Source organism: Carassius auratus, chromosome 42, assembly GCF_003368295.1.
Source record: "Carassius auratus strain Wakin chromosome 42, ASM336829v1, whole genome shotgun sequence".
Classification (NCBI taxonomy): domain Eukaryota; kingdom Metazoa; phylum Chordata; class Actinopteri; order Cypriniformes; family Cyprinidae; genus Carassius; species Carassius auratus.
Window position 1 is genome coordinate 11,812,609 of NC_039284.1, and position 72,089 is coordinate 11,884,697.

A 72,089-nucleotide genomic window follows, 5' to 3' on the forward strand; every position below is an offset into this window, starting at 1 on the left:
ACAAAATGAGCCTGCAATAACAGAAATAACTAATAAAGTAATGATCCATGTTAAATAAAAACATTTATGAAACCAAAATGTTTGAGTTGTTAAAAAAAAAACATAAGAAAGAATTATTTGATTTAGTTTTTTACATATGTTATCATATTCCTTTGGTTTGTTTTAATGTCACTCATCATAGTCTCTAGTTTTTATACAAGATTCTTTGAATTCTTTTGTGTGGGATAAGAAGTGTGGTCAAAAACTTGTCACATGTCTCCTCAAAAATAACCAACAACCTAATCAGTTTAAATGTGAAAAATGTTAATTTATTCACAAACTTCTCACAAAATTACTGTTTGACAAACTACTCGGCAAACGACTTTCTTCCACCGCTGCTTTCTGATGGTTTGAAGAACAATTACTCTGTGTCGCCCCCTGTCATTTCACAGAATTATATAATGGCAATTGCATCAAGTATAAAAGCCTCATCCGTTTAGCGAGGAGCAGGCGGTCAGCAGGTTCCCGGCATAGAGCCTGGCGAAAGTACAAACAAGGCTTCACCTGTACAAAACACTTCCACTAGGACAGAAATCGGGAGCTGCACAGTGATTCCACCGCTTGCGGCGTCCCGTGTGAAAGAAAGGACCTTTAAGTCAAAAGTGTAGGCCTACTTTTGGGGTTCCACTCTGCACCAAGCACATCACTTTCTATTGCTCAGGATTCTTTTCCACTCCAACGTTCCAATAATTCCTGCCCACTAAAAGCCGCATGGATGTATTCGGCCTATCTATGTAAACGATTTAGAAAAATTTCAGCCAATTCACTCTTTATATATATATCGTCATATCAGCCAGGCCTAGTATTTAGTAATGCTTTAAACACATTTGATAATCTAAAAAACAACAACCTATTAACTAACACTATTCGTTGCTCTTTTCTACTTTCATGTTAACTGAAGACACATCTGAATGATCTACTACACTGGTCTCAAACTCAATTCCTGGAGAGCCGCAGGTCTACACAACAGTTTAGCTCCAGCCCTAATCAAACACACCTGATCCAGTTAATCAAACTCTTCAGGATTACTAGAAACTTCCAAGCAGTTGTGAGTTGGAGCTGGTTAGAGCTAAACTCTGCAGAGCTGTGCCCCTTCAGGAATTGAGTTTGAGACCACTGATCTACTATTTTACCTTTAACCCTCTGGAGTCGATTAACGCATATACGCATATATATGTTAACCAGCTCACCTTATTTTATTCCAGAAAAGTTGCTCACCCAATGCTGGATGAAGCTGTACAGCTGCAGCTCACGTGATGAATGTTGGAGGGAGGGAACGTGTCTGAACTAGCTGATGAACAAAATCAGCACCTAATAAAGAGGTTGACTGGCATGAAGTATTTTATGTATTTTGAAAAAACTAAAAATACTAATCTTTTTCCAAAGGCTTTTAAATACAAATTAATATTTGAAATACATATTTGAAAAACATGTATCTTAAATACTACCCAACCCTGCATGAAAAAACACTGACTTTTTTGTTTAAAATTGTTTCAGACTGTATTCACTTTCAAACGGTGCTTGATCTGTGTATATTTCTCTCCTGATTCAGAGGAGACGATGTTTTCACTGGACAAAGCACTGTTATGGATATGGATGTTTTTTTATTTTATTTTTTTGTTCGTCTGAAGTTAAAATTAACAGAAAACTAAACTTATCTTAGATGGCCTGAAAAAGAGTACATTTTCAGCAAATGTATAATTACTGGGTGAACTATTTCTTTATTAATAAACAATTAATAAATACAGCAAATTGCAGTTTTCTTTTATTTTATTTTTTATTAAAATGTATTTAGCATTTATAATTGTACTGTAAAAATATCCTGTTAAATTTTGAGACTCCTAGAAATTCACTATTAAATTATGGTAAGAATGTTTCAGGTATTATGGGATAGTATATTGGTGCCTTATTTAATCAAACTGAGACTATTTCATCAAGTTATAATAACAAAAGGTTAATACCTATTGACTTGAATCACTAGCATAGTAGTTCTCTAATAGATACATTAGATAATGGACTTTAACATTTTAATATATTAACCTCTAATTCTTCTTCATGATTAAGCTAGTTTATGAACAAGGCTCATTTTAATTTTAATTTATATTAGAGAAGTCTGTTTTAATCTGGACCATCATAAATAGAAAGAATGTTTTAATCCAAAGCATTACTAACTAGTTAATGCTGTAGAATTTATGTTGTAAGTGTAATAATGTTAAAATGAAACTATTTTTTAGCAATAAAATCAGGAAGTATAAATGAAAATTTTAAATCAACAATTCCTCAAAAGTACAATAACAAGAACTCCTGATTATCTACAGTGTGAATTCCTCTGCACACTCAATTTGCTGTTGATCTATCGGTGTGTAACAGTTGCTGCACAAAGTCTGTTGTTATTTCTAATGTTCATCAAATCTCGACTGAAATGAAGTGAAGTGAATAATACTTTTACTTGAATACGAGCAGATTTTAAGAGAGAGAAAAGGGGTGTATAAAGAAGTTGTTTGTCAATTACTGTAGGATGTTGTGATAGACACTTGGACATCAAATGGCAATTCAACTAACGAACAGGCTGAAAGCTGCTCTTTATTCCACTGACTGGCATGCTTGACACCTGGAGGTCGCAGGTTCACATTTCCTGGAACCAAGCAAACAAAAAGGAGAAGATCAGAGACTGTCGATCATGGCGTGAAGCCTTTGTTTATGTCTCAACAAAACTGACAGCAAAGCATCTCTCTAAACTTGGACCTGGGTCAGCCCACTTATAAATAGCAGAAGACAGCCTGAATGTCTGGCCAGATTTGATATTAACTGGTTTAATGTCTCATCCCTATAGAGATAGGGCAAAATATTTTTTTCTCCCAAGTGACTAAAAACATACAAGCATTTTATTGTATAACAGCCATCAAGCCAGTGTGCTGCATAATCAGACTGACAGGGTTTTCAGATTTAACACAAACCTGCATGCACTGTAAAATATAAAAATGTATTTGTTTTTTATTTTATACAGTGCACACACTACTATTCAAAAGTTTGCGGTCAAAATGTATCTTATGCTCACCGAGTCTACATGTATTTGATAAAAAAAAATACAGTAAAAACTGAAAATTGTGAAATATTAGGATTTTAAATAGCTGTTTTCTACTTTTATATATTTTAATTTAAAATAGGTAATTTATTCCAGTGATAGCAAAGCTGATTTTTTAACAGCCATTACTCCAGCCTTCAGTGTCACATGATCCTTCCGAAATCATTCTAACATGCCGATTGGGTGTTTTTTTTTTTTTTTTTATTATACATTTTTATATAAAAAAAAAAGCATAGTTGTTGTTGTTGTTGTTGTTACTTCATTAACTGTTCAGTGTGTGAAACTCATCATGTTCTCTCCTGCTCTGGGGTTCTGTTTATCTCATCATGAGAACTGGCCTGCTCTGGTGTAAAGAGGAAACAATTGATGCACTGAGGGAGCAAACGTGGCGGGTTTAACCACAGGCCTTGATATTGTTTTGAAGATCTTTAATACATGTAATAAAATTCTGTTTAACCTCAGTTAAAACTGATGCAGTGAAACATGTCCATCAGGGATGTGCACAGCCATTCTGAGGGGCAGGGGCTCAAGTGGGAAAAAGTGGGCTCTTTTATTAAAAAAAAAAAAAATTCTAAACAAAGCATTGAATATATTAGGGGTGTGCGATATTGACAAAAATATATGTCAATATTTTCTGGGATTTTATCTATAACGATAATAATTAATAAATAATAAATAAGTAATTGCTGAGTGTGTTATTGTGCTGATATCTTAAGGACTACTGTGGACTGCTGACTCCTAAAGTTTTTGATATTCTGCATATTCTATGTGGTAATCAGTTCAAAGCTGTGATAGAAATGTATTCTACCTTTTATGGTCATTTTTACCTGTATAAAGCATTTTTTCTTAAAGTGTGCATCATCTTTTCAGTCAAATTCTTAAATCAGAATCTTAAATCTTAAATCAATTGAATCAGTCAATTAGAATAATTAGTCATTTGGGATGTTACCAAGCAACTGAAATATTAGTATTGACAAAATTAACCTTAACAAAGCATTAAAAAAAAAAAAAACACAGAAGCTGCATTAAAAGTGGCATTTAGATGCAGCATTTATACACTGTTTGATGCAGGACATGAATGCTTTAACATGCAGTTACAGATGCATTAATACTGTTTTGATATTTTAAACATAAAACGTTGAATGCTGATATTTGAAAATATATTAAAAAATATATGTGATGTATATATGTGCACGTGCCTGATGTCCATCCATAAATACATAAAAATACATATTAGACCCAGTATCCCCAAGACCCCACACACATATCCATCCATTTTTCAAGCCGCTTGTTCTCATGGGGCTGACATCCATCCATTTTCCAAACCTCGTGGAAACCACAGGCATTATGAATGCATTGCTTTGCATGTTACTGCATGCAATACTGCGTTAATCTATACTGCTTTTTAAGTATTTTTTATCGCAAACAAAAATAGTAGATTAATTCATTACTATATACTAATTTGAAATGGAAAATATATTTGCTTTAAGAACTGTGCAATAATAATGGGGGTGTAGCTTAAAATACCTATTGGATTGAGAGATTCATAGATAAAGTGTGAGAAATGTATGGGTTGTAGAGGCTCATAAGTCTTCTTAGCTTTTCTTCACTTAAGTCATGCATGTGCCGATAAAAATCTTGTTACCAAGTGAACAACGTAAAGGGGAATTCCACCCAGTTTCAATCTTTTTAATAGTGAGTTCTTTATCCTACAGCTTTTCATGGGACGTGGGCAAATATGCTCTGCTCTGCCAAAAGCAGGAATCAAGAGATCCATCCATAACGCCTTCTGGCTGTTAATGCTAAAGCCTCTCAGCTTGAGAGAAATGGCTAGTTAGGAGTGTTGGCATGAGGCCAAACATGTCTCATGGAAAAGACAGATGTATCAGGACGAAACTTGGGGTTTCAGACTCAGTAACTTTTACCCTGAAAGTGTACTTTTACCCTGAAAATGAAGAGTTAACTGTGTCTGTGAGTTGGTGATGTGCTACCACATATTCTTAACTGCACACTCTCAGAAATAAAGATACAACAGCTGTCATGGGGCAGTAGCATTACAAAAGGTCTTTTTTGGTACATATTAGTACTTAAAGTGTACACATTAGAACCCAATAGGTACAAAAGTGTACCTTTTGAAAAGGTACCTCCCCAGTCACAGCTTTTGTACCCTTATTCCTGAGAGTATAGGCTAAAGGTACACTTAAAAAAAATAAAAATAAAGGTTCCCGGGTGAGTCTTTGCAATCTGGAGTTGCTATACTGTTCTTTGGAGATTAGAAAAGATACTGATGTAACACTATAGGTTTTTCAGATCAACATAATGGTTTCCGGGGTCTTAAAAGCACCAACAGAGCATTCACTGATTTTTTTCTTACATAGAGAGTATCGTAGAATAACCTTTATGGGGGGATTTTTATTGTCATTGGAAATCTATTTTTAAAAGAACAAAGCTAAAATTTAAATTTGCTGACAATTTACTCACCCTCAAGCCATCCAAGTTGTAGAGGAGTTGTTTCTTCATGGGTACCGATGTGTCACTTGCTCACCATGGATCCTCTGCATTCAGTGGGTGCCGTCAGAATGAGTTCAAACAACTGATAAAAACATCTCAATAATCCACACGACTCCAGTCCATCAGTAGTATGAAACAAATAGTTATTATAAGTTCTAAATAACGTGAATCTATTTTTTTTTTTTTCAACCTTTTTTTTCAACCTTAGTTTTTATTTGTTTGTGAACAATTCCTTTTTGAGTGATGGTCAATATGTTTGCTTTCCATGCAGATACTATCAATGGGAATGTAATTTTGTGTGTTTTCCCTCATCCTCTATGTGACATTTTAGCATTCTATTGGATAACGGAGTCTATAAATCCATTAATAATCCATGATATGGCTCTTTTTCTGTTTAGATATAATCATTTGCCACAGAATTGAAGGGATTACCTATTTTCACCTTTAAACAACATTGTGTTCTCAACCAAAACTCACCTGAAAAGAAAGAGGGTTTTTTGGGCTGAGACTGGATTATGTTGTGATTGACAGCAACGGTTAAAGGATTAAATTTGGCTTTTGGTTGCTCTTCGGTTCTTGGCATCCCAGTGTCCTTTGGTCTGGAAGTCAGTATATGTCATACGAAGTGCCTATTGTTCACTTCTATTTTTGAAAAACCAAAATAACAAATTAATAAAGCACATACTGTACAGGATTTCCAAAACAATGGATGTAAATTCAAGACAGTTTTACAAGTTTCAGTGTGATTCATACATCGTTATTATCATATGCTATTATTTCACCAGAAAGTCCAATATTTTTGTAAGATACCAAGAGGAAGAGCAAGAGAGATTGTAATGTTGCATAATAGACGTGTAAGGCTTAAAAAAAAAACCTTTCCGTCCAAACATTCAGTCTGATTTTGACTTTGACCCCTCCTAGACAGACGCTAGCTATTAAAAGTCAATATCAGCAGTGCTGACACTGAAACATTTGAATGCAAGCAACAACACAGCTGCTGAAAAACTAAGTGTACCAAGGGACTGAATGTTCTCTTTACAAGCATTTGCAAACATGTTTATTCATCAGTAAGTTCACGGGGGAAGTAAATTAAAATTAAGTTATATCTAGTTACATTAAATTTCAAATCATCTTAAATAATGCACATAACCAGCATGTTTCATTACATTACATCAGTATTACATCAAGAATGGTATTACAAGAATTCTAGTCTCAGTTGTTTTCAACCTTTATAACTTCAAGTCCCCCGCTGTCAAAGTCAACACTCAGAAGCCCCATTTAAATTTACTAGAACTGTAAATTCATTCAAGTTTAATAGCAAAGAATATCTAAATGCTTTAAAGCACTATTCATTAATTAAAATAAAATACATAAAAAAATACACTAAACATGATTTTAAATATTATATATATATATATATATATATATATATATATATATATATATATATATATATATATATATATATATATATATATATATCTTTAAAGTGGTTTAGGTGGGCTAAAAAATTTATAATCTAAACAAAGAAGAAAGTTTCCAGAAAACTTTGAGTACTTTTCAAGAGCAATAATTAAATATTCCATGTTCATGACCCCTGATCTGCAAATTGAGACTGTGTCTATACATTGCATCAGTTAAAGGCAATAAACAGGCCACTGTCATAAGAAAATATGTGTCAGGACAACATTTGAAACAAATCGTGAGAGAAAGGAGAAAAATGTATGGATTGGCTGAAAGAGAAAGATTCAATTAAAGAGTTTACAACAATGAATGTCTCACACTTGAATGGCAGGACAGCCGGAGAGTGAGTGGACAGGAATTGTGGGGGATTATATCATGCTGTATGAAGCTGTAATACAATAGAAACACTGTTGTGTCTCTATTGAACTACACCTTGCAAGCACCCACAAGGGCAACACTTGCTCCAGAATACGGTTTCTGATTGGACAACCGTAATCTTGAATTGTTGATGCACTTCATTTATCATTCTGAACAAATCAAAGATTTCCATCCACCTGGAGGTTATTGCAAAAGCTCTCATAGTCAGTAACACAAGGCTGGCTGACTTACCAAAACTCTTTTAAGTTTCATGTTTCAGAGCAATTGGGAATCCTATAATTATAATACAACTGAGTTGCAGTGAAACAGAAATACTGCTTGTAGATTATAGGCTACACAGCAGCTTTGCAAACATTCAATCAATACGACACTCAAAATTAGTGCTAGCAATATGACAACTGAATGAAACAAAATATGAATCCAGAACTAAAGAATATAAAAGGAATTATTGAACAGAATATAGAAATGATGTGAGATAATTTTTAAAAAAGTGTTAAAAGAGTACAAACCTTGTACAGACCTATTCTTATTAATACACAGTGATCTGAGTTTGTATCTCACAATCCTGACATTTTTTTTCCAGAATTCTGAGAAGAAAAGTTTGAATTGAACAAAAAATAAAATAAATAAAAAATAGGGAATAAAAGTTGAGAAAGTTGCAATTACATTATTTTTTTTCTATTTTGTGGTGAAAAACATGAGATGCAAAATTTAAAAAATAAAGTTTTTAACTATTGGAAAAAAAGGCATAAATGCAAGATATTATTTTGCAATTTTTGGGGGGCTGGGGTATTCTGAAGTATGCAATAAAAAGTTGATGACCTTTTTATTTTTTATTTTGTGGCAGAAGAAAAAAAGAATTGCGAGAAGCAAACAGAGAATTCAGATTTTAATTTTATTCAGATGCAAAAATTAATTCTGTGTCCTTTTCTAGACCTTTTTTTCTTTTTTACTTTGTAATGGACTATTTTTCTTAGTGGAATCTTAGAATAATAAACAAGTAAAATTATAAAAATGATAACAATGCAAATCAATAATTAATGTTTATATATCTATTAATTTGGTATGCAGCTGTTTAAGACAACAAATAATGTACTCATCTTTCAAAACAGCCTATGAAAAGTGCCTATATAGTATATAAAAATTAGCTAGAAATGAAGATACAGAAGAATTAGAAGTGCAATGAGAAGAAACAAGGCATCACAGGAAGTAGCAAACAAGGTGTAAAAGGTCAGATCAGAAGATTAGAAGGGGTGGGATGTCACGGGTACTTGCCTTACAGTCAACATCACGATTAACCTGTGAGCAGAGCAAGGAACTGGGATGAATAGAGGAAGTGAACCATGAGTCAAGAGGGACAGCTAAGGAGTCAAAATGAGAGGTGGGAGCCAAGAGCCAAGGGGATTGAAAGGAAGTTGTACATTCAATGAATGGAAACATATCGGACACTAAAATGGCCATGAACTCCCTAAGAGAGGTCAGGGTTACAGAAAACTGCTGGGGAGATTTATAGAGGCAAGAAGGCTGTCAGCGCAGCCGTGGTGAACCAAGGTGCAACAGGTTCAACAGAACCCAGAGAGAAGGTTGTGTCTGCAAAAGAAAAAGGATTTGGTTTATTATATGCACACATGGAGGCCCAGATGAGGAAAATCTAGATGAATACATATAGTACCACTTTTAAATAAAGTTTGTAAATATATGTTTGACATTTACATACGTTTTAGTTATCTTTTAGATGTATTCTGCCATAATACATAACTTTGACACCATTTGCATTACCAACATGAATGATGACAAATCACATGGTTTCTTTAGAAAAGGTGAGTTAGGATTTTTTTTTAAGCGATCCAGCTTACAATTTTCATAAAAAGGTGAAAATATATATACAAGAATGGGAGATTTTGGGTGAGAATTTTTCAATTCGTTCAGTAATTCCTCGTAACCACTGTCAATGCCCTAATCACTACTAACATCCTGGCAGCCATTAGTAACCATATCTTAACAACAAAATGGACCTATCTATATTTATTAATAATCTCATTCCAACCAAATTGAGTAAACAGTCATATTTATTTTAGAGTTTCTAAGAAAAACACCATATGGCTCAACAATGTCTCCTTAAGCTGCAAAACAGAATAAATATAATATTTTTCTTGTTTGATCTTCCACAAAAGATGATAAACCCTAACCTCTTCAAAGAGGTTCTGGAACCTCTTAGATTACCTAGCTCACCACTAAAACTCAATCAAAGAAGCTTTTGTCAGGCTGTAGTGCCTGGAGAGAGCAAGCATGTGCCAAAGTGACCTTTCTACAATAGGCACTGTTCTACAATGTGACCTATGGACTATGGAGCTTAACAGCAGCGAATAAGGCCGGTCCATTCTGAGAAGACAATTGCATTCTCTAGGAAAGCAAGAGCCTACTCTGCGGCCAACCATCAAATACATTAGCTTTTCTGGATTAAAGCAGTCTATCTGGCCATTGTGGCGTCATCGGCTTTAAGGAAACAAAGCAAAGACAAACAGCAAAGCCATTGTAAAATTCTTAAGGCATCAGAGCTATCACTACAAGTAAGTAAGTTTGTTTAAACAAGTAGGTTTTTTAGCAACTTTTTAAAATTGTCCACAGAGCCCACATATCTGAGACTCAAGGGAAAAGCATTCCACATCTTGGGAGCAACTACCTCAAAGGCACAGTTACCTTTTGTCTAATCTAGGGCGAGGAACAACTAGCGAGATCTGTTTGGAGGATCTCAAATTCCTGCTGGAATTATAAGGTTGCAACAACTCATTTACATAAAGAGGAGCTTGACCATACAATGCTCTTAACACCAACACAAGAATTTTCAATAGAATTTACAAATTTGACTGGGAGCCAATATAAAGTGATTAAAATCGGTGTTGCGTAAGATCGCTTTGATGACTTGGATAAAAGCTTAGCAGCAACATTTTGAACCACGTGCACTTGTTTCAGGGATTAATTACTAAGACATGTAAAAAGAGAATTACAATAACCAAGGCAGGAGGAAATAGAAGCATTCATAATCATCTCCGTCTTCACTAAATTTCACCATTACAAAAACTGATAAAAACTATTTCGAACCAGATAGTTGAGAACAGTGTTGCTCAAGACTCAAAGCTTGTCCCATTTGAACACCTAAATTATGATGGGAAAGTTAAACAGAATGGGATCAGTTCTTCAGGTTTTTTTTTTAACTGCAGGTAATTGTTTGCCATCCAAGCTTTTATCAAGTTTATAATTTAAAAAAAGTTGAATATAATATAATATATTTTCTTGGGTCTTAAAATTAATATAAAGCTGAATATCATCTGAACAGCAATGCATATACCTTGAAAAGTACATATTAATCCCCATAGAGGCAGCACAGCAAAAAGCAATGGTGCCAACACTGAACCCTGGGGAACCCCACATGAGAGAGGTGCTGTTGATGAAGCATAATTTAGAATTTTAACTGAAAAAGACATATGTGATAAGTAAGAGGAGAACCATTTCAAGGTTGTTCCAGAGATACCAACATACTGTCTGAGCCTCTCAAATAATACAGTGATCAACAGTATCAAAAGCAGCAGGAAGATCTAATAGAACCAGAACAGATAATTCCCCTGCATCACCTTGCATTAACAAATCATTAAAAACTCTTAAGAAGAGCAACAAGCACAAAGTCATAGACACAGGGCCAAAATCAACATGATCTCAATTCCTCTGGAATAATCCAACATGATACTTACATTGGAGGAACACAAAGTAATGCACATTGTGTACATGATCACAGAGATGAGTAAACGTTTCAGATTTAGGTTGATTCAGAGTGTGCTGCTTTTTCTGAGACAAGGTCTGTGTGGATGCAGACAATGTGCTTGACGGATCGTTTTGGCTGTCTGTCTTGGCTACACACCAGAGAGAAATAAACCACTGTGGAGTTGGCCTGAATAAATGATGTGTGAATGTCTAACTTAGTAGACATACGTACAGCATGGACCTGCGCGCAGTACCAGAATAGGGAGTTAACGGCGGGTGGGATGGGAGGGCATATGAATGCATTTAAGTGGCAAGAGAGTGGGTCACAGGCCAGATTCAAAAAAACATAAGAGGACTGATATATGAGCACTCCTCTGTTTTCTTCTGATTCAGAAGGGTAGACTGCTTCTTCGATGTGTAGAGATCTGTCATGGTATTAACATGCCTTTAGGGGCTCCTTCAGATTAACTCCCTGTGAAAGCCAAGGATGTCTCTGAACAATTTAAGTGGGTTTAAAGAAATATTTTATCCAAAAATGAGAACTGCATTATTATTTAACCTTCCTGTCATCCAAATACACATGACTCATATCCAAAATGACACATAAAGACCCATTAAAGTGTTCCAAGTCTTTGAAAGAACTTGTTAAAGAAACAGACGACAGAAATTGAAGTCAGTATTCACATGCTTTTGAGTCAAACCTTTTCATTGAATTGGTTGATACAGTTCACAAAATTAATCAGAATCATTTATTTACAAATCATTTAAAAAATATATAGTTCAGGGATAGTCTATAACACTCAAGTTCTTCTTTGAAACACAGATTTAATTTAGTCTTTGATTTACATTTAAACAATGACTTACATTCCATCATGGAGCACGTCACATATGGTAAACACAGAAACATATTTTTGTGTAAACTATCCCTTTAAGAGCTCTCTGGATTTTTCAGTGGATAACAATTTCAAATTATTGATAGTTTCAGAAGACTTAAAATACACATTATGAGTCGTATGAGCTACTCTTACAATATTTATGGTGCTTTTGTGTCATTTTTGAAATAATAAAAGTCCTGCATTAAAGGGGGGGTGAAATGCTCGTTTTCACTCAGTATCCTGTTAATCTTGAGTACTCATAGAGTAGTACTGCATCCTTCATAACTCCAAAAAGTTTTATTATATTCATAAGAGAAAGATAGTCTGTACCGATTTTTCCCGGAAAAACACGACCGACTGGAGGCATGACGTGTGGGCGGATCTAAAGAATCATGAGCGCGAGTAGGCTTTTGCGTTGAGAGCGTTTGGAAGTTGTGACATTACAGTGAGGAAAAAAACATCCAAAACAAACCATGGCTAACAGTCAGATTCAGCCGTTTATTTATGATCCAGAATCAGATCCCGAGGCTGAAACTGAATGAGAGCAGCGGGGCTTGAACCCGGGTCTCCGGAATGGGAGGCGGACACACTAACAAGGAGGCAGAGATATTTTAAGCAGTTTAACGCCGCCTTCACACTGGCAGTTGAAATCCGCTCCGTAATACGCAATACTCCCCCAGTGGACGTCGTACTACACCGCTGAAAAGCTTCGGAAGCGAGTAGAACAAAAATGGCGGAGAGATTAGAGCGATTGATATTGTCTGTATCTGAATGTACATGTCAGGTCAGCTAAATGTGATACAGTGGTATATAGGGCTGCAACAACCCTGCACTCGAGCAAGAGAGACCGAGTGTGTCTGAGAGCGGGGGGCACGATATTTAATTATTCATTTTAATTGTATTAAGTGCCCTTATAATGTTAGAAAATCATGAAAATAAAAAAAAAGACATGACAACTTATCATTATAAAATCATTATTTATTGTAATAAAATTTATGAATTCAGGTTTGTTTATCAGTACCATAGCAACGCCAACTTCCGCTGGAATTGTCAGATAGGAACCGTCCGTAGCCTTTCGCAAGAGTTCAATTTTTTGAACGCATCCGGATGACCAACGGACACAATTTTTTCCGCACCGCACTCGTTCGGACCCGGTTCATAGCCAGTCGCATGCGGTCTGCGAATCTCCATAGGAAATGAATGACTTCCGGTCGTTTCGTTGCCGTATCGGAGCTGATTTCAACTGCCAGTGTGAAGGCGGCGTTACATACCGCCTGTGGTTCCAACACACGATCGTGACCCTTTTTCGATGGGATTGCATCATCCTTAAGAAATAAATGATACGCAAATCCGGCGTCAAACTGGGCTTTGTTTGTAAAACAAGCATCTTCGAAATGCAGGGAACAAACACAAACACTTGCACAACTCTGTTGATGCTCTGTAAATTAAACTCCATCCACTGGTCCCTTAATGCTGTTTTTTTTTTTGGTAATCTGTGCAGGGTTGTCTTGCCCTGGCAACCAAAAATAAATTTCGCGACGCTCTCGCTCTGATCAGTGAATGAGTTTTGTGCTCTCATGCTCTGCTATACGGGAGCGCGTGCTCTTCCGGAAGAAGTGCCTCAGGACCCATATAAGGAAATTCCGCTCCATCTAACGTCACACAGAGCCATACTCGAAAAAAACTTTACGAAATTTGTGACAAACCGGAAGGAGTATTTTTGGAACAGAAATACTCCTTCAAACGTACAACTTAATTTTTGAAACTTTGTCCATGTTTAGCATAGGAATCCAACTCTTTAACAGTGTAAAAAAGTATGCATGAAATAGCATTTCACCCTTCTTTAACTATAATGGCATTTCAAAAAAAGCACTAGTAAATTAAGTTTGTGTTTGTTTTAAATTCTTGCTCAGATGGGTTTGGAACAACATGAGAGCGAATAAATGACAGCATTTTCATATTAAATTAAGACATCGTGAGACCATGATGCAACCAGGAACACCATAATCTTTGATCTGTGATCCGAGTTTTAGCTTTGGCACTTTATTGGTCAACAGGGTCATTTTGTAGGTTTGGCAGTCTTCCCTGACCTTCTTCTGTTCCCAGACAGACAGCAAATTGACAAATAAAAAGACTGATAAACAAACATGCAGACGGCTTGATAGGACATTCTGAACACGCTAAGATCCGCTACAGTGCCCTCGGCTTTGCTGGCCAGACGGTTGTGCCAACCATCTTGGCAGCTCACAGTGTGTATGCCACCCACACCGGCAGAACATTAACCCACCCAGAAGAAATCAATAATGTGGATTCATCACGCACTGCATGCCACATCAATATGACAAACTGACAAAAATAGGACATACAGTAAATTTTGGACATGGTGATTTGTCAGTTTTTTTTATGCCATCGTATATAGGAGTTATGGCAGAAGTTAAGCCAAACTGAGTTTAAAAGGACCATATTTAGCACATAGAAACATTATATACTGATGAAATACTCTGCAGATGAATACAAACCACTTCAAAAATGTAGCCCAAGAAAAGCATCTGTCAGTGTGTGGACAGCTAGGGTGAAGCAGCTGTTGAGTCATCGCTCTCCATTTTTAAATAAAGTTTGTTGTTGGCGCCCTCTGCTGGGTAAGATCTATCTACTGGATCTATCTATCTATCTATCCATCCATCCATCCATCCATCCATCCATCCATCTATCTATCTATCTATCTATCTATCCATCTATCTATAGTTAGATTGTAACAAATCACTTGTTCATGTTTGTGATTACAAAAACATAAATTTACAGCTTCTGTTAAAAATAATATTAACTGGGGAAAAAAATCTAACTTTGAACCTTAAGAACAGTCCATGTGAGCTTTGGAGATATTGAATTAAAATGACTATAGTTCAACTGAATCTCCTGAAATAGTCTCACCCTATCACATTTATGCATGTGCAGACAGAGGATGAATTATTAAGAATGTAAGAATCCTCAAAGGCGCTGTCCCTGCAGGAGAGAAACCTCTGCCAGATCAATATCTGCTTCACCTAGTGTCACTCGACAAGCGCTGGGAAATTGCTGCTCTGCAGAATAAAAAAAAAGTCTTAATTTCTCTCTAGATCAAAGCTATTACTTTTCCAAAATATCACGGGTTCAGAACGCTCAAGCCTATCCAGGATCCTCTATATCATCAGTGTAGGAAAATACAATAAAGTTGCAGGTCTTAGTCTCGAGCGGACCTTTCCTTCACATCTGCCGCATTTCAAATTTTGAGATGGTAACTATGGAAACCCATGAAATGTTGACTACGATCATTTGAGGGGCTAATACTTTCTTCACATTTTAGATTCAGGCTATAGACTGGAAAAGTATAGGTTCATGATATTTCTCACAAACCTATCTGACATCATCTGTATATTGTAGCAGCAACAAAGCATATACAAAAAGACCAATGGAGGACAAAAATTAATAATGGGAAAGAGGGCATATAAAAGCAAAAAGTCAGATCATTACCCAGAAAATTTGAGGATAAATGTGAAAATGTCTGAAAGTGCAGACAGCTATGAAAGTTAAAGCCCTGGTTCTATTACCGCAGTACAATAATAAATGTTCTAGACCGATCTATTTAGTGCAAACTGATGACTGCCTACAACGCAGCTCAGTCGCTGAATAGCCCAGCATCCAAACTGTTTTTTCTCTAACAACATTATCTAAGAAAACTGGTGATTTAAGCCTAAAATTATCTAATGGCTTTGCAATGTAAGCATCAGATGTAAAATTGTACTATATGCATGTTATTTTAACATTCGGTTGTATCATATACTTGCAATTGTATGTAATATGAAACATTGGTCTTTGTCCTGAAAAAGGCCAAATACCCCTGATTCAGAAGTAGAAAAATCTCTGGTGAAGCACTTGACAATATTAAGGAAAGCCATTCAGCACCTAGGTACAAAAAAAAGAAATTAATATTTAATAATGTATATACAGTATATGTGATAGTTTAGGGCTTCTGCTTCTCTGACTTATAATTAAGTAACAAGATTTTTTTTTTTTAATCAAAAATACTTTATTGTGTGCATGCCATCTAGCTGACAGATGATTACTCACTAAGGGATTGATTTAAGTGGAATTACTATTATGAGGAAGACGCTACAATTAAAGGGACAATAAGTAACTTTTTAGGTATTTTATTATCTAAAATCAATATTTTTATTCATAAATATGCCCTCAATGGTGTACAAATACCTATGCCAATTTTTAAACTAATCCTCGTAAATAAAGAATTTATAATCTTTATATACATGGGACGGGTAGGTCGACGGAGGCTTCCATGTAGTTCCGCCATCTTGCAAAACTATAATAGCAGAGAGGGACAAAAAGTACTAAGCCAACGCGTTTCCACAACGTGTTTTCGGTCAGAGCCAGAAACGCAGGTGCAGAGCAGTGAGAGGTGCTTGAAACTGCACCGGCAAGTTTAAAAGTCTGGATTGCATTCTTATTATGGACCATACATATGCCGCGCCACAGGAGAAGAAAACATCGTCGCCAAAACAGTCAAAAATAGAACGTAAAAGGAAACGTGACCGTAGATTACAGAAAACAAGAGTTAATGTCAGGGAAGCTTTTTCTAGGTGGAAAGAGCTAATGCTGGATAAAGATTTCAAAAGAGACGCTGAAGTGGCCAGTTTTCTTCTCGACAGGTAAGTCAGTGTTACAATCTATATTACAATATTTTTTTTATATCTAACAATGCACATTATTGAGAAAATATAACAAATAAAAAAGACATAACTACTAATTACAATATTTCATGTTTTCCACAGTCAGTAATTCATACTGTAACATTCGTTTGTTTGTTGTCATGTTGCAGTTTGTTTGAAATAACACACCTGTTCACCTGAAAGAAAACTCGACGAAGTGCTATTAGAAGACATCCCGTCAAAGCTTTTTGGTACATATCGCCTACCGTAGATGCAATGGGCATTTGAAAAAGCGAGGCGCTGGAGAGCAAAATTAGTTTGAATGCAAAATACAATTTCACCACTAGATGGGAGTAATTCCTACTTACTGTCCCTTTAATATACTGTTAGATATACACCGTTAGATATTTCATTATTCTTATTATTTAGTTATATTTCCCAAACATACATAAAAAAATAAATACATAAAAATTAATCAATCAATCAATCAATTCTGGAGCAAACAAAACATTCCTTAAACTTAATAAACATGAAGGCAAAATATACCGTTGCCAAATATTAAAGTGTCAGTATTAACAGAAACATTGCATTAATGCATTTTATAAAAATTTAAGTACATGTACTCAACATGTCAAGCTTTAGCACAATGAAAAAAAGGCAACAACTTTTTTTTTTTTTAAATCATATTTTGGTTTTAGTGTAACACAAGTGTGAGATCATGGTCAGGTCAGATTAAATAACATGAGGCACTTGATGTTTCCATTTAGTGTATTCCTCTGTGTTACAGGACAAAATAAAGCAATCTTAAATCATAATTATTTTAAATATGATTAAAACGTGTGTTATTTCATTTTCAAACTCATTCATGATTAGTACGAAGTTTTTGCACCGAACAATCAAAGCAACTGTGTCTCCACCAAAAAATATGTTAAATGAACCGTAGATAAACCTGAAAAAAAAACGCAAAGAAAAATTACAGAAGTACTTGTTAGTTTAAGCTCTAGTAATTATGACACTACTTTTTAACCTACTTAATTGTTAAACTTTAAAAAACCATACTGACTTAAACTCATGTGTACTACAGTGTATTTGACATTCATGATCCTTTCCCATGAGACTAAGACTTGAACACATTTGCAGTTACCCATATTTGGTTCTGTGTGTGTGGCAAACAATACCCAAAAAAAAGTAAACAAATTAATTCAATGCCAATTAGATTTTCACTTGGAGTTTTTGTTGCTCTAATAAATATTCATAAAAACAAATTAAAATGTGCTCATTTAAGACTCATAAACACAAATCTAAGCTAAACTATTCCATTGCTGGTACCTTTCATTTTACTAACAAGTATTTTTTAATTAGAAATTAGTCAGGTGTACTTATTTGTTTTCTAATTAAACAAACAAAAAAAGGTGTTATTTAATCCTTGTATTTAAGTCCCTTGTTATCTTCTGTACAAATTTAAATAGCAAGAACATTTACTTGGTAACACTGCACAAATGACTCTTCATAGGCCGAAATATACAGAAAAATGTACACAACATTTTTGTGATATCTGCAGTCAAGACAAACCATGACAGCTGCATCGTTTTAGGCAAATATGATTACTTTATGAGATGACTGTAAGTTGTGCGCTATGTGGGCAATGTCAGATTTCCATGTCCATAAAATAAAAGCTCTGGACTTTGCTGCAATAGCAAATCATATTCTTGAAATATTTGGACGTGCAATGCCTGTGGAGATCTGGAAATATACTGTAGTGTTGCAAGGGATCTGTGATCTTTCGATATTGCAAGTAACCTTTGCAAAAAAAGAAAAAGAAAATGTCCAAATGAGCAAGAAATGTAAACGAAAATTACCCTAGTTTAGGGTTGAACATTCTCTCGTTCAACAAGTGCAAGCTATAAACCTTCCTCTCCTCCTGGTTTCTCACTGTTAAGGGCACTGGCCTGGTTGCTACTTCTGAGGGCTTTCCAATGTGATCTCATTCTTCTGCTCCACTGCCACCTACAGGACAACAGAAGCAAGTGCATGTAAGTACTGGAGAAGTAGCAAATGTTCGCCACAAGGAGGCAGTCACTTACAACAAAGGGAAATTGGGACTAAGAATCTAGTGTAAACAGAACAGTCTAATCTCAAACATCACCTGTTTCCACATGCTCATCCCAATTCAATCTGCCCATGACTGACCTCATCAGGGTTCAGACACCTGTTGCCACTGTCCTGCCTCACAGCTATGCTGCATTTATTATATACAGCAAGATGCTTCATCAGCAGGTTTCTCTGTCATTCCTGTACTAAGGTTGCAGGCAGAGTTTTACATCTTGTTCCTGCCGCCCTGCTGTTATTTGCCCACCTCTGCTCAGTGATGAATCACTCCCTGTGGCAGCTGAACAGTAATAGGAACAGATGTTTATAGAAAACAGCTTCAGCCACCTTAATGACGTGTTTGGAATGCAGTAGGGAAACATGCTATGGTAGCTGACACAGCGGGTTGCTTGAGTGAGACAACCTGTTTTTCAGTGGTTTTGTCACAGGGTCCATGACATTTAGCTCAGACCCGCCGGACAGGTTTGAAAATGACCACTAAATGAACAAATTAAATCACCTGTTTTCTGAAGTATAATTTTTAGGGTGAGGACAAGTGTATAACATATAGCACAACATAATGGTAGCTATATTCATTGCGCTAACACATGTTTAGGGGACAGCGGAGTAAGATGTGTCAGTGGGTATGATGTGTCAACCATTAATCTTGCAAACTTTACATAATGTTTTTCATTTGACTACATATGGTATTTAGTAAGCATCCATCGTGTAAAAGTGCTATTGTTATGCAAAACATTTTTATACTACATAATACTATATAATAAATATAACTATTACAGTTTATAATATTAATAATATTCCGAATCAGTTCTTATTTTTACAATTTCTCTATTTATTTTAAATTCAGTTAGCTTTTTATTGTATTTTCATCACTTGTAGTAGTTTCTTTTTTTTTTTTATTTGAACAGTTTGGATTGTTTTATATATATATATATATATATATATATATATATATATATATACACACACACACACACACACACACACACACACACACACACACACACACGTACGCACAAACACATATATTTTTTCCATGGTCCTATCACACACTTTCAGTTTTCAGTCCTTGCCTGGAGGACAACTTAAATAAAATGTGGCACAGCTACTTCACCCTCTCCTCACACACACAGACGGATTACCTGATAGGAGTAATGTGATTTGTAGGTGATCCATTTCTTCAAGTCAGTTCTGTCCCCCACGGACAGAGAGCGAACAGTGGTTCTGGATGCAGAAGCAGAGGGCATGTCAAACTCAACCTCCACCAGGCACTCAAACTTTGCAGGCACCTCCCAATCTGAACCCAGCTCCAAATGACAGAAGAACGTATGAGGATGTCCGAGTGCTACAAAAAAATACCATTCATTACATAGCATATTAATGTGATGTGTGCAATATTAAAGCAAATAATTAAATAATGCAAGCAACTAATTAATTAATGCAAATTACTAGAGGACCTTTCAGATGAAGTAAACCATTGGACCTGAGCAGCATAGATAGGTTTAGAACTGGCCTTGATCTTTTAACATCACTGTTTTAAAGGCACTTTAAGTGTTTTCACATTAAACGTATTAGAATGTCCTGCTGTTTTTAGTGATTGCTTTATTTGGATTGTAAAAGGCCAAAATGCATTATGTTCACATAACTTTGTTTTATTCTTTTGAGAAGTGATCTAAATATTTGTGGATTGGAAAAAGACAGAAAAGTGACAGGCTAGAGCTGCAGTTCTATGGAATCATTTCTAGACCACTGCACTTCATTCAGGAGTCAACACTGCATTGAGAGGCATTGCTTTTACCACAGCACTGTGATTTAGGGGTTTGTAAACATTTATTTAGCAGCACCAAAATTACAAAATCTTTAATCTACTATTTATACTGATACTATTATCATTACTAGAGTGGAAAACACACACTAAAATAAACGTAGCATTATCAAATTCTGGCATTATTTAAACATCTTTCATACAGACCAACAGTAAAATCATTATACAGTGACACTTAAGAAAAAGTCAAAATGTTGGTGAAATGACTGGCTTAACGGATAAAACAGCTCTTAAACAACTATTTGCATTTACTATTGGATAAGAGTAAGAGAGGAGAACAAGATCAGTTTGACCTGACTAAAGAGACCATATTATGGGATTGCTATGCTACGCTAATGCTTTATTATAACCATTTTGATGTGTAGGTCACTAAACTGACAAAAACATTTAACATCAGGGATGAGCAGGAGTACTCATAAGTGACAGCAATGACTGGTTATAAAAACACAATAAATGGTGGACATCTAAACTACTTTTAAACTTAAAAAAAGAAAAAAAAAAAGAAAAAGGCTGATAGCGATATATCAGCTTTATATATATTGTGCTACTGTCTTCACACACAGAAGAAACTTACTAGGGAAGTGTGAAGTGTGACATAATACAGGGGAGCGTGGGGCACAAAGTAATGTGGGGTTAGTTTTATTTAACACACATTTATTTTACCATAGTTAAATATAAATTCTGGCTTAAGAAAATTTTTCATCTCAGTTTTTATTATTCATTTAAAATGAGACAAATCTGCTATTATTTTAATCTCCGATCTGTTATTTATTTTTTGTAACACTGCGTTACAATGTGCTATAATATGACATTAGTGATGTAATTTATACAAATTTTAATGAGAAACAATGAGAAACAGGTGAATAAAGACTGACAGTCAATGTTGAGGATTTAGAAATATTTATTTTATATTAATTATTATTAATAAGTCAAGTTTATATCAAGTGTTTATGTGGGCTGTCCCAAGCATGGTTGCTATGTGTTCATTGCCAAACTCCAAAATCAGATTATTTTTAATTAATAAAAATATGCCATTATTTTATTTGACAAAAAATATATATTATTGTATTATCAAAATTTCAAAAATTATCGAATTTGGTGCGGATTCGCAGTGCCTTTACAGAGATATGTCTGTTCAAGGTTTCAATGGTTTTCCATAGACTAAAGCTTTAAAGCGTTTCATGTAGGTCGCCAGTTGCAAATAATGGAGAAAACCTAGGAAAAACCTAGTAATTACACCATTTCAAGCTTTTTATCTGCATTATATATTCTGTGAAAAAAAAAAATGTCGGTTTATACCGATAAACTATATATCGGTTGGGCTCTACTTTTTTGTATTCAAAAAGTCTTAAATACACTCCTGTTGTTAAACAACTTGACATTATAGCCATCTAAAAACCTAAATTCCCACCTGAGTTCTTGTCTGGCAGGCGACTGATCCTCCACACTACAGATCTGAAGGCCTGTTCGTATTTCGCTGTGCCAAACGTGACCCTCATGGCCGGTTCGGAACCTGACGTACTGGTCGAACCAAAACTGGCTCCTTTATTGAAGCGAGCCTTCAAGGATTTCTCTCCTGTCACACTCTCCCGCTTAAAGTTCTTTGCCCAAATTTCTGGTATGGGGTAACGGATAGCAACATTCTCACATGGTATTAATGTTAAAGGATCCCGATTGGATGAAAACCCTGTTGACATCACCAGCCAGGACTGCATCTCCACTTCAGCATCCTTGACACAAGCGACTGTTCTCAGAGTGAATGGAAGGGATTTTTCAGCAAATGCCGTACGGAAACGCAGCAGTTCAAAGCGACGACCAACCAGTGGGCTAAATGTAATAGCTTGGGACTCTGCAAACTCTAACTGGTCTGCACACTCATGCAGTCGACTATCCCGCAGTTGAATCCAACGTGATGTTGAGTTGGGAATTATGTCATGCCGAGAAACCACCTCTTTACCTTTGACCTTGACATCATTTAGGCCGATACTGCAAGGTGGGGATCCATTCAAGAAGGCAAGCATATACACTCGGGTCATAACTTGCTGCTCCAAGATACGGCTGTCCCCTTTGGAGACAATCCCATAGAAGTTATCCCTCACCTCCACATGGATCTCCTCCTCAGTGTAAGTCGTTGGCAAGTTTAGACCTTCTTGATCTACTGAGAGGCCCACAAGCCTCTCCTGCAGAGTATGTTGAAAGCTCAAGAAGTCTTGGTAGTTTGTTGTCCCAAGCTTTACCACTTGCTCTCTTACAGGCATATGAACCACAGTGACCTTGGGCTGGATCTTCCTTTTCTCTTTGTAAACCACATGGTCTACACTGATGGTATGAACACGGCCATTCTCGTCGTAGTTTTGGAGCTTAGGTTCAGATATTTCATGCTGAGAGTTCAGCTGGAACTCTTTGAAAGGCTTTTCCAGTCCTTTCTCATAGAATAGTTGCAGCTGGCCACTGTTCGTCAACCTGACAAATATTGGTCCCCAGTGACGTGAGGACATGATGTTCTTCTTCTCAGGGATGCGCAGGAGCATGGACCAACCTTCCTGAGGAGTCATATGGTCTGGTTTATAGGCTGAATCATCAGAGTCAACTACCTCCACTGAATCATCTGGTAGAGTAGGACTACAGTCATTGTCAGGGTCAGAGATGTGTATATTCCTGAGCTGATCCAGACCATCTACAGGAAATCCTGATGGGATACTATGTTTTGCAACTACAGAGTCTTTCTGTGATGAAAGCAACAGAGACTCCCTTTTTATATCAGCATCTTGATACTCAAAGAATGGCGAGCTGAAGGTGGACACATCTGATACCTCCTGACACAACCCAATGCCTTGGGATGTTTTCAGGTCTGTATTGTCAAAATAGGCACTGAATGGGTTAATAGGAGAAGGTTGTAGGTTTGAGAACTCATCATCCAGGAAAGGGTTTTTCTTGTTGTAAGGAACGCTGTTGTTTGATAGTGTGCTATTAAAGGCAAACATGGCATTGGTGCCATCAGGGGTCAAGCCCAGGATGTGTCCCTCTGTCTTCTGGCCACAAGAAGAAGAGGAGATCAGATTGCTGTTGGCATCCTGCAGAGGAGGATTGTTGAGGTTATCCAGTTTTATATTAGACTGTCTCCCTGGAGGTTGGAAAACGGAGTCCTCATCATCTTCAAAAGTGACCCAGCTGGCAAAGCGGTTGGAGGTGACATAAGCTTGGCCATTGGTGTGTTGGTTGTTTGCTGTCCAGTTGAATGAATCCATGTTCATTCCTTCATCTTCTTGGCACACAGAAGAATCTAACAATAAAAAAAGACAACTGTTTCAACACTCTTAGATGAACTTTGAACAGGAAGAAAGGCACATATCATATATAAGAGGCAGAAATAATCTTATAAGCAAGAAAACGGATGGTCTTTCCAGTGTCCTTTGAGCCTATTCATGAAACTTAATGAGAGTCACAATGGTTGGATTATTTTGGTCCAAATCAAGAAATGACTGAAAGACATTTCCACTAACAGGAAAGAAGCAGATTCCAATCATCCACGATTCAAAAGCATGCATTCACATACATTCTCTTTTTCCATATGCTACACATTCATTTCTAAACTGATATGAATATTTTATTAGAAGAAGTGTAAGCAATTACACAAAAACAACATTTTAAGAGACTTGTTTTAGTTTATTTGCTCTCAAGGCACAATGGATCTAGTTTTAGGAACAATGGGAAAGCTGAACAATCAATTTATTTCAAATTATGTAATAAGGTCCCAGAAAACAGCTTTACCATATCCCAAGAGCTTGAATTAATTTGAGCAATTACCCTACTTCTTAACTGCTAACAATTTTTACTATATACATACCGCATTCAGATTATAGACCTTGACTCAGTAAGTATGTTTACATGAACTTCAAAAGGCCGATGTCCCACTAATACATCTTTTTAAAACGTCATGTAAAAACTTTTCATTTCAAACTGAAAAGATCAATGTTTTGGAATTAACCTGCCAAAATGCATATGCATTAATTAATCCTTCTGCTCTCTTGAACCAATCTCAAACTCTTGTATCTACTAGTTCTTCAATATCAAATTAGAGAGAAAGTCTTTACCTGTTGCTAGGCACCAGCATTCCCCACCTCAGACCTACTTTCTCTGCCGATGCAACAAAGCAGTAAGTGAATGGTCTGGCTCACATGCTGAAAACTGACATGATTGCACTATGCAACAAGAGCATTTGTACTTTTAAATGTCAGAGAGTGTGTGTACTATGGCTTGTGGCTTTGTTAATCTTATCATTTTAGTTCAACAGGGTTCATCACACTACAAATCAACTCAACTGAAATATACCAACCGTTACTAGAAAGTAATAAAAGACTACAATACAAGACATGTGCACACACAGAAGCGGCCACAAACATAAAGAGACTCAGATTTCAAGGCTTATATCTTATCATCCCTGGAGGGAGAAGGTAAAATGACTATCCCAGTTCTGAAAAAAAATCCATCTCCTAGACATGAATACTTTAGAACAGTATCTGCACATCTCCAAAGCAAGTTTTCATGTTCTTACAAAGGGATAAATCAAATCAGCTTAGAATCAAATCAGTTAGATGCAAATTGTAACCATCAGCAAACAATTTTCACAGTTCAATTAAATTCCAGTTAAATTCACAAAAAAACAAACTGATATTTTATTTAAAAAAAAAATTCTAGTCATTTTATTCTAATAAACTAAACATCCAAGACTGATTTACTTATATCGTATAAAACATTTTACCAAACAGAAATTTTTCCTTGCAAAAAAAATCTGTAACAGTTTAGTGAGATTTGATGCTTATAATAAGAACATTATCTTACACAACTTTGCTTCTTTAAGGATTTACTGGACAAAATATTAAGAAAACAATTGTTTGCAGTCTAGAGAGTCTGTTCTACTGAGTAAATCATGAATGCAAAACGATGTTGCTAAGCATCAACTTACTGCTATTTCTTCAAACTTCCAGTTCCAAGTAAAACTCAGCATGGATAGAGTCTGATCCTGAGGCTATATAAGCAATGCCAAGTGAAGACTAACAAATGCTTTCACCCCCCTTCTTTTTTACAGCACAATACCCAGTCTCAAAATACAGAATTGAAAGATGAATATATGCTTCATCAGCATTAAAAGATCACATAATATATTTCTTAAAAGAGGAAGGAAGAATGGCTAAACGAACATTTGCAACAACCACAAGTATTCATAGATCCATAAAAACTCTGTAAAGTCTGACACAAAGCAACAGTGCAAGGAAAAAGACTCTCCAGCAGAGCAGATTCGGGAGTCCAGGTGCTAAAGAGAGGAAACAGATGGGACACCAATTGTGAGGCTTCACTACGGCACCATGCGTTAAGAACCAGGTCACATGATCTCCTCTGTCATGTGAAGTGCCCGCACAGACATGTAGATGCCTGTCGGTCTGCCTGCCTCCCTCCCTCACAGGACAAGTATTAACTTTTTGACATTGTAGTTGTCTTTACAGAAACTGTACTCTCAAACACTCTCAAAAAAAAGCATTCTTTAAAGATTGGTGGAAAACAAGGTCAGAAAGTCACTTGCACTTGAGTGTGCTCTGCCATGCTTGTCTGTAAGCATGTGGAGAAGTGATTTCCTTTGAATATCCTGATTATTTTTATATATATATATATATATATATTTTTTTATATATATATATATATATATATATATATAAAAAACATTCCTTTGAATATCCTGATTATTTTATATTTATATATATATATATATATATATATATATATATATATATATATATATATATTAGGGGTGTAACGGTTCACAAAATTCACGGTTCGGTTCGATACGATACACTGATGTCACGGTTCGGTTCGGTTCGATACGTTTTAGATACAGCAAAATGTAAAAACATCTCAACTTTTCAGAATGCCGCAAGCGCACCGCGGGTCATGTGACAAGAACCAACCAATCAGCTTCATCCTTTCCCGTAACAAGGTTGAGAGCTCAGCCAAGATGAAGGAACAGCTGATCATAGTTGTATATGGATTGCAATTTTGAAATAAATTCAGTAGCAGAGCTACTGCAAGCGATTTTTAGAGCTGCAAATCCATTTATCCTTCGCTGAAATTTCCGCGTCTCATGGAGAGAGCACGTCATTGTTGCTTAGCAAAGACAGACGCCTCATGAGCGCTTCTGCCCGAGCGCTTTGGAAAGGAGGAGAAAGACGCGCTTAGCGTTTTCCACGCGTTTTTAGGAGCGATATGTGAACGGCCCCTAAGGCGCTCGCTCACTCAGCACGCGCTGAAGGCTCGTTGCAAAATGTCTAATGCATTTAACAGACCAGAAATATAAGATCCTAAAATAACCAACAGGTCTGGTGTTTGGGTTGGATTCCCTGTAAGCTATAGTGTCTAAATGCTGCAGGGATAGTTTGCTGCGTGCATGTTTCTCCTTTTTTTCGTCTTTTCCCAGATAGTACTGACGCATATATCCCAGATATTCCCGCTGGGGTTTTTTTTTTTTTTTTTTTTTTTTTTTTTGAATTCCCGCTGGTGTACCCTGTCATGTTGCAGATGCGACATACCGTTGTTTTTTTATCCACCACTCTCTTGCCATCACCATTATAGCTTAAAGGGAATCCAAAGTGCACCCAAACACCAGACCTGTTGGTTATTGGGGGATCTTCTCATTTCTAGTCTGTTAAACGCATTGAGCGAGCGCCTGCTGAGTAGCCTAACATAAACATATAAGATGGTGTTTTTTTCTTCTTCGGGGGTGTCAGGGGCGTTGCCTGTTACGTTGTTTGGGTTATTGGTCTACCTTGTTGAACGCATATCATTATATTTCTATCTCTCTCTTTTTTTTTTTTTTTCCAAATATAATTAATTACTCCAACGAACCGTTCGGTATACATAATGCGTACCGCGTACCGAACCGAAAGCGTCGTACCGAACGGTTCAATACGAATACGCGTATCGTTACACCCCTAATATATATATATATATATATATATATATATATATATTATATATATATATATATATATATATAAACATTAACGTGGAAATGTTATACAGAAACTGATTCATCAATAACATAGTGTGCAGTAAACAACTATTTTTTACAGCTACAAAATGTGTCTTGATCTGCCTTGAGATCTCTCAATCCTTTCTAGCATTAAGCTGCTGACCATTATTTTGCTGGTTTCAGATCAGTCCTTCTAAACAAAACCAGAGCATTAACTGGGGATTATTTCAGCCTTAATATGCACCCATTCATTTGCATTAATGTTCACATCAAATGCATGCATTTATCTCAGATTGACACTCTTTTAATATTACTTTTGAATGATAATTTTTCACTATCACCCTAAACTAACATGAAACAATATTCACAACCCATTTCACTTCCATAATGTAATCGATTGAGTGAAAAGGGATATTCAACAAATATTGCACCATTGCACCATACAGCTGCATAAACACTCATATTCATTCGTAACCAATAGTCTCGGCTTACAATGGCACATTCATAACTATAATGTATCATTCATGGATATAAGCTGTAAACCACATAAAGAATCCCTCTAAAGACAACATCTGACAAACAGTGCTTAAAGTAGACACAAGGCATGTGAAATGTGTATAAACAGTGAATGCAACTCAAAGAAACTACAGCAGAGAAGAACTATGTACACATCAGCAATTACACACAGATTTACACTCAGTTCTGCTGTAAATAAACAATCATGGAACACCCAAGGGTCACGCTGAAATGAAAAACGAACAGTATGACACCCTGTTGACAGGTTTTAGCAGTGTACTCATCAACACAGTGAGAGCAGGAGCAAAGGCCAGTGGGTAGGGTGAAAGTGGGTAGGGTGAGCACATTTTCAAACAATTTGATGTCTCATGGCCATATAGGGTAAAAACAAAAAATAAATAAATATATAAAAACCCAAATGCTTCTACAAATACTTATTAATAACGATTGCTATTGCTCATACATACCCCTAAATATTAAACATTCACCTATAACTAGGCCTTAAGAACTACAGGCATGAATGATATTTCAAATCTTCTTTGTTGTGAAATAGTATTACAATTTAAAATCACTATTCTCTATTTTAGTATATTCTAAAATGTAACTTATTCATTTGAATACAAAGCTGAATTTTCAGCAGTCATTTCTCCAGGCTTCTATGAAACATGGTCATTCAGAAATCCTTCTAAAATGCTGGTTTGCTGCTTAAGACTGAAAACAGTTGTGCCGTTTAATATTTTTTATTTTTTCAGGATTCTTTGATGAATAAAAAGTTTGATATCTAAATCTTTAATAAATCTCTCATTATAAATCTATTCCCTTCAATCAATGTGTGTCCTTAAAAAAGAATAAATAAATAAATAAAAATCTTACTGACTATGAACTTTGAATGGTAACGCACAGTATTCTGAATAAAATTCTTCCTAAAATCATTTTTTATCACTGTTTTCTATGACGGTGTTTTAGTGCCACGTAAAAAAATAAATAAATAATAATAATAATATTTCTAAGATTATGAGATTTGAGTCATAATATTTTGAGAATAAAGTCAAAATTGTATGAATAAAGTCATAATATTTTGAAAGTACAGTCAAAATATTATAAAAATAAATTAAATTGTAACTGTACAATTTAAACCTTGTAACTGTTTTTAAACAGTTTTTTACGGTATATATATATATATACACACATACACATACTAAAACAACAACAACAAAACTATATTTTTGGCTGATATCCGGTATACGGTATCCTAAATATCTAGGTATTTTGTATTTGGATTAAACAAATAAAGTCAAGGGAAGCATGCAGGCATATATTATGTGCAAATATAATGTGCGTATGTCCCATGTATTGTCCATATACAAATATTTCAGCAAAATATATATTTTAGTCAGTTATTGCGCTCACATTTATGTGCGCGTTCTAAATGAAGTCTGTGGAGGTTAATGAAGAATCGCAAAGCAAAAGCTCATGTATTTCTGACAGAAAATGTGAAATATTTCCATGACTTTTTAACATTTATAGACGGTGACTATACCTGTGAAATGTAAGTAATACATTAATAAAAACACATCTCAAACACATTAAACAGCGCGTCTCTGTCAGTCTCACATGCAGCCTGACAGTGCGAGCGCAAGCTGTTTTGAACTGAAACTATAAACTATAGGCTACTAGGAGAGAAATAAAACACAGAAATTATTGAAGTGCCCCCCCCCCCCAAAAGAAAATAAATTCTCAAAATATTTTATCACTTTAATCTAGTCATATAAGATTTTGTATATTTTTTAGCATCACACTAAAATCCATCGCAGTTTTCTTTTTATAATTTAAGGGGTTTTTTGTTTGTTTTTTTTTATATTTCTGTATTCCTGAACAAGAAAATATTTTTAAAGAATGTTCTTATCTTTTTTCTTACAGCCTCAGACATGATCAAACTCCAGTGCAGCTTGCCGTAATTAAACATTATTTAGTGACTATTTAGTGTAACATTTGCTTTATCTAACACTCAATATCATGCACTTTCTTTTCACTCCTGCCTCAAGTGAAAATTCTGTTGCAGTGACTCAATCTCCCCCCAACAGTCTGAGAAATAAAGCATGCTGCATTTTAATAAATAAAACTGTCTTAAGCACCTCACCCTCTCCTGTCTCCATAGAAACCCTGGTCTGAGTGAGCTAATGCTGGAGGCCCATGATGGATCGCATAGGAGCGCTAACCGCTCCGCCACAAATTACCTGCGAGAGAAAGAGCGTCCTGCCTCAAATCAGCACAGCGTTCCTTCAGAACCACCATCACTCACACGAGAGAAGCATCTGAGGAGCAGCTGTCAGACTGTGTGAATTTATCTGTCCCGATTCCTCCATCATTTACTCCTAAACCTGTCGTCTCTTCATTCCGCCTGCGATCCTGGACGCGACCCTGGAGGCTGTGCTGAGCAATGGAAGGGATTTATTGATGGATAATTCAGCGTGTGAAGCATTTCCTGTGTGATTCTCACTTCCTTGTATCTTCTCACGAGGGGACAGACTTTAATTACAGTTTGAGGCACTGGGTGGATATGAAACCGCCACTTACAGATGTTCGATTGATGAGAGTTACCCATTTATTAAGTAGTAGGTATGACTCTGTGTGTGTGCTACTCACTAGGAGAGTGGGGACAGGAGGGTGTTTGACTGGAAGGCTCTTCAGTGTTAAGAGATGGGAGGTCACAGGAAGACGCCCCCATGCTCACAGAGCTCTGCTCCTCTGATTGGGTGGTCCAGCCGCTCTCTGAGGGGGGAACGGCACTCCAGAAACTGGCAGAAGAGCAAATGCTATGCCTGGGACCTGCAATAAAACAATCTTTAGAGGTATAAATTTAGGATCCATACGTAATCATAAAACAACTGCCATCTTCACAAACAAGCAAAATTCTGAATTTAAAAAGGAAAAGTTTGTTTATGCACATCCTTCATGCTAGTTCATATGTAAGCAGCTGTTTTCTGTTTGAATATATTTTAAAACGGAAAAATGCTTTAGTAAAAGGAATAAAAATCAAGGGTGAGGTGAGATTACACAGCATACTGATGTGTATCAGCCTCGTAAAAACAATCGAATCAATCTACTCAATGATTTTAATTAGCACTGCTGTAATTGCTATCAGAGGACATATTACTTATGTTAGAACTTACTGTGTTGAAGAATGCTTTGAAACAATGATAGAGCTATAAATAATAATAAAAGTACAGTGAACCAACTCTAAAAGGAATAATGCACATGTACCATTAAAAATTATCACTTACGAAGGGCCAAAGGGCAGGGAAAAAAACTTAAGGAAAACTTGGTTGATAACTTTGTGAATGGCAACATAAATGGAACGATATATTTTAAAATGTACCACTAAACTTAAATTGTCTAAAGGTCTTGATTTCTCCAGAACTCATTGAAACAAAAGTATAAGGAAAACACTTCTCAACTGATGCAGTTTCACACAGACAAAAAGTGAAACACATAAGATGCTGCGAGATAAACAATGGCCTGTTTGTCACTAATGTGCACAATAAAATGTTTTTAAAAAATCCCCTTTTCATAAATTAATTCTGGTTCCGAATGGCACCCATGAATGAGAATGCAAATTAAGATTACAATTAAAAGTCTACCCTCAAATTTATAAACAGAATTTGAACTAATGCCAACTACTCAAAATCTCTGTATTTACTGTCTTGCCAGTGAAATCTCAAAGATTCAAGTCAATAGATTTAAAGATTTGAATAATATTCTCAGTCTATGAGAAACAAAAACAAGTGTGCACGTGGGATTACTCCACCTAACACTCCTTTTCCTAAGGGTTCCCAAACCCCTGATATCACCACAAATAACTTCAGATGGATCCATATGTTATCCAATGTATTTTTAGTCAATTAAAAAAAAAACTCATTATGTTATATAATAATTGCAACATGAAGTTTCTGCTGTGTTAGCATTAAAGAAACACTGCTTTCACTCCCCATCTTTATGTTGTTAATGTTGTTTATGTTGTTTTTTTTTCGTATAAAAAATAAATAGCATTCAGTCGATCTAAAGTGATATGAATCTGGATGCCTTTGACTATAAATAATTTAAGATGATGTGGTTGGACAAACCCTACAACTTTCTGGCTGCTAAAGCTTCCTCTAGACCACACATGGAAATTAAGGCATCAAACCTGAAATCATATGTTGGACAGCCCCTGTAATCAGACTAAATAAGCAGTTCTTTAACAAACCCAGGTTTGATCTCTGAGTTATGAAGTTATGAAGGAATGATAGACCGGCTGCACCCTTGACTTCATTCTAAGGCAGATTTCATGCAAGAGCAACAACAACCGAGATGAAAACTCTGCTTATGGCTTCAATTAGGGTTAGAAGGGTTTGGCCATTTACGTGCTGCTGCACTCGTCCTCTCAAAGGAGATTTCCTGAGAAAGAGTTGCTGGCAAAGCTGCTGGGTTTCGACAAGAGTGGGTGAGTCAATGTGTGGAAAAAAAGAGACTGAGATAAACACAGTGACAGGCTAGACCAAGCATCAAGCCTAAAGGAAGTGACAGTCCTTTTTCAGGCCAACCCAATGGAGTCAACTCATTATAGAAATAAGTAAAATAATGTTTTCCCTGGAAAACTAGACATTTCTTGTTGAAATGGGTGTGGTGTAATGGCAAGGCATAACCCCAGGCTGCATCAGGGGAATTGTCAATATCATATGTCATATGAATATTTACTCATTTGTTGAGGAAACATCTGTCACCCATTACTTTGAGTATATTTTGAGTATCACTATGAAAGTACGCATTTATTATGACTACTGTTATGAAACAGAGGAAATGCACTTGAGGTTTTAAAAAAGAAAAGAAATATGAAGCTCTTACATGAACATGATTTATTTTTTATTTTTTTACTTTTATTATCATTTATTTTACAATATGGATGTAAGTGAAAGTGAAAGTGAAGTGACATTCAGCCAAGTATGGTGACCCATACTCAGAATTTGTGCTCTGCGTTTAACCCATCCGAAATGCACACACACAGAGCAGTGAACACACACACACACTGTGAGCACACACCCGGAGCAGTGGGCAGCCATTTATGCTGCAGCGCCCGGGGAGCAGTTGGGGGTTCGATGCCTTGCTCAAGGGCACCTAAGTCATGGTATTGAAGGTGGAGAGAGAGCTGTTCATGCACTACCCCCACCCACAATTCCGTCTGGCCCGAGACTAGAACTCACAACCCTTCGATTGGGAGTCCAACCCTCTAACCATTAGGCCACGACTTCCCCCATATGTTTATATGCATGTGGGTAAATATATACACACGCACACATACATACATAATATTTTTACGACTGGATTCGTCTGTTACTAGGGAAGCTGCATTTCATTTTCGTGTGTGCACGTGTAGGTCTTTCCCTGTGTTTTCTCTGTCTCTTCCGCTTCATTCTAACTGATTACAGGTGGAGCTGATTAGGAGGCCTGGGCTGGTTGGTGATTGGAAGGATTGCTGCACTACTTAACTACCGGACTACCGGTTGGAAGGACTCATTGGCTGGCAGTAGTGCTCAATTGGTGATTGCGAGCCACCAATAAAAAAAAAATTAGAAGAAGAATCATTGACTCCCCGCTCTCCTGGTGTCTTTGTTAACACCGTTGGTCCGGTTGTGAAATGCATGTGGCGAAAGGATCACTAGCATAGTACATTTGTTGTCAATCACTGAATTTAAGTAATGGTTTAGTTGTATCTTATGCTTGTCCATGTTTGGTTGCTTGCTTCCTGGATCTTGGTTAAGTGAAGCCTTGTAGGGAAGTGGGTTCCTGTTTTGTTTTGTTCGTTTTCTCCTGTTTATGTTAGCAGGGGGATAAAAATGTGTATTTTATTTGTTATCTGATTTCTAGGTTAGTTTGTGTGTAGTAGTAGTTTTGTTTATTGTAATTTACTTTGGCAATGTGCCCCTCCCAAGTTAAGACGCTCCTTTGTTTGTCTTTATTTAATAAACCTTAATTTGCACCTACAGTAAATCAGTGTTTTGTGGTTGAGAAACTTGGGGAGTGAGAGCGGGGACCCCAGGGATCTTCCCTATGTAGATCCCAGTTAATTGTTATGGACGGATTTATTTCACTATGAGTAGAAATGTAACATGTTGTTCGTAACAATATATATATAGCGAGAGAGAGAGTTTGGTTCCAAAACAAAATAAATCCATTTTGATTAATTTGAGTAAAGATGTGTTTTCTTTACCAAGAAAGTGGCAAGATGAAAACCACTATTTTTTTTGTTTCAAACTTCCACATAGCATCTTTAGGTTATAATAAAATTTAAAAAAATCAAATCCAGGCTTTGATTTTCAAAGATTTATTACAAGAAATATTTGTTCCCAAAATGCAATAAATCCATCGAATCAATATGAAAGTTATTTTTCATACTGAAACTGATGAAAATACATAAGTTGATCCCCATATGACATCCTCTGAACTTGGTCAATACAAATCTTATATAGGCTACAGGCACTGAACTGGAAATACATTCATCAGTCATCGCTTCCAAAATGAATTTTGGGATTAAAGCATTAACAAGTCATCTTGTTAATGCTATAAATTAATTACCGCAACAACAACAAAAATCATGGACAACATGACCACAGAAATTCCAAAATGAAATTTCCCTTTCATTCAGCTTTCAAAAGTGCATTCATCTTTGCCATGTTACATTCATTTAGTTGACTAGTGCTATGTGCGGTATTAACAAAAACATAAATTTAAAATTTAAATAAATAAACTTAAAACAACCTCTTTTTTCAGAAGATTTTGTTTGATTCCTTATTATATGACTTCATTGTATTTTCATTGAATACACTGTACTGAACCCTCAACATGACTTTGGGAGCACAGTACCCAAATCTCATGGTTAGATTTCTCTTTCCATGCAATAATAATAATAATAATAAATTAAGTAGTTCTCATACCCTCTACTTGTGATGGGAGAGGAAGAGAGGGTGGCCATGCTTTGTCATCAAACTGAACCCAGGAATTCGGCTGCTCTGCTGTCGGACCAGACAGAAATGGTACTTCTGCCCAAGTAGAGGAGTCCAGCACAGGCTGGTCTAAAGCCTGGAGGTGGTCCTCACCTTTGGACCAGAAAAAGAAACACAATTGGAGAAATACAGCCTCTTCTCAGTAAAAAGGTCACAGTTAAATATTAAATCTGGTTGGGTGTGGACCATTCTAGCAGAAATCACTATGTTGGAATGACCTCAGGATGCAGGAATCTCACAGAAAGGTCTGAATGCAAACTCAGACGGAGTAAAACAAACTGACATCCACTCAGCAAGTCCCAAAACTATTTTCAGTTACACACAAGAACTTCTAGAACTTTTTCTTTGCCATCTAAAGCAAACCCCAACAATCCTCCTATCCAGCATCGGACACAGCTTCCCAACTGTCTAAAACTGACAGACTTTAGCCAGGGTAACACCTTCTTTCATTTTTGACAAGAATGAAAACAAGGTTGTGAAGGATAGAAATATAGTTTGTTTGGTGGATCTGTACTATAGTTTAACAACATGCCAATTGTTTAGCAGACTAAACATCTTTCCAAAGAAACTTTATATTGACAACAACTTCATAAAACTGTTTTAAAAGTTGTGAGTTTGGAAATCCACAACCTAGTCTAGTTCCTTTATACAGTACCATTGTAAGGACAGTAACTAAGATCTATCACTGACTGGCCAAATAGAAAATTCCATTTATAGAAAACATTTATTTGTTTCATAGACTTTCATCAGCAGATTCAAGGTCCACATTTCAATAGTTTTGTTTGTTCCATGAGAATTGAACCCATAAAATAACTTGTTACTCTAAGTAAAGACTACGTTTGTACTGACCTGCCTTTGACTCCTCATCTGAAAAAGCAACCCAGCCTGGTCTGGTTTCAGTTCTGCTACTGGTTGTAGCAGCCATGGGAGTTGTCCTGTCCTGTGTCTTGTACCGTGTAACGTCGTCTCACTCTTCCCAAATCTTGGACTCCATGCCCACCTAGGACGGCTTAAGAAGAGTGAACCATCAGATATTTATTATGATTTGATATTCTGATGAAGGTATCTGCCACAAAATGTATTTTCATTTAAGAAAGGCATTAAGGAACCTTTGACCAAATAATTAATGTGGCCAAAAAGATCCAAATGTTAAAGAAGTAAAACAAGTATATGTTTTTGATATCATAAACTGATCATAAATCTGTAATATACTGAAATATTATTACAATTTTAAATGCCTGTTTTCTGTTTGATTATATTTTAAAATGTTGTTTATTCCGAGGCTGAATTTTTAGCAGCCATTTCCTATAGTAGTCTTCGGTGTCAGAAGGTCCTTAAGTAATCATTTTAATATGCTGATTTGGTGCAGTTATGAATCGGTGGGAATGTCACAAAATTCAGTTTCAGGAATCAGTAGTTTCAAGCATAACCAACCAGTTGACCATAGACAAATGACTTCCATAGCATGAAAAAAAAAAAAACAGACTCAATCAGTCAGGCTTTACAGGATGAGTTATGTTCTACTTGTATTTGTTGAAAATACAAAAAGATTGCAAATTTGAGGCTTTGACACCACAAATGAACGTGTTTTTGACTGCCAAACAGAAAACAACATGCTTCGACATGGCCTTTTAAAACAGGATGTAGGCAGTACAAAGCCACAGGAAGGACTACTGATAAATGTCTGAAAACTGAAAAGAATTTATAACACAAATAGCTACTACAGCCCCTCTGGCTACTCGGATCAAACATAATTCAAAGAGGAGACATAAAAGATTACATTTAAAAGAAAAACTATGTTTTAAGTGTCAAGGATTGCTGCACTCTAATGTCTTCTCATCAAACAGAGGAAAAACACAGTGACAAAAGCTAAGCGGCCATTGTGATCAGATTTTTTCCACATCAGAGAGGGCCTATTTTCTCTCCTAAATCAAGACCCTGCAGGAAACAAACTTTCATTGAGGAAACACACTTGGATGTGCTGAACGATCTGGTAAATTGGGACCAATTCCATAACATGTTTTTGTTCTGGTAAATCTCTCCTTTGCATTCACAATTTGGATTCAAGCTACCCTTCATCAGCCCCCTATTTCTCAACAAACAAAGCAAGCACCTCCCTCCGAATAGCAACTTCATTCAACATCTCACAACACCCACTGAAAAACTCAATGGTTTGGATGCTATTAGCACTGGATGCTATTGCTATTTTTTTTAGCCTTTCATGTGACTATATAAATGTCATACTGTTACTCTTATATTACATAACATTATATATTTGCTTCATGTAGTAAAATGACAAAAATAAAACCAATTTCACAGGTCCGAAATGAAACAAAAATACATTACCACCATTTTCCCACTAAACTTAAACATATAAAATGCCATGAAAACTAACAATTAAACTTTAATTATGAAGGCATGGGGCTTGAATTAAGTCAGACATGAATGGGAAAAAAATAGATCAAAATTCAGTCACTTACTCAGTAATTATTTCAATGTACTCACTGATGAGTCTGAGATATCTGTGAACCTGTTTAACTAATTCAAATCATACAATAACACACATGCAAATAAAGCTGCCCCATCTGACTACATTTAAAAAAAAAATTATAATAATCAGAAATATTTTCATTCTGGCCATTTTATTTGCACTCTATCTGTAGCCTTTAGAGCGTGTAGCCAGAATTTCAAAGCAACACTGATGTTTACAGCTGCGAAATCTTATAAAACTCCAAACCACTTCTCAGACGCCAACAGGCTTGGTCTCTGGCAGTCTGTCAGTTACGTCAGTGGTGCATGCAGCCGTCCACAAGATATGTGCACAATATTGGGACATTTGGCAGAACTCTTTTACTGTGTCAAATCTCTCTCTTTTGCACGACCATCCCAAAGCTCATGATCATGCATGACATCATCATTCAGACTGTGCTTTAGACCCTGCATAGTTTCCTTCTGTCAGTGCTCACAGTCACAATGAGTTTGCCTCACGTAGTCACATAGTCCTACGTTTTAACACTTATAATAATAATAATTATTATTATTATTATCTAGGACTAAAAACAAACAGGAAAACAGTGCCCAGAAATAAAGGAACAAACTGTTATTATCTATGTGGTAGTTCTGCTATGTCAAGTCACAGCTAAACCTCAAAAATACATGGTGGTCACTGTGTACACACCAGGGGATATGACAGTAGTGCAGAACACAACAAGCATCAGGTGCATCTCATCACCAAGAGCCGAAAGAGCACTGTTCAGCCTCCTATTGGGCCAGGACAGCAATGATCCAAAGCATGATCTATAAATATAAATATTGCACTTCTTCATCTTCACGTTATCATGAGCCGTCGGTGCTGTTATTTTTAACTACCACTAAAATTAAATGATTTTAAATAATAATTTTGTTAACTTTTTTTGTTAATTTTGTTAACTTTTTTTGTTAACATTTTTTTTTTAAACAAACTTAAAATTGCATCGACAACTAAATAAAATAAAATAACTAAAATTGGCAAAACAAAAGCAGATATAAAGCTATAAAGAAATTGAAATTGAAATGTTTAATATAATATTTTAATATTAATATAAATATTATAATATTTAAATATTAATATAAATCCAAAATAAAATGACAGCTATTTCAAAATATATATATAAAAGTATAGCAATAAAATTAAAATAACACTGGGTATAATATAGAAATCAGTTTGAAATGATAAATAACATTCATATGAATCAGTCAGACCTGCTGTATGATTTAAAAAAATTCAGGCAGATGGTAGTTTTACCGCATGACAAAAACAGGTGTTCCAGACAGCTTGATTATAATTAAACAGATCGAGATTAACGTGCTAGTTTTGTTTTGCATCCATCTAGCCAGATTATGTTGTTATTGTTTTTGAAATATAAATGTTGAAGACATTGTCCTGCCTCACCGACCACTGGCATTAATGTTTCCTGGTTCAAGCCCAGCAGGTTTAAGGGACCAGTGCAGAGCTAGACTGGCCACCAGCACCCTGTCAGTTGAAAAGGAGATTTCCTTAAATCCTGCAACGTCCCCTACTCCGCCTAGCAGGAGCGATCCCGTTATTATTCCCTAAAGCCTTTTCTCATGGAGTGGTCTCACTATAACTCTGCACCAAGAGACAACAAAGAGTAGTTTGATTTTAATAAAAAGCGCCTACACCCCCCACTTCCCAAAAGTTCTCAGCTTCATGCCGAGTTCACAGAAAAACTGTTTACAGAGCAGCAAAGCTCACATGAATAAAACCATAATCTCAAAACGCTCTACCAGAAAATCCTGCTGAGCTCAGTCTTCAAAGGCACGGCCAACAGTTCCAAAACAAGTAGAACAAGTAAAAACAAATATCAGTAACTAAATCTATGTATAGGTAAAAAGGTCGATCCACCACCTGGGACAGGTGAATGCAGCTAAGGACATTTCCCCACAGATAGCCACACCATGTGCCCTGCAGTAATGTCGCCCGTGTGCTGACAACTACACACGTTTCATACATCGTGAGACTAAACATAATTGAGATAAAATACACATTTAGGACTTTACCATGAGTCACTGAATAAGTAGGAATTGTTGGCAGATTTAGCAATGATTGCAGGAACAAAATTTCAAAACCAAAGGACAAAGGTTAATTATGAGGGTATATAAATTATGTCATATATGAAACGTCATACTCATTTAAGGTTAGTATTTAAATAGGTGTTATAGTGGTGCTTAGTAGACTGTTAAATCACAACAAGACATTTGTTTTCAAGGTGTTTTTACATGGACAAAAGCAAACTGTACAAGCCCAGTTCTAGTCATGACTCGGCAAGAGAAAAGTTTCTGATGTGCCATGTTATTCAAATATATATAAAAAAAAAAATAACAAAAAAAAAAAAAACATTGTCGCTGCCACCTCCACATACTTTTCACAGAAGTTTCAGTTTCCCAATACTGAGTAACTTCTGTATTCCTATTGTAAAAAAAGTGACTGCAGGTTCTTTAAAATCATTGGTGAACCCTTCAAAAATTCTGAATATGCAGAAATGGCGGCATACATGTATACAAATAAAATCTTACCACAATCACGCATTATTATCATGCAGAATAATAAGGGTTTATGTAACAAAACAGCAACGTTATATACGGATATAATCGTTTCCTTTCATTATCATTTCAATATATATGATGACCACACAACAATCTGCTGTGATGTTATCAAATCAATAAAACAGGCTTCAACACGTAACAATGACACAAAAACAACTAGAAAGGTCTCTTTATCACAATAAAAAGCTCTTCGATCTGTATATTCTGACATTTGATAACTTTTTGCCACGTATTACATATATCCTGCTACCAATGTAAACAAAGCACACGCGCTTACAACAACCTGTTGCAACACTGAGATACACGTAGTTTAACTAATGTAACTTAAATATTTAACCCTGAATATATACCTGTGAAACTATTTCAAGATTCTTAAGCAAATTAAGTAGACAGTGTTGTATATAACATAGCGACAAGGTCAAAAAACACAAGTGCACGGGAATATTTACATACCGATATCGTGTTGTTGAGTCCAAGCAGACGGTAGCTCTCACTCGCTCCCGGTGAATCTGGTCTATTGCCCCACCTTACTCGCAGCTGATTGGACAGTGGAAGCAGCGCTGTTCGATGCCACACCTTATAATCACATGATTGGATGGTTAAAGCAGCGCTGCTTCAGATGTCCAATCAAGTGCAAACCAGGTGGCGTACGCATCATAAAAAGTGTCCTTTATATTATATCATATCATATTAGTAAGTGACAGCTTTAAAAGTCTATGTTGCATTTTATGTCTTCTACCCCGTGGGCTTTTTATGTTTGAAAGACTGAAAACAGTCATGTCATGGATTTACATACATGAATGTAACGTCATTTTTTGTTTTTGTTTTTCAACACTTGTACAAACATACAAAAACAGGAAAGGGAGACATAAATGAATGTAACGTCTAATTAACGCAACGCTTCCACACATTACGCCATCTGTTGGATGTAAATTCTTGTGTTGGTTTTGTGTTGTGGCATGTCTGTGTGTGGCAGCTTTTCTCTTTTTAGTATTATTGAACATCGATTCCTAGGTAGGAATCATAAAATAAAAATAAACATTATTTCAAGGTTAAAATGCATGTAAAATGCAACTTCTTAATATTTCTGAATAATGTTTGAGGTACTAATGACATAGTTATTGTAAAACAAACATTTCCTACAGGGGGCGCCAAAGTTCTTATAACGCCTTACATTAGATGTAACTTTAGATCAACTGTATATATATAACATCTGGCTATATATTTATATATATTGATATATATTGATATATATTTATATATTTATTTTAAAAGCATTAAATAAAATAATAAGAAATAATTAAATTACATATCTTCAATCCACCAGAATTTTAGTTTTCTATCTGACGAATGACACATATATATCATATGAAACCGGCTATCTTACTCTTGTTTCCAATCCACAGGTATCTGCCTGTATGATCAGTAAGACCTCAGACAGATGTGTGTCAAGATTACAGGCGCTTTCCTATACCTGTCTATCAACCTGTCATGCTTTGGGACCAGCAGGGGACCTTTTTCCAGGAATCCTGAGAGACAAGAGAATTAGAAGGTATAAAAGTAAACACAAAACAACTTTCAAGTCACCACATCCATCAGTGAAAGTAAAGCTTTATTTTTAGCATTAGCAGCCAGGTGATTTCTGGCACTTTAATGTGAAATGGTAGAGACCCTGCTGAACTCTCAGTGTCCTCAATGAAAACACTCACTCAGTCTCTCCTGCGCTTGACCGGCTGTGTGTTAGCAGCACGTCGCACAACTACTAGTGACTGTTGTCAGGGACAGCGGCCAGTCATCACGTCATTCCTGGAGCCAGGTAAAATGTATTAATAAAGAAGTTTAAAGAAGTATACAGCTCAAAATAAAAATATGCTCAGAGGTGCAGGATAACACTTGATGTGCAGGTAGAGACTCGTGTGTGCGGTATGTTAAATATAATGGCATTATGTGGAGCTATATCAAATATCTTATGATTTCTGACTTTCCAAGAGGAAGAAAAAATGCTAAAGACTGTCAATGAATTTAAAAAACACTTTCTTTATAAAGTGCTTCATTTTTGTTGCTAATGGCTCTTGGTTGAGGCATGTTGTAAGAGCGGACCCATGAATAGTCTGTCTGCTCCCTGGGACGTGTGTCTTATTAAGAGTCAAGGTGAGAGGAAGGACCATTCACACAATCCCTAGTCTCCCATCCATTCCGCATGCTGGTAATTTATCCCCTCTGGTTAACCTACTTTCATCACAATTAAAATGCTCAGGGCTTCAGGGCATTACTCTTTTCTTCTGTCTTGTTCTCTCTCTCTTGCACACAGACACTGAGTTCATTCTTGCATTTCTCTTGGCATAGAAAAATGATGAGAACATCATAGACTAGCTTAGGCACTGATACAGTTTTAGAATTAAAGAAGACACCAAGCTGTAAATCTCAAATGACATTACATCCAATTTGTGTGGATCAGGGACGCACCACGGCCTTCCTTTCATGTTTACATCTGCTCGCAAGAACATCTCCAGCAAACAAAGTCAATAACCGAATCCCAAGCCAGCAGAACATCTCAGAGAGATTTTATGCCAAGTTTCTTGTGAAGTTAAATTTAAATGTTGATCTAATAAATCTCAAGCATGTTTCTAATCCACATCAGTTAAATGAGATTGCAGGAGTAGCTGTGCATCTGGATTCAAATGAAGTTTCAAACACCCTAGTTTTATCAGAACAGCTACAGCCCTCCGCCAAGACACATTCATTTTTTAAATAAGTTTTCAGTGAACTCATAGTGAATGGGGTCTCTTCTGTCTGCAGGTAACGGGTTTGATTGCTACACCAAGTGGAAAATTATCAATGTACCAAGTGCTTATCCAGTGGTCCATGCGCTTTGACTTCAACTCAAATTTTAAAATGCCCCTACCAATGTGGTTAATTCCCTGTCAAAGCAAGTTATTCAATATACACAACAGACTAAACAGGGATTGGTGACTTGATGTCGAGACAGATTTGGATCTGAAACCTGATGTAATTTCAGGCAGTTATTTCATGGTCAACTGAGCAGTCTTAAGCAGACAAATGCTGACTTTAGGCTTAACCCAAAGCATAAGTATGGGATAGGGTCACCCTTTTGGGCCAAACAATGACTAATGGGAGGTGTTTGAAAATAGTGTTTGCAATTCCATTTGGTGCCACTATTGGACCGAAAGTTGTACACATCACAACTTTGACTTCTGTAATGTTACACACTTTCAATGCTATTGGTTCATATACTGTATACTAACATTCAATGTAATGCTCACTAAGGCTGCATTTATTTGATCAAAAATACAGTAAAACAGTAATATTGTGAAATAGTTTTACAATTTAAAATAACTTATTTTCTATTTTAATATATTTTAAAATATAATTGATTCTTTTGATAGCAAAGCTGAATTTTCAGCATCATTACTCTAGTCTTCAGTGTCACATGATCCTTCAGAAATCATTCTAATATGCTGATTTTATACTCAAGCAACATTTCTTATTTTTATCAATGTTGAAAACAGTTGTGCTGCAGAATATTTTTCTAGAAACAGTGATATATATATATATATATATATATATATATATATATATATATATATATATATATATATATATATATATATATATATTTTACCCAGGATTCTTTTAAGTAGAAATTTCAAAAGAACAGCATTTATTTGAATTTTTTGTGTACCAATGTAAAAGCCTTTATTGTCTTTTGATCAATTTATCAACAATGCATCCTTGTTGAAAAAAAAAGTACATTTTAATATAATTAAAGTTTTCATTAACAGTTAAAACTGAACTTGGGTTGAATAACGTGCATGTAATCAAATAACCAGACCACAAATAACTAAACTATACTTTGTGCAGAAAATAGAGAAACCTTTAAACAGAATTGCTCCATTGTACTGTAGTGCTGGAGAAATAGCAGAAAGTTTGAGTAAGTCCTTCCTCTGGCAAAGGCCGGATGGACAGACTTGGCTGCTGATGGAAGGGATTTCTCTCCTCCTCTCCCTCGCTCCACTGGCTCCAGCTTTCCCTGAGGTTCTTTAGGTGGACTCCTAATGAAAGATCAAGGGCATTAGCTGCCGTCTGTGCAGAAACAGGGTACCTGCAGTTAGTGCGATGGTTACAGAACATTAATTTTACCGCAGGCTCATTTATAACTCAGAGAAAAGTGTGTGTGTGTGTGTGTGTAATTGTGAATAAGAGAGGAGAATAAGAGAGTGACAGAGAGAGAGAGAGAGAGAGGTAGAGAGAGATTAGTCCTGATTTGAAGCTCTCTCACAAATCCAGTGTCCAAAGGTGTACAATTCATGGAAAGCATAGTGTGGAGAGCAAAACAGAGAAGTGGGGACCATTCAAGCCGGCATTTCCATCTGCTTCGTCAGCACAGCCTCTGTGGAAAAATGTCAGATTCATTACCTTATCCCTCTTCTCTCCCTCTTTCTTTTCACCTTACAATTCACACAACTTCAGCTAGTTCATCTCTTAAGCCCAGAGCACAGACTTGGTGTAAGCAATGGACTCCCAGTTCAGAAAAATTCCCAGTTGATTTGGACGCTGATAAAACATTCAGCATCCAACAGTGATGTCATTTTAATAATGATTTCCAATAAAAGTTTTCTTTCTTACATTTATTAGCAAAATTAATTATGATTATGTGCGTGTGTGTGTGTATCTTTAACAGTCTTTAGGCATTGAATTATTCACCTGTTCATTTTCTTAATCAGAATTTTAGTAAAAAATGTACCGCGTTTTTCAGACTATAAATTGCAACTAAGTATTTTGCATCAGTCCAAAAATACATCATGATGAGGAAAAAAACATATATATAAGTCGCACTGGACTATAAGTCGCATATATTTAGACCCAAGAACCAAGAGAAAACATTACCCTCTCGCGGCTGTAGACGGTAATGTTTTCTCTTGGTCCATTTCTCTTGGTTCATGTCAAATTAATTTTGATTAAAAAAGTCACATCTGACTATAAGTCGCAGGACCAGCCATACTATGAAAATAAGTGCGACTTTTAGTACGGAAAATACGGTATATCCTTAAAACAAGATAAATTAGATTGAGAAGCAAAATATATTATAAATGTATTAAGATAAAAAAATAAAATAAATAATCAAACATGGTCAAAAAAATGTAGACAAACTATTTAGAAATTAAGTTTAGTTTTGTTATCTATTATCTTTGGCACAATTTAGTGTCTCAGCACTCAGGTAAACGTTATTTCTTTTAAATTTGAAAACCTGAAGCTTTTTTTTGCCTGACAACCACCTGACAGATTGAAACATCACATGAATAAAACCTGGAATATTAACATCGGTGTGTATATACAATTTCTGTTCTTGTCTACACCTGAACCCAACTTGAATGAGGATTTTTCTATTAAAACTAAACCTTTTGCTGCGAAGGGAAGCGCTGTAAATCTAGTTCAGTGAAAATACAATACTTCATGACGTTTATGGGTCACCTCAGGTAACGTAACCAGGGTTTTATACTCTCATTATACATCAATGAAAGAGATAGCAGCATGTGTAACCGCTCAAACCCTGGTGATTTCGTAGAGAGACCATATAGACCTGAAAAACATGCCCTTACTAATGAAGTCCTGGCACGTTTCTCCAGTCATAGTATCATAGATTCCAATTTCTCCTCAAATCCCTCGTCTGTGCCCTCATGCAAATCAGGCAGATTAAGGCAAGATGTATGGACTTGCAAATGTATTCAAACATTCTTCCCTTAATGCCACAGATTTGCAGTAATACTCCCATATTTGTGTCTGACTTACAAGGACCGACAAATTGAAGGCACCGTGTGGCAGATTTGAACGGTTATTATCTCGCGGCGTGCTCCATCAAAGAGTGCACTTATTGATTCGCTCTGCCAATGAGCGCCTCAGTTTCCAGCTACCTTGGAAACAAGTAGTAGGCCCTAGTTGGTTTTTTGGGTCCTCCAAACCTAAACAAACCTCCTGAGGCGACAAGTTTTTAGGTGATGAAGGAGTCAGCCACTTCCCAGACTCAACAATGCGATAAAGCCCAGTGCAGTTTGTCATGTTACATTCTGCCTTTCGGAAAAAAAAAAAAGGAAAAACAAACCATCGGTATATATACCATCCGGATGTGCTGGAATAAAAGCTACCTTGCTTTGTTTCCTTGGCAACAAACACATGGAATATGTTTTCTGGAAGCCAACTCTCGTGGGAGATTTCAGAGGAACGAGAAGATAGCTTTACTGAGTAAATTAAACAGCCTTTTGACTGCCAGTGTGATGTTTGCTGAGATTGTACGCCGAAGTCACGCGTATGCCAAACTCCACAAAAACACGCACAGACAGCCCAAATTGAATAATGACATTTGTTTGGTGTTTAGTTCTGTTTGAATAGAAATTTCACCCGAACTATGTCGGTGTAAAATCACGCGCGCATTTCACCTCAGCTCCGGTAACCTGTGTGTAACCCATGCAAAATATAGATCAACTCTGTACGAGTCCACCAAAAAGCTTCTTGTAGATTTTCAGTCTCTCTTTTTCTGCAGTTGCATAGCAACACAAACGAACATAGCTGTGGTGACCGGGTGCAGGGTGGAAGTTCTGATTTCCAAACCCTCACTCTTTGATTAAGAATAGGCCACAGGCACCAGGGCTGATAAATTATGTGCAAACAATTGTAAGGGTTAGGGTTAGGGTTAGAAAAGTTCACTTCAATAGGGATAGAAGACATCATCAAACTCTTTCAACACTAAAATTTAATGTTTGTTGCCTTAATAAAGATCATAAAATGTGGCGTATGAACTGTAAAATAAGATGACATGAGCAGACAGTAGAAACACAACATATTAAAGAGAATTTAGGGTTTGTGAAGGTTAACAAAAGTTATTGAGAGTTTATATATACATATATATATATATATATATATATATATATATATATATATATATATATATAGGTTTTAATATACCTTTAGCAACAGTGATGTTTAAGGTCAGTAAGATTAAATTTTTTGGAAAAAATAAATATTACTTTTATTCTTCAACAAGGATGCACAACTGTTTAAAAAAATTATAAGAAATGTTTCTTGAGCATTTAATCAGCATATTATTATTTCTGAAGGATCATGTGACACTGAACACTGGAGTAATGGCCCTGAAAACTGAAAATTCATTACATTCTAAAATATACTAAAATAGAAAATATATAAATTGTCAATTTTACACAATATTTTAATTTTTTCAAGAAATACAGCCTTGGTGAGCATGGGAAAAGTCTTTTAAAAACATAAAAACAACATTTTTTAAATTTCTCTGACTTTTGAATGGTTGTGTAGTTTATTCTTACAGTATATAATTCAATTTATTTTATTGATTTTTGCTCCTTGTTGCACACATATTAGGGTGAATCAATTGCATTTAGTAAAGTCAGTAGGTAGGTAAACCAAAAAAAAAAAAATCTAGATCCAATACACAACACTTATATAGGCTTCTTATATCAAAATATTAATATTTTTTAACGATAATATCAACAATTGATTTAGAGATGCACAAAACCATCATACTAGTCCTGGATCACCTTTGCAAAAAAACGTTTTACATTTTTTTATTGCAACTGGAAGACAATACAATCACAGAAACTTGATGGTAGGGTTGGAGAAAAAAAACTAAAACAAACCCAAAACAAATCGAATTTGTCATGGCAATGGACAAAGTGGTATATACATTAATTGATAAAATTGTTGTCTTTGGCAATATGATTACAAGTCAAAGGAAATACAGAGAGCAATAACGCCTCTATATTGACATATTAGCAGGGTGCACATGCCATCAGACTGAATATTTCATTACAAACCAAATGGACTCCATTACCTTCATTTTAAACAACTCAAAAACATAACAGAATGGCAGTAAAAAACAAAACAACAGGAAGAAAAAGAAACACTTTGCCTCCTATTAACATTTTTCTTTTTTTTTGGCTGGCTCTTCTTGATGCTTTTTAACCTGTTTCAGGTTCCTCTGAAAGAACTAAAAAAGGAAAAGTTCCGTAGTGAGTGTTGTCTTTGAAGGAAAGGCAGTGTATACAGGACTCATGGCTCTCTGTACTAACGGCTTCCCAGTTTGAAGCATATTGAACAGAAATGTGATATGACAGATCTTTATAAAGACCAGAGGACAAGGTTATAATCAGGGTGATTTTGAGTCAAGAAATGTCTAGCTTGGTTAGGGAAAGGCATGCCAACTGGAGACATCACATTAACACTCATGGGGTCAGATATAACATTCAACACGCTACAAAACATCGGGTCGAACCATTATCATCATCAGATGAACGGGGAAGGCAGGTGACTTCATGAAACACAGCAATGAAGAGCGATATCAACAAATATGACTGAGAATATCTTCTACATGAGTACTTGACAGAAATGCTACAACTTTTTGACATGTTTATGACTGACATATCAAGTATACATCATCCGTTTTGCAGTGTATAGAGTCATTACAGGCTTTGGCACTGAATCCTTAAGTTTTTTACTGCACCTTAAAACAATACAAGTGCAATTGGTTGAGGTCGTGAGAATATATACACTAGCATTTGCACTGAGCTCTGGTATCACTTGTTTTTATTATTTATAAGTGCTTTAATATATATATATATATATGCATGGAGTCGTAAATAACCATCTGAATGCCTGTACCTGGAACAACTGAATCAATACTGATGACTCCTGAACAGTGCTACATGTAAATACAGGAAAAATAAAACTGTAGATCCAAAGTCTCGCGGAACAAAATGGAAGACCCTGAATAAATCGCAGACACGCACATCGGGATTACATATGGATGAAAAGCAGGCACGAAGCCGGAAGGGGACCGACACTCACTACGAACTTCTCCTTGACGACGTGGACATTGACGTAGTGGGTATTGGTGAGTATTCGGGGCGGCCACAAGCATGGACCGAGGTGGTCCAAGCCTGAGTCCTCGTATTGCAGAGAGAGTTTCCCAACAGTCAGTGTTTGTCCCTGAAGAAGGTAGTTGTTAAGATGCCCGCTTCAACACAAAGGCGACGAGGATGACAAATGGAAATCAAATCCGACAAAAACAACGAAAGAGACTAGGCCTATTGGCATAGAATTTAGAAGCGGCGCCTTCGTTCTCTAGGATCTAAATTTATATGAAAATAATTCATGCTCCATGCTAAATACATCATTTACCTTACATGAACTTTGAATTTTTTTTTTTTTACGGTTTTCTTTTTCTTTACAGAACCCATGCAACACGATTTGGAAAATCCTGCTGGCTACATTGCTTAAATTAAGAAAGGAAAATGGTCTAGTGTTACTTTTATACAGTGTTTATCCTGACCGGATGAAATTGCTTATTACATCATGAGGGTTAGAAAAAACAAACAAACAAACAAACAAATGAACAAACACAAAACAACTCCACAGTCAATATTTTCTGCTATTAAAATAAACTTGGCAGGTATTGTAGCTTTAGCTCAAGAGTTTTCATTTTCAATGTGCTGAAGAAAGAGTTTCACCATCCACTATCGGTTTAGATGGAAAATATCGCTCAATTTGATTGCTCAGAAAAAAAACGGGGGCAGTTTTGAGAGACTTATTGATAAATGTATCACTTTTTTGACTCCAAAAAGCACTTTGACAAAAGTTTATGGCTTTACTCTCATCCCAGTGAACTATGATTCATACGAGCCAAACGACAACTACAGACAGGAGTGTTTTCCACACAATGCTGCTGGTCTTCTTTAACGGCCAGAGCATCAGGGGGAAGTGACATCACAGAAACTGCTTGAGGATTGTCTTTGGCACTGCCCTGTGCTTCTAAAACATTTGATATTACACCAGAGATTACTATAACCCATAATTATCACTAACTTGAGAACTACTCTGGAAACTCAATTTGCTGTCATGTTTTTAAAAGATTAGTTCACCCCAAAATTTTTCTTTTGTCATCATTTATTCACTCTTATGTTGTTCCAAAACTATAAGACCTTCGGAACACAAATAAAGATAATTTTAATTAAATCTGAGAGATTTCTCTCCCATTGAAAGTCTATTCATGCTTCAAAACATTAAGATCTAAATTAATCAAGCAGTTTAATCCAGGTCTTCTGAAGAAAAAAAAAACCAAGAGCAAACCTCATTGGTTCTTGCAGAAGCTCAAATGTATTGGCATGATGCCGGAATGAACCTCATTGGTTCTTGAGCTTCGTGACCAAATTAATTGGCTCGGTGTTTGTATTTGAATAAAAGCATCATATAAAGAAATCATGTCTCTTCAGAAGACTTGGATCAAATCACTTCATTCACATGGATTAATTTTTTGTTCTCTTTATGAACATTGGTTGACTAGATTTTCAATTGAGGGACAGAACTCTTTCAGATTTTAATTTCATGGGTAAAAATCATTTGCATTCCAAACGAAAGTGTGATGGTTTGGTAATGAAATGAAGGTGAGTAAATGATGACAGAATTTTCATTTTGGGATGAGCTATTCCTTTATCTACTGTATGACAATGGAGCAGGGCATATTTTACTATCGCTATTTTTCTATCAGTCGAATGAAACTTGCTGGATATCTTAAAAAAAGGGAATGCTATGGCTTCAATCTCCATAGATTACAAACAGAAATCACAATAAAACAAACTAAAAGTTAACCCTCAGGAAAATGTTACCTATTAGGATAGGAAAACAAAGTGATTGTTGATATTGCCACAAATCAGTAGAATTCACCTGATGTCCTGGAAAAAAAAATAGTAAATTCTATTAAAAGTGATGTTTTTTTCTCTCTCTCTCTCTCTTTTTAATAGTCAGTTTATTATTTTTGCTCTTTCTGCCCCTTTGCCGTCCGGTTGGTGATATTGTTCAAACAAGCCCTGACTCCCGCCAAATGAAGTAGAGATCCGGCCGCCTCCTTCATCTCCTCGTCATCGCTTTCTGGAGGCTTCTCCGTGCGCCTCTTTTTGAGAGGAAGAGTGTCACTGGCCACTCTCTGTTTGACTTTTGTCAAATGTTGCCTTTTCTTGTGCTGGGCCAGAGCGAGGGCGTCTACGGACCACTCCTTTGGCTCCTTCTTGATTTTGCTCTTGTCGTCTTCCTCGGCATCGGCCTCGTCCAACTCGCTTCCGTCGCAGTGGACATCTTCTCCGACATCCGAGCTGGAAGATTTGGCAAAACTGTAGGTGTGGTCCTCCTTGGGGTCAATGCTGACCAGTGAAGAGTTACGGGTTGGCTCGTCATCACTGGTTAATCTGTATCCGAGTACTGACCTATTAACACAGACGAGAGATGCATTAGTGCACGTGCACACATGCTGTTCCTGTCCCTGAGTAAAACAAATGAACTACATGGGCTTACTGTGTAATTATTTTATGGAGCTGCATGTAATTATGCTACCATAGTAATTAATTATAATAATATGTTTAACACGGACACTCTGGACTGATGTTTTGAAGTTTTTTGCACAGATGGCAACAACCTCTGGAACACATGAATGAATTCATCCCATTTGGTATTATATAAAATTAGTAAATCTAAATCACAAAACCTGTCAAGATTATCCCTAGGTAATAGTAAAAAAAATAAATAATAATTGTTAAATATAAACTACTATTCAAAATTCTGGGGTTGTAAGATTTTTTTATGTTTCTGAAAAAGACTCTTATGCTCACCAATGATTCGTTAATTTAACCAAAAATGCAGTAAAAACACTAATATTGTCAAATATTATTACAATTTAAAATAACTGCTTTCTATAGTAATATATTTTAAAATCTCATTTATTCCTGTGATGGCAAAACTGAATTTTCAGCATCAGTACTCTAGTCTTCAGTCATATATATATATGAGAGAGAGAGAGAGAGTTTTGATTGTATGGTTAAATGTGGTAACTACAACTGTTAACACATATCATATTTTTTTTCATGTGTTATGTGATAAACACTGCAGCCTTCAAGTGCCTCATCATTAAATATTAAAAACAATTAAACATTTGTCTCTGAAACACACTTGAGCTTTCTTTGAAGCACCTCTTCAGCTGGCCAACATCAACACTGAAAAGCATATTAATTGGTGAATTACAAAACTCTCCACTTTTTGGTAAAATAATATGATGCAAAATGGCAAATAAAGCTAGTTTAACTATGTTTAAGCCTCAGAAACATTAATGAAGTGTCTTTTAAGTGATGCCTGTTTTGTGCTTCTGGTCAGTTTATACAGCAGCAGCTCTGAGTGACAAAGAACATCCAGCCGCGCTTCGCAGAATCACTGCAGAAACGCGAAAACTCCCTCTGTGCTTCGAAAAATAATCCTAAGAGCTTTTCCACTTCCTGCCTCATATGTGCATTTATGACTCATAAATTATAGTCACAGCACAGCAGGCTAAAGAAACTGTTTCAATAATTAATTCCTAAATGCAGTGTCACTCATTTTAAAGAGGCTGAGATAGTTATCATGTCTAGGCCTTTGTTTCATTCTAATAAAATAATAAATCTTACTGGGGAAAAAATAAACCTGGGTCATATTTCACCACAAATACAGGAGGAATAAACAAAAAATATATATTTTAGCACCATTAAGACATTATCTTCATGAGTGTATCATTCATATCGTGTTCCTGTAGCTCAATTGGTAGAGTACTGCGCCAAAAATGTATATATAATTTTTTTTATATATATATATATATATATATATATACACACACACACTGTATATACTAGGGGTACAACTTTTTCACGGTTTGGATTATTTCAATGTTTTAGAGTCGGTATGGTTCGGTATATGCTATGTTTATGGGGAAAAAACCTTTCAAATAAAAAAATAATAATAATATTCTAACTACAAGCAACAGCACAAATAAATCCAATATAGTAAAGATACAAATTAAATAAACAGTGATTTTTTTGGTAGGTTTGGCATTAGATTTTAGCTACAGAAATTGAATAAAGTGATCAAATGTAAAACAGCATTGCATATTGGACTGTATCAATTAAATATTTAAGAGTCTTCAACTCCTAAATATTTTATGTAATTCTCGTTAGTTACTGTATATACAAAAAACATTTTTTTTCTTTTATGCTGATTTAAATAAAAAGATGATTCTAAAGTATTTTTTTTGTTTTTCAGAAAGACGTTTCGGCAGTTGAACAATCGGTATGTTGTTAAACAGTAATACAATCCACTGAAAACAATGTCTCATTTTCATTCCTGTCAAAAATGTAATTAGGTCTATAATGTCACAATGGGACAAAAAGTGATGTTGGCACATAATGCACACCCCTCTGTTTTTATTTGGTAAATCTTTTGAGTTTACACTTTTTCAAGCACTATGTTCTAATTCCGTACTTTTAGTGCACAATCTTACATTGAGATGCAGCAGAGCTTGTAATGCTTGATTTCGTGACTAGGCCAGACCCAGAGCCCAATTACCTTCGGCTGACGGGACATTTTGTGTAGATTTTGAAGTGCACTGGCACTAGCATGCAGTACCTGAGGGGCGGCCTGTTTCTGAGCCCCAACTTATGAATGTTTCACGGCAAGACAGTCAGTCTGTGTGTTTGGTCATGCCATTAAAAAACTTAGCGTTTGTGATCATTATTCAGGTCACATCATGCATGCAAGAGTGGGGCCTAAGCCCGGATAAGACTTTGCGCTGATGCCTGCAATGACCTGCTCTGATCTAATGAAATGTGAGGAACAGAGCAGCCAGACTTCAGGGAGTCAGAGGGAGAGATCAGATATGGGTCAAAGCACTGCAGGGTAAGCATGGTTCTGATATGCTGATAAACCTGTCAATCATGTAATGGGCTCAAAGTGACCTGAGGGACAGGACTGACCTGACAGCGGCTGTCCTGCTGACAATGGGGTTGATGGGAAGGGGTCGGATTCCTGGGAAGAGGCCCTGGCTCATCATTCGAGCTCCGTTCTGGATCACTCCCTGAGGGACTGGAGAGAGAACACAGATAAGGTAAGTTAATGCAAATGCTACCTAAAAGCATATAGCAGCCAAAATACACAATTTAAACAATCCTGCTATGTATTATAGCAGACATGTACTGTAATCCATTTAAAAGCACCACACCATGTTAAACAATTAGAAATCAGTTTAAAATGTTTGGATGAAATTCCCCTCTGGTTTCAAATTGGCTCGAACAGGCAAGGGCTGTTTTAAAGGACTAGTTTAAATATGTTAGGCTGGCTTTTGCAACTTTGACCCCTAAATAGTGCACAAAAGCAAACAATCTTCATTTTTCTAAGAGTGAAAATATTGTCAAGTTTTCCAAACCCACTGGATGATTATAGCTTTTCTAGTTAATTTATAATAATGAAAATAACCCATAGAAGGTCGGGTCTCGAAAATTTGTCACATGATTTTACAGGGAATTTGTTTATTTCATTGATTGATTGCATTGATCTCTCTCTCTCTCTCTCTATATATATATATATATATATATACACGCATACACACACACTATGTGCAATATATAATAATAAAACAAAAGTAATAAAAGTAAGCAATGATATATAAACATTTATTTTACAAATACATATATTTATTAACAAATATATATTTTTATTATTATTATTTATTAGATAGCTTTTTGATGGAGATCACACTCAGTATCCAATCAAACATTTTTGCATCCGAGAGCAGCGTCCTCTTAATGAGGTTTAAACAGGGTTGAACCTGCAGTCAAACAGACGTAATGTCTGCTGTCCCTCTCAGTCAAAGTATGAGGCAACATAAAGCTCCATCTGGAAAATGAACCTGGACTCTTAGCAGATGGCGAACACAAAAAAAAAAAAGACAAAATAACCATCCATTCAGATTCCAGCACACTGATTTGGCTATTAGGCAGGAGCATTGTTGCCTAGGCAACTGGTCCCCCTATGTATGCCATAGTTGCGGAACTCAACTAGGTGACAGTGAGTGGAACATCTGGGCTGGCTGGGTGCCCTCTTCACCCGCCTCTCCGCCCTGAGGGAACACACTGCCATAACAAGGTGAAGCGATGCCCTGTGACAGAGGCCGTCCCAGCTAACTGAGTGCACAATGAGAATTGACAGAGATGTGCGGCTATCCACCAATTAGCGTGGATGGGCTAGCAAACTGAATGGCTAATGATCTCGGCCCATTTTAGGTGGTTCATGTCGAGCCATCCATCCAGGCATCAGAAACAACAGCAGGACACAAAAGCAGATCATATTCACAGTGCAGCCACATCAGGAAGAAAGCCAGTGAGGCTTTTGTGCTTGGGGATGTTCCCTCTTTTATGTGGATGAGAGCTGTTAAACAAAGGCGAAAAAGTGTTAGCTGGCTCAATAGAAAAGAAATCTAGATCTGCAATGGCAATGAATGGCTTCACGTTAGCACCAATGACCGAGATTTTCGATGTGGCATTATGTGCGGATAATGCTGCATTTAACAGCAGGTAATAAATAAAGTACCACGGATGGTGACTTCCAGGAAGCTCGGCATACACGCAACACTGTGCAAACATCAGCTGTGATTCAGCGGCGTTTCGGTCACGCTGATGCCCAGGGGAAGGTGGCCCGGCGCTCTCACAGGGGCAATGCAGAGGCAGTCAGTGCACAAATGATATCAGACTGTTAGTTCGCTCTCTCTCTCGGCCTTCCCCTCAAGCACATTAATGTCAGTGGCAGCGACCCAATTGCACAATTCTGTATTGAAAAGTCAGTTTCACTCTAATTCCCTCTTTAACAACTGTATTCTGACAGGGGACAGCTGAGTTGGGTATCAACATCAACCTTTTTATGTCTTGTAAACTTAAAACTTTGATGTATTCTACATTGTTACTCCAACTAACTAAAACTAAAAGAAAACATTAAGAAAACGTTTGATACTTGAAATAAAATGAAGTTTCAGTTAAATTAAATTTTTTTTTCAGCTAGTTACTAATGATCTAACATGACTACAGAAATTAATAATAAATGAACAAAGCACACAACAAAATTACTAAAACTTTTAACTAAAATGAAAACACCAAATTTCTAAAATAAAAACTAATTAATATATTAAGAAATATTTCAATGGTACTAAAATAACGCTGCTGCAAATTAAGCTGACAAGAAGTTGACAAAGTTACAAAAATACATAAAAAAAAAAGAGAATTATCACAAACCAGTCAAGTTTTGCATTAAACAGCGGAAACATATAACATCATGCATAAAGACGCCTTCAGACATTTTCTTCTTTTTAAAATGTTTTTGTTGTTCAAAATCAAAATCAAAAGAGAAGAAAGAAAAAGAAAGAATTTATAAAATAATTAAAATAATCTAGAAAAGAAATGCTGAAATCTGTGTATGTTCATGTTTGCCTGGCAATAGTTCTTATTCTGAAACAAATGTAAAGTACTCAAGTTTTCAGCACCAGCCTTTGCCATTTTTACCCACCAGGGGGAGTCATTCACAACAAAGCAGATGTCTAACAGAGCACACAGTCCACTCTTTCCATGCACTTCCATATTACCATATCAAAGTACATTAAAAAAACCTTAAAATTCATTCTACTAAATAATAAACCCTAAAAGCCCCTCATCACTAAATGCGAGTAAATCAAGCCTGAATTTTCATTTTTGCGTGAACTATCCCTTTAATACCTGATTTACAACTCCTTCACATGAAATTTCACAGCAGTCAGTCTGTAGATGAGCCGTCCTGACAGGACTCCTCCTTGGGCAAACTACACACTCATTAAGAGGTACCTTAAAAACGCTTCTTATACAAAGAGTTTCAGGACGAGAGTGCTTTTGGCCATTGTTTTCTCACAATACAGCTGGGGGCTGCGTGATTCGTACATTCGGGCCTATGACACGCACCACTGCTTCTGTAGAGCGAGCGCTTCTCTTCTCACAAAAGCCTAACAGCAGGGACTCCACGTCCTCTCAAGAATCAGCCTCCACACATGGGCTCTATGGCCACTGGGCTTCCTTCTGTATAAACACCAGTGGAGGAGGAGGAGGAGGAGGTGTACTGAAGGTGTACTTGTGTTCCTGTGGCTCAGTGGTAGAGCACTGCGTTAGCAGACAAAAAGGTTGTGGTAAATAAATGTATAACCTGAATGCACTCTAAGTCACTTTGGATAAAAGCGTCTGATAAATTCATAAATGTTAATGTAAATGAAAGAGTTTTTGTATTCAACTGGCACACTTTCGTATGAGCAAGTTCAAGTAAGCAAGGTCAGAGGCCATACTGAATGACAGACTAAAAGCCTGACTTGCTATGAAAACATTTTACAGCTTCATGGTTAATGTACCATCAACACAAAGACCAATACAAAAAGAGCAGTGTTTATACGTGTATTAGTATTTATCCAGAATGATATTCTGAGATGATTTTCAATAAAAATGAACGTCAATAGTCTTTCAACTACAAGCGGTGATGTCGTCATCTCATATACAATGCTCCCAAATATTTAACCATCCAAACATATATGACTTTCTTTCTTCTGTGGAACACAAAAGGAAATATTTTGAAGAATGATCACTTTCATTTTTTTAAATAATGAAAGCAAGAAAGCATGCATAAATAATAATAATAAAAAAGTAAATAAAGAATAATTAATTAAAAAACACACATTAGAAGTTCCATAATAGTAATATGATTTATGTCTGAAATCATAAATCATATTACTATTATGGAACTTCTAATGTGTACATTTTTCAAAACAATTTTAGATAATTTAATTTAACAAATATATATTATATTATATTATATTATATTGTAATTATAATATTAATATTATAATTGACTTAAATTTAACCATTTTAATTTAAGTAAATTCTGAAGTAATTCCTTTAAATTGAATTCAATGAGTAAAAAGGAATCCAGATTAACACCAGCAAGACTTAATGGTGACTACAGCTTTGTAAAAATGCACCAGAGAAACAAGCATTTACATGCCTGCTCATTAAGTTGGCTTGACAAAGCCAACTTACTGATCTACTATTTAATCTTATTATTATTATGTTGGCTTGGCAACAAGCCAACATACTGTTATGCTATTTAAACTTCTTCTTTTTCTTATTATTATTTTTCTGACAGAAATTCTGAACGCTACTCCTCCTAGGGCTTTAAAGCCACAAGCCCCAAACTCGGCAGACACCTGCGGGATAGAGCGGTGGTGTGTGCTATATCTTTTCAGAGTGATCAGACTTAAAGTTTTTTTTTAATTAATTTTTAAATGTAAAAATTGTCTGAGAAAAATTGCGCCCCTACAGTTGCAATGAGATTTAGGGGAGGGGAGGGGAGGGGAGGGGAGCAGTCAGACGAGAGAAGAATCGCTGCTGCTCAGCTCAGGCTGTCTACACGGAGCCGACAACAAGCGAATTCATTCCTATTTAAGACATTTTAAAAACGCTATTGCACGCAATCCACACGTTAGAACACACCAAGAGCTAAATTGAGATGTTTCTGAACTGTTTAAAGTAATAGCATGATATATTCGCGGCAGCCAACTGCTCGCGAGCTGGCGATGTATTTCTCTGAACACTTGAAGTCCACATTTACAGCCTTTCACATTAAAACACTGCAGCGAAACGGCACAAAACAATTAGAAGAATATATTACACACATGAAAATGAGTGTTTATATGTGCTTGTGAGATTTCTCTGTCAGTCTGAACGGCAGCGATTGCTCAGCGTTGCATAACATGGTAAAGCAGGGAGCTACACTGAGACCAAAAGGGTCGCAGGCATCACTGATTATTTTTGTACCTACTTATGTGTTATGCTATGATTTAATATGACCATTTATTAAAACAGAAATGTGTATTTTAAGAATACGTTTTATAACGTGCTCCGAGCATTCAACACATCAAGTTGGCTTCAGCCCAGCGCTGCGGGAATCTGAACTGAGCAGCTGATGGCGCGTGTGCACGAGAGAGAGCCGTGCGTCTCGCGGACAGGGACAGCAACACACTGACAAGCTAAACCAACATATATGTTATTATTACCCGATCGGATCTCATTAATACATTATGTCTCAGGCCAAAGAACCGAGAGAAAGACGAGAGAAATGAGCACTTCATCAGCAGCCCATATGACAGCGTAATACAGTTTATGAATACTGGAAGGAAAAAAAGTCACGACAGCCTTTTAAATTAAAACAGTGCAGCGAATCAACACAAAACAATTATAAGAATATATTATAGAGATCAAAATGAGTACTTGTGTGATTTTTTTTTTGTCTTAGGTGAAAATAACATCCATCTCTCCAGCTTCAGAGGACAGTGGTCGGTAGATCGGTCAAATCAAGTACACGATTACTTCAAATTAATAGCTTGGCGAACATAAACTGTTGAAAAATAAATTGAAAATGGGTAGTATTAATGCTGGATTGAATATTAAAACCCCTTTACTGTCAAACATCGCCGACGGCCCCAGTTTATTATTGTTTCACTTTCACAGCACGTTAAACATCACTAGGCTACTTTATCTAGACAAACTCTGCATCAATTGAAAGTTTAAAGACTCAAGCTTCGATATTTTACGAATATTTTGATAAAACGTTGTTGCAGTGAGAGTTATTTAGTAATTTATGTCATGAGTGCAAAATAATAAATCCGTATTATGCAACATTTTGAATAGAAATTCACCACTCATTCATATTCAGTTACATATTTGATTAGTACAGGTGTTAGGGCTCATTAATAATTTATTTCTGGGCAGAGAGCAGTAAAAAGGACGAGACAAGAATCACGGCTGATCAGCTCAGTCATTGTCTAAATGGAGCTCACAACGAGCGAATTTATTCTTCTTTAAGACCTTTTTAAAACATGTTATTACTTTAAACAGTTCAGAAACATCTGAATTTAGCTCTTGGTGTGTTCTAATGGGTAGATTGCGTGCAATCGCCGATATAATTTAATTTGAAAAGGTCTTAAATAAGAATAAATTCGCTCCCTTGGTCGCAGCCTTGGTCTGCGCTGATCTTCATTTACAAACACGTCATTAAAATGAACTGTAACTCCATGAATACACAACGAAGAGACATGAGAGATATATCTATAGAAAGCTTGACATGTTTACTTTTAAACCAAACAAGTGCTGCCGAACAAATATTCTGTGATAAAGTAATCCATATCAAAACAACGCAATGTCGTTTTTTCACGTCTAATGTGTATGGAAGGCCAAGAGGGTCAAATATACGTGAAAAATCAGCGGGTATTTAACGTGTATTTCACGTGAAATACACGTGAAGTACACCTTAAAAATCAGTTTGAAGAGGTCAATGTCATTGGCTGCTGAGGACTTGGGTCAAACCACTTCTGTGAGCTTAGAGGGGTGTACCATTCATAGACAGGCAACCACCATTTAACATGCTATAGATAAGCTTATTCAGCCTTATTATTTAGTCTTTTTTCTTTTCTGTTTTGTATAGCCTATAGAAATAATATATTTAAGTTTCAGTTTTATGAAATATTTATTTTATAATAATTATTAATAAACATTTTGTGGTGATAGTATAAAGTTTATAAAAGTTACAGTATTTTGTAATGAAACAGTACTTTTTGTTTAGCTCTTGACACGCCTAAGTATACTATAAATAGTGTCCCTTCTTAAATTTTTCAGTAATGTGTGATAACTTAAAATATGTTGTCAGTACTATTAAAATAAGGTTAAATTGAATGGTATTTAGGAGATTATGGTTTTTGCATGACTTTTTTTGCATTCAGCTAGACAACCCTGTCTTAGCTGTTATCATAGCTTAGGCTTTTTATTAAAAAAGAAAACAGCAATGGACCATGGAAAAAGACTGTTGCAGGTGTATTTTTTTATTGACATTACACTTACATTTATTCATTTAGCTGACGCTTTTATCCAAAGCGACTTACAATTGTTATATATGTCAGAGGTCGCACGCCTCTGGAGCAACTAGAGGTTAAGTGTCTTGCTCAGGGACACATTGGTATTTTATGGTATTATTATTTTATTTTTTTGCAGCGGGGCAACTCAAGAATGTTGGGCACACAAGTACTGTGGCTCTTTTGCCCCATGGCCAAGATGGCCAAGCCAACATCAAAGTTAGTTCACTAACTTTTAATTCTAGTTATGTTGGCTTGGCAACAAGCCAACATACTGTTATGCTATTTAAACTTCTTCTTTTTCTTATTATTATTTTTCTGACACAGAAATTCTAAACGCTACTCCTCCTAGGGCTTTAAAGCCACAAGCCCCAAACTCGGCAGACACCTGCGGGATAGAGCGGTGCAGGTTGCTATATCTTTTCAGAATGATCAGACTTAAAGTTTTTTTTTTATTAATTTTTAAATGTAAAAACTCATTACCCATAGACTTCCATTGTCTGAGAAAAATCGCGCCCCTACTGGTTGCAATACCCGGAGTTTTGTTTACTTTCACTTTTACATTGGTTAAAAATACAAGTAAATAATACAATTTCCCTCAAACTGACAAGCTAAACCAACATATCTGATTACAGGGGTCAGGGCTCATTAATAATTTATTTCTGGGCAGAGACCAGTCAGACGAGAGAAGAATCACGGCTGGTCAGCTGCTGGAGGCATTGTCTCTTAGAGCTCACAACGAGCGAATTTATTCTTATTTAAGACCTTTTAAAACGGCGATTGCCCGCAATCCACACGTTAGAGCACACCAAGAGCTAAATTCAGATGTTTCTGAACTGTTTAAAGTAATAACATGATATATTCGCGGCAGCCAACTGCCCGCGAGCTAGCGATGTATTTCTCTGAACACTTGAAGTCCACAGAGAAATTACAGCCTTTCACATTAAAACACTGCAGCGAAACGGCACAAAACAATTAGAAGAATATATTATACACATGAAAATGAGTGTTTATATGTGCTTGTGAGATTTATCTGTCAGGCTGAACATCGCAGCGATTGCTCAGCGTTGCATAACATGGTAAAGCAGGGAGCTACACTGAGACCAAAAGGGTCGCATGCATCACTGATTATTTTTGTACCTACTTATGTGTTATGCTATGATTTAATATGGCCATTTATTAAAACAGAATAAGAATACGTTTTATAACGTAAATTATGTCTCTGGCCAAAGAACAGAGAGAAAGACGAGAGAGAAATGAGCGCTTCCAAAAATAATATCACAGCGAATTGCACGAATCCACCCATTAGAACACAACAAGAGCAGAATTCAGGTGTTTTTGAACTGTTTATGTGTGCAAAATGAAATATAATTTGACAGCGTGATACAGCTTATGAATACTGGAAGGAAAAAAAGTCACGACAGCCTTTTAACTCTGGAGTCTATTAACGCATATACGCGTTTTGAGTCATTTTCTCCTGATAACCCCGAAATTTACTTAAATTAAACTTTCAGTTTTAATCGAGCAATACATCAATCGAATCTGTAAAGGGTCTACTTTTTTTTGGATACAAACATAATAACAACAAAACTTTGTGCACTTATAAAATAAATATAACAAACAAGGTGCAGCCTTGGTCTGCGCTGATCTTCATTTACAAACACGTCATTAAAATGAACTGTAACTCCATGAATATTCAACGAAGAGACATGAGAGATATATCTATAGAAAGCTTGACATGTCTACTTTTAAACAAAACAAGTGCTGCCGAACAAATATTCTGTGATAAAGTAATCCATATCAAAACAACGCGATGTCCATTTTTCACGTCTAATGTGTATGGAAGGCCAAGAGGGTAAAATAGACGTGAATTTTAACGTGTCTCTGTAAAGGGTCTACTTTTTTTGGATACAAACATAATAACAACAAAACTTTGGGCACTTATAAAATAAAGATAACAAACAAGGTGTGCTGTCTGTAGCCTTGGTCTGCGCTGATCTTCATTTACAAACACGACATTAGAATGAACTGTAACTCCATGAATACTCAACGAAGAGACATGATAGATATATCTATAGAAAACTTGACATGTCTACTTTTAAACCAAACAAGTGCTCCCGAACAAATATTCTGTGATAAAGTAATCAATATCAAAACAACGCAATGTCCTTTTTTCACGTCTAATGTGTATGGAAGGCCAAGAGGGTCAAATATACGTGAAAAATCAGCGGGTATTTAACGTGTATTTCACGTGTTAAATACACGTGAAGTAAACGTTAAAAATCAGTTTGAAGAGGTCAATGTCATTGGCTGCTGAGGACTTGGGTCAAACCACTTCTGTGAGCTTAGAGGGCTGTAGGCTACCATTCATAGACAGGCAACCACCATTTAACATGCTATAGATCAGCTTATTCAGCCTTATTATTTAGTCTTTTTTCTTTTCTGTTTTGTATAGCCTATAGAAATAATATATTTAAGTTTCAGTTTTATGAAATATTTATTTTATAATAAATATTAATAAACATTTTGTGGTGATAGTATAAAGTTTATAAAAGTTACAGTATTTTGTAATGAAACAGGACTTTTTGTTTAGCTCTTGACACGCCTAAGTATACTATAAATAGTGTCCCTTCTTAAATTTTTCAGTAATGTGTGATAACTTAAAATATGTTGTCAGTACTATTAAAATAAGATTAAATTGAATGGTATTTAGGAGATTATGGTTTTTGCGTGACTTTTTTTGCATTCAGCTAGACAACCCTGTCTTAGCTGTTATCATAGCTTAGGCTTTTTATTAAAAAAGAAAACAGCAATGGACCATGGAAAAAGACTGTTGCAGGTGTATTTTTTTATTTACATTACACTTACATTTATTCATTTAGCTGACGCTTTTATCCAAAGCGACTTACAATTGTTATATATGTCAGAGGTCGCACGCCTCTGGAGCAACTAGAGGTTAAGTGTCTTGCTCAGGGACACATTGGTATTTTATGGTATTATTATTTTATTTTTTTGCAGCGGGGCAACTCAAGAATGTTGGGCACACAAGTACTGTGGCTCTTTTGCCCCATGGCCAAGATGGCCAAGCCAACATCAAAGTTAGTTCACTAACTTTTAATTCTAGTTATTATTATTATTCTTCTGAGCCAAATTTTAAACACTATCTCCTCCTAGAGCTTTCAAGCTAGAACCACCAAACTCGGGTCAGACCTTCAGACTGGTCTGACTCGGGTTGCTATATCTTTTCTAACTGATTCGGCTTATGGTTTTCGTAAACCAGACTACCAAAACCACCTTAAATCCCATAGACTTTCATTGCGGGGGTCCAAACTTTTGAAAAATAAGGCTTATAATATATTTAAGCTGTCTACTACCAGGGCAAACCTTAAGAACTCTCTACTGAGAATACAGCTAAAACCAGCCTAAGCTGATCAGTTGTTTTGGCTAGTCTCCCAAACTGGTTTTTAAGTGGTTTTGACCACTCTCACGCTGGTCTTAGCTGGGTTTTAGCTGGTTTTTACTGAATCCACTGTTTTTAGCTGGTTTTTGCCAGATTCGCATAGAAACATGCTAACAACATGCTAGTTACTCACTAATCAGACTAGAAACATTCCTATAACATGGTTTTAAAGTGGTTTCGGCCACTGTCACGCTGGCCTTAGCTGGTCTTAGCTGGTCTTAGCTGGTTTTAGGTGGTTTAGTATAGAAAAATGAAAACAACATCCTAGTTACTTGCTAATCAGACTAGAAACATACTTCTAACAAGTTTTAAAGTGGTTTTGGCCACTGTCACGCTGGCCTTAGCTGGTCTTAGCTGGTTTTAGGTGGTTTTCTTTACTGAATCAACTGGTTTTAGCTAGATTATCATAGAAACATGTTAATACCATGTTAGTAACTTGCTAATCAGACTAGAAACATACTTCTAACATGGTTTAAAGTGGTTTTGGCCACTGTCAAGCTGGCTTTAGCTGGTCTTAGCTGGTTTTAGGTGGTTTTCTTTACTGAATCAACTGGTTTTAGCTAGATTATCATAGAAACATGTTAACAACATGGTAGTAACTTGATAATCAGACTAGAAACATACTTCTAACATGGTTTAAAGTGGTTTTGGCCACTGTCAAGCTGGCTTTAGCTGGTCTTAGCTGGTTTTAGGTGGTTTTATTTACTGAATCAACTGGTTTTAACTAGATTATCATAGAAACATGTTAATAACATGCTAGTAACTTGCTAATCAGACTAGAAACATACTTCTAACATGGTTTAAAGTGGTTTTGGCCACTGTCAAGCTGGTCTTAGCTGGTTTCTAACTGAATCAACTGGTTTTAGCTCGATTATCATAGAAACATGTTAACAACATGTTAGTAACTTGATAATCATGTCAAAAACATGCTTTTAACATGGTTTTAAAGTAGTTTTGGCCACTGTCACGCTGGTCTTAGCTGGTTTCTAACTGAATCAACTGGTTTTACCTGGATTAGCATAGAAACATGTTAGTCACTTGCTAGCCATGCTAGCCACATGCTAGTCACATTTTAATCATGCTAGCAACATGCTAGTTGTATACTAATCATTCTAAAAACATGCTAGAGACATACTAGCAACATGCTAATCATGCTACAAACATGCTAACGACATGCTAGTCACTTGCTAATCATGTTAATAAAATGCTAGCAACATGAAAATCATGCTAGAGACATGCTAGCCACATGCTAATCATGCTACTAAAATGTTAACAACATGCTAATCATGCTACAAACATGCTAGCAACATGCTAATCATGCTAGCAAAATGTTAACGACATGCTAGCAACATGCTAATCATGCTAGAATCATGCTAACAACATGCTAGAGACATGCTAGCCACATGCTAATCATGCTAGAAACATGTTAGCAACATGCTAATCATGCTACAAACATGCTAGCAACATGCTAATCATGCTAGCAAAATGTTAGCGACATGCTAGCAACATGCTAATCATGCTAGAAACATGCTAACAACATGCTAGAGACATGCTAGCCACATGCTAATCATGCTACTAAAATGTTAACAACATGCTAATCATGCTACAAACATGCTAGCAACATGCTAATCATGCTAGCAAAATGTTAGCGACATGTTAGCAACATGCTAATCATGCTAGAAACATGCTAACAACATGCTAGAGACATGCTAGCCACATGCTAATCATGCTAGAAACATGCTAATCATGCTAGAAACATGCTAGCAACATGCTAATCATGCTAGCAAAATGTTAGTTACATGCTAACAACATGCTAATCATGCTACAAAAATGCTAGCAACATGCTAGCAACATGCTAATCATACTAGAAACATGTTAGCAAAATGTTAATAATGCTACAAACATGCTAGCGACATGCTAGCAACATGCTAATCATGCTACAAACATATTAGCAACATGCTAATCATGCTAACAAAATGCTAGCGAAATGTTAACAACATGCTAATCGTTCTACAAACATGCTAGTGGAATGCTAGCAACATGTTAATCATGCTAGCAAAATGCTAGCAAAATGCTAATCATGCTACAAACATGCTAACGACATGCTAGTCACTTGCTAATCATGTTAATAAAATGCTAGCAAAATGAAAATCATGCTAGAGACATGCTAGCAACATGCTAATTATGCTACTAAAATGTTAACAACATGCTAATCATGCTACAAACATGCTAGCAACATGCTAATCATGCTAGCAAAATGTTAGCGACATACTAGCAACATGCTAATCATGCTCGAAACATGCTAACAACATGCTAGCCACATGCTAATCATGCTAGAAACATGTTAGCAACATGCTAATCATGCTACAAACATGCTAGCAACATGCTAATCATGCTAGCAAAATGTTAGCGACATGCTAGCAACATGCTAATCATGCTAGAAACATGCTAGTCACATGCTAGAAACATGCTAGCAAAATGCTAATCATGCTAAAATCATGCTCTCAACATGCTAGAAACATGTTAACAACTTTGCTAATCATGCTAACGACATGGTAGTCACTTGCTTATAATGCTAGTAATATGTTAATCACTTTCTTTTTTAAACTTCTTAACTTTTCAAACTTTTACATTTTTAAAACTTTTTAAGCTTTTCAAACTTTCTACATTTTTCTAACTTTCTGGCCAGGCTTTTTCAAGCCAACTTAAAGTTTGAAAACAAACTTTACTATCTAGTTTCATCTAATACTGCATCTGCTGGAATCACTCCTCTGGGGTATAATGAGAGAGACGCAGTGAGAAAAGAGATAAAGACAGATAAACACATAGACAGACACTGAAAGGAAGAGTAAAGGCGATGACAAATTCCCTGTACTGTAAACTTGGCACCTGCTGTTGTGCAATAAAGCCCATGCATTTAGCTTAATTCTTCTCCCAGATGAACTATAGGAAGTATATTGGATTTGAGGGGATCGGTTTTCAGCTCAAATATTTGCAGCGTGATAAATGTCTGCATTAGCCAGAATTAAAAGGAAGGAAAAGTCAAGTGATGCACTGCTATCTTGAGGCACTGAGGCAGGAATAACAGAGCACAGTGATGCCGGCGTCTTAAACAATTCTCCTGCATGCTACAGAGAGCACTCGGCTGTGTTGATGGATTTGCGGATGGTTATGAGAAGTCCTTCTGCCCGTCACGTCTAAATAAAAGCTTCAACACACACTTGCGAGATGGCTAGCGTATACATCTCACATACAAAGCCTTGAGAGACAGAAACAGAGTTCAACAGAAGATGCCTTTTTGTTCATTGAGCCACAGTGAATGCCACGCCACTGAACCGAATCCAAACAAAATGCCGTTTAAGGATATCATTTCAGGAGGAGTTGCTGTCAGTACACTGGCAGAAATCGAAGGGCCCTTTGTAGGTCACACAGTGACAAGGGACCTCCTTAGGGACTAATCTCCCGCTCGCTGCTTCACAACTATTTACCAGACTGCCACGGTGACCGAGACTGATATCCGAGTGTTCGCATCTCACTCAGATCCTGCCTTTCGCCACTGTGACCAGGAGCAAGGTCAGGCCGAAAAGATAAGCAGCACACAGGGTCTCAACGTTATGCAACGCTCCTACTGACAGAAGGCAGATGTGAGTAAACGAATGCTCTTTTTAAGTCAGCGCCGGCTGCGTTAAACAGAGGCAGGCGGGATGCCAGCGCATGTTCTGAACGCTCATCGTGTGAGTTCTCCTTTGATTCTCCAGACAAATGAACATGTTCAAGGGCTTGAAACATATTTATTATTCACAGGGTGGAGACCCAGCATTCATTTAAGTGTTAGGTTCTGATGAGATTTTAGCACACGTTGTCGGGTACACAAACTTAGCGATGACTCGCACTGTGTCAGGGCCCCGGGGTTAAACATTTTTAAGTCTCTTTTAAGTTTTTACAAATAAACCTGTAGTTGAGGTCAAGTTGAAGTATGCAAGTTGAAAAACAAAATAAATCAAGTCATATAACTATGCTAGGACTGAGATAGTCTACCCAAAAATGGAAATTACGTTATTAACTCCCACATACTGTTCCAAACCTGTAGGAATTTCTTTCTTCTGTAAACACTAAATGAGATATTCTGAAGTATGTTGGTACAAACGGTTTCCATACAACTGAGGTCAATGGGAACCAGAAATTTCTGAATTTTTTGTAACAGAACTCAGAATAATTTTTTTGGGTATAATATGCCTTAAAAAATTAAGGTCACGTCAGAGCTGATAACCTCATGGGCTTGTAGCACCCGTTGGGCTTCTGGCGTCTCGAGTTTGAGTCCCAGCTTGCAGACCTTTGCCAAAGTACATTAAGACGTGAAATTAAACATTTTTGTTTTCTGAAATATTATGTGAAAATAAAATTGCAAATGTGACATTCTTATTAAAAATGGACTTATTTGCACACAGTTTCAAAACAGAAGTGTGAACTGGATAAAGCCAGGTTAAAAATGTTTTGTTTCATTTTGTTGACATTGGAGTTAAAGGTTTTTACAGAAAGGATTTTTGTTAGCTCTTATTATCGTGAATCCGAAAATACTGCCAAAAGCCATAGAAGATCATTTTCACCATGTTTTTAGGAATTAAATGTTGTATAAAAGCAGGCCAATTATAATGTATTTGAACAAACCCATTTGTAAAAACATTCAGAATACAGATAGGAATAAAACTGTAATGTTTAGTGTATATTTCTGACTCAGTGCAGGAGAAAAAGCAGATTTGGAGAAAATGGCATTTAAAGATGTGTATTATAACAAATCACAAACAGAAGAAGTCCCATAATGCATAAATTGATAAATAATTTTTTTTATATATATATTTTCTTTGTGTTAGTCTTAAAACAAAAAAAAAGTCACGAAAAGTGATATTTATTTCATCATTGACGAATGCATGAAAAAAGTTTTAGCCTGTAGTGTCTTGCCTTCAAACAATCATTTTTGTTATTGTGGAAAAAAAATTTCCTTTTTCCACAATAAAGAATATTTTGTACAATGGGTAGGTTTCATGGAACTATTAAAACCCATGCAGAACCTTTATTTTTAAGAGCATGAACAAAGTATCTGACTCTACAGTCTTTTTCATGTTGCAATGTCTAAATAGTCGAATCGATAGCATAAATCATCAGATTTGAATCCACAAGAGCAGCCGTCCCAGTTAAGCAATGAGCCATAGTAGAGGAACATCCCACCATCTGGAGGGACTCACAAAACCCCTGCGAAAGGTCAATTACCATTTTTATGATGATGTGGATGGGGATTTGCTTGTTTGCATCAACATCTAAGTTTAATTGTGCAGTTAATAACACAAAATGCATTCCCAAAATATGCAAACAGATCCCAGCAATCAGATATCAGAGGCTGAGGGAGGGAAACAGTCTGAGAACGAGACAGAAAAGACAGAGAGGTCCAGAAGTACTTGAGAAGTGATTGTTTGAAGGCAAGACACTACAGGCTAAAACTTTTTTCATGCATTGGTTGTTTTAGTTTCAGTGGGCCAAATCTATAATACACAGACACACACATCAGAACACTTTTAAATCAGAGTGCTTTTAGAAACTACAACGAACTAAAAACATAAAAACAAAATTTTGGGTGTCCTTTCTTTTCATTTTCTTAAGATTAAAGTGACTTCTGTAGTGGGTCACCTCAAAGGCGTTGACTCTACTGTACCGCTAAAAACTAAGCTTGGAGGCATTCAATGTTACAGTGATGAATAAACACGACGAGCGTGTTTCTGTGGTCCGTGCTGATATGCAGAAACTGCTCTATTGCTGAGAGAAGTCAGTCATCTCCCTCAGGTGCCCGCCTCAGGCCCTGCGGCGGTGCGTAGGCCTCAGGAGTGCTCAGAGATTAAGGGCTTACAGTTGGCACATTAGCTGCTAAATGAATCCTGCTCTGTCACTGGTAACGGGCCACTTAACCGTCGCTAAAGTCCTACTCCACAATCCTAAAAATACCCTTCAACACACTGAAATATGAATTATTATTCGTGCTGTTTTGACCTTTATGCCCCTTTATTGATACGGATAGTGAAAGGAGGGTATTCAATGCAAGGCAAAAGAAGTGAGAATTTTTTTATGTCCTAACAGGGAAGAAACTGCTTCAGCAAATTCATCACCAAAAGTATATCTAGATCCAAAACACACATACACACTTGGGTGGGCAAATTAGCCAACCATCAGTACTCCAAATCAGCTCAGTTCTTGTTTTGAGTGTGGGGTGTTAAGTTACCCAGCGGTACCCCACAGGAGGGAGTTGTGTTGTTTTCTCTCTTTGCTTTGGTGCATGTCGATACATGCTAGTGGAGCGTGAAAAGCCGCTGCTACAACAGCGTCCACTCAAACAGTTCTTCTTCTCCCCCTTCTGTCTTTAAATCCCAAACAAGGATTGTGGGCGGTGTGGCGGAGCCAAACACACATCAGCCGAATGAGATCAAACACTACGGTGGCACTCGGCGCGTGTGGACACCAGTCAGTCTCGCCCCCTCTGGGACACACCCTTCTCATAATGACCCTGTCCCCATGCTGCCCTACACAACCCGGCAGATAAGCCACTAGCGTCTGTGTGTTTTATGAGCCTCTAATGGTCTCTGCACGCATGAGTAGAGCTTAAAACAGTAGAGCGCGCTTGTTCTGTCCTCCCCCCTCTGCTAGCCCTGCTAAACACAAATACACACATGCCGGACAATCCTCTCCCTCACGTCTGTAAAAGGGTAGTCCACCCACTCTCAATGATATGTCTCGGAATGCCACTCTCACATGTCATTCCGAACCCCTTCCGATTCTTTTGCTTCCACAGATGACAAAAGGAGATGTTTAGCAGGATGCTCAAGCTGCTTTTAACTTCAACTGAATACGAGCGATCAGAGGCTATCAAGCTCCAACAATGACAAAAAGCACCATAACAGTAGTTGATATGCGAGTTGTGCACTAGATTTTAAGTTTGTGTGTAAAGAACAGACAAAAAAATTAATTTTTTAGAATGTGAAAATCTTAAAAGACTTTATTAAGAATTTTGCTGATTTTAATTTCATACATTATTATTTGGCATTCTATTTGGCACAATATTAATTTTATACCCAATATTATAAATTAATGAGTTTTGATTATGAATTGTCACAGAGCTACTACCATAGTAAACTTACTGAACCATTTAAAGCTTGTAAAACACATTTATGGAGAAGACATGCATGACAAGCTATTGATCACCTTCAAGGACACATATATGGTACAAGACATTTTGTCCAAAAATACAACGAACCATATATGGAGCATTATGAAACAGCTTCAGGCATATTTATA

At 36.4% G+C, this 72,089-nt stretch overlaps 1 protein-coding gene and 1 pseudogene across 5 annotated transcripts; both read right to left on the reverse strand.

Moving 5' to 3' along the window:
* Positions 1–17,222: 17,222 nt before the first annotated feature.
* LOC113060660 (stonin-2-like) lies at positions 17,223–40,989 on the reverse strand. 5 transcript variants are annotated; one of them, XM_026229770.1, is made up of 8 exons: positions 40,885–40,989; positions 36,175–36,334; positions 35,257–35,418; positions 30,932–31,129; positions 22,157–24,028; positions 20,063–20,265; positions 18,721–18,818; positions 17,223–18,611 (listed from the first exon to the last, which is right to left on the reverse strand). In XM_026229770.1, the coding sequence occupies exons 2-7, from the start codon at positions 36,248–36,250 to the stop codon at positions 18,768–18,770; spliced, it is 2,562 nt and encodes an 853-aa protein (XP_026085555.1). In that variant the 5' UTR covers positions 36,251–36,334; positions 40,885–40,989; the 3' UTR covers positions 17,223–18,611; positions 18,721–18,767. The 5 variants fall into 5 exon arrangements, with proteins under 5 accessions (XP_026085555.1, XP_026085556.1, XP_026085554.1 ...); XM_026229771.1 differs by having other exon boundaries at positions 17,224–18,818; positions 30,932–31,114; XM_026229769.1 differs by having other exon boundaries at positions 17,224–18,818.
* An 8,687-nt stretch (positions 40,990–49,676) lies between these two features.
* Positions 49,677–72,089, reverse strand: part of LOC113060662 (forkhead box protein N3-like) — a 61,090-nt pseudogene continuing 38,677 nt past the window's right edge.

Coding starts and splice junctions, on each gene's coding strand:
- LOC113060660 (XM_026229770.1), bottom strand. CDS start 36,250: ATGGCTGCTACAACCAGTAGCAGAACTGAAACCAGACCAGGCTGGGTT. Junction 35,419..36,174: donor AGATGAGGAGTCAAAGGCAG/GTCAGTACAAAC, acceptor TCTGGTCCAAAG/GTGAGGACCACCTCCAGGCT. Junction 20,266..22,156: donor CCTGCCAGACAAGAACTCAG/GTGGGAATTTAG, acceptor ATTTTTTTGTAG/CACTCGGACATCCTCATACG.